Source organism: Citrus clementina, unplaced genomic scaffold (genome assembly GCF_000493195.1).
Source record: "Citrus clementina cultivar Clemenules unplaced genomic scaffold, Citrus_clementina_v1.0 scaffold_6, whole genome shotgun sequence".
Taxonomy (NCBI): Eukaryota; Viridiplantae; Streptophyta; class Magnoliopsida; order Sapindales; family Rutaceae; genus Citrus; species Citrus x clementina.
Genome location: NW_006262139.1, coordinates 3058970 through 3131058, shown reverse-complemented (window position 1 = coordinate 3131058; position 72089 = coordinate 3058970). Strand labels below are relative to the sequence as shown.

General features: G+C 31.8%; 3 protein-coding genes and 1 non-coding gene across 5 annotated transcripts in view; 2 read left to right on the top strand and 2 right to left on the bottom strand.

Annotated features, from left to right (window-relative positions):
* The window catches only part of LOC18038402 (transcription factor MYC2), a 2627-nt gene extending 1372 nt beyond the window's left edge, over positions 1–1255 (top strand). The window contains exon 1 of the mRNA XM_006428360.2: positions 1–1255. This exon is cut by the window's left edge and continues 1372 nt beyond it. Coding sequence (XP_006428423.1) covers positions 1–900 — 900 coding nt within the window. The 3' untranslated portion in view covers positions 901–1255.
* Positions 1256–20299: 19044 nt separating this feature from the next.
* On the bottom strand, positions 20300–20406 carry LOC112097544. Its single transcript, XR_002905075.1, has one exon. It is a non-coding gene; the product is annotated as a small nucleolar RNA R71 (small nucleolar RNA).
* A 22510-nt stretch (positions 20407–42916) lies between these two features.
* Positions 42917–43445, top strand: LOC18039084. Its single transcript, XM_006428359.2, has one exon. The coding sequence runs from the start codon at positions 43067–43069 to the stop codon at positions 43421–43423; it is 357 nt and encodes a 118-aa protein (XP_006428422.1). The 5' UTR covers positions 42917–43066; the 3' UTR covers positions 43424–43445.
* Positions 43446–46178: 2733 nt separating this feature from the next.
* On the bottom strand, positions 46179–49340 carry LOC18039027. Of its 2 annotated transcripts, none has more exons than XM_006428358.2 (2): positions 49107–49340; positions 46179–47098 (listed from the first exon to the last, which is right to left on the bottom strand). In XM_006428358.2, exon 2 carries the CDS (start codon positions 46854–46856, stop codon positions 46356–46358), a length of 501 nt encoding a protein of 166 aa, XP_006428421.1. In that variant the 5' UTR covers positions 46857–47098; positions 49107–49340; the 3' UTR covers positions 46179–46355. The 2 variants fall into 2 exon arrangements, with proteins under 2 accessions (XP_006428421.1, XP_006428420.1); XM_006428357.2 differs by having other exon boundaries at positions 46179–46950.
* Between the last annotated feature and the right edge of the window lie 22749 nt (positions 49341–72089).

Sequence of the window (72089 nt, the reverse complement as noted above, 5' to 3'; positions counted from 1 at the left end):
AAGCCTGAGTCCGGGGAGATATTGAATTTTGCGGAGAGTAAGAGAAGTTCTTGTACTGGTAACGGGAACAACAGTTTGTTATCCAATCACTCCCAATTTGTAGCAGAGGAGAGTAATAAGAAGAAAAGATCTCCTACTTCGAGAGGGAGTACTGAAGAGGGGATGCTTTCTTTTACTTCTGGTGTGATTTTGCCATCATCTGGTGTTGTAAAATCAAGTGGTGGTGCTGGTGATTCTGATCATTCCGATCTTGAAGCTTCTGTTGTTAAGGACCCTGATAGTAGCAGGGTTGAACCTGAAAAGAAGCCACGGAAGCGGGGGAGAAAACCCGCAAATGGAAGAGAAGAGCCTTTGAATCATGTGGAAGCTGAGCGTCAAAGAAGAGAGAAGCTTAATCAGAGATTCTACGCTTTGCGAGCTGTTGTGCCTAATGTTTCCAAGATGGACAAAGCTTCACTACTTGGTGATGCAATTTCTTATATCAATGAGCTTAGAACGAAGCTTCAAAGTGCAGAGTCTGATAAAGAGGATTTACAAAAGGAATTGGCATCGGTGAAGAAGGAGTTGGCAGGTGGTGGCAAAGATTCCCATTCAGGGCCTTCAACATCTGATCAAGACCTTAAAATGTCAAACCATGCTAGTAAATTGATTGACTTGGATATTGAGGTGAAGATAATTGGATGGGATGCGATGATTAGGATTCAATCTAGTAAGAAGAACCATCCTGCAGCGAAGTTAATGGAAGCCTTGAAAGAGTTGGACTTGGAAGTGAATCATGCAAGTATGTCTGTGGTGAATGATTTGATGATCCAACAAGCTACTGTAAAGATGGGAAGTCGGTTTTACACGCAGGAGCAGCTAAAGAACGTCCTTGCAGCCAAAGTTGGAGATACCCAATAAAGAGTTGGGATCAGGATTTCATTGTTAATGGCATTCAGCTCTGGGACATTTTAAGGCTTCCCGGTAGCGCTCAAAGCTTTGTAATATAGCATATTTTCATGTTCTACTATTTGTTCTTTAGTAGTTGTTAGTGTAATTCTAGTTTTGAGATGATTTAAAAAATGTTAAGGGAGCTGAGTTATTGAGCAGTAGTAGTAGGTATGTGTTTAAGGAATGAGTATTCTTGGGCTCCGATCTAGTGAAAATAGCTTTTTTGATGTTGAAATTTAGTACGTCCTCTATGTATATAATTATAAAATTTGAGCCTGATCAGTGACTAAGTTCCATGCTATTATGAGTCGCATATTGTTCGTTATCATCTTTCTTTCTGATTAAATTCCAGGAAAATGAATGATGCATGCTCATCATTTAAGCAATTGACTCATTTTAGATAAGGTAGAAGAAATCGCAGTGTCACATATAGTTTTCACATTTAGTTCATATACACTACTGTAATAGATTATAGATGAGCTGGTCTCTGGCTTCAGGACAAAAGTTTCCAGTGCTATAGCTTATTCAGACAAAATTGTTTCTGTCTAGTAAATTTAATTTGGTGTTTCACGTTTTACACCAACTTTTACGCATTGTTTTCGTTAGGAAATACAGCAAGTTTGGTTTCCATATTTATAACGCTACCTTATATATCTGAAAATGCACCGACATATCACACATTTGAATACCGAGTCAGTAGTGTGTTGGTGGATATTGAAAAACACAGTCCACTAAAACTGTTGAGGATTAGGTTTATAATAAATTAATAAAGAGCTTAGGACCCACAATATAGTTAAATAGTTTAGTTTTGGTCATAATATGTCTTTGAAGCGAAATAATCTAGTAATTAGCTTTTTGAGGACTGCTTAGTTGGATTAATTGTATCTGGTGTGAAAGTTGTCACTCTCGGGCAACAGAACAACAGGGAAAATTAAGTGAAAGGAGTCGTCTACAAGACTATAATGAATGCTTGACAATAAAGCAAACATGATGAATGAATTGAATTTGCAACAAAGAAGCACGAGATTAATTCATTTCATTGTCGACGCTAGAAGGGAATGCTTTGGTTTCATTGTGAGTTCTAGTAACTGGAATAAAGTTAACATGATTCCACAATCAATTATAATCTGTAAAGTGCTATTATTGTCTCGTATATAAGATATCAAGAAAATTCCTGTTAAGTGCATGTTCTCGTGGTGACAGTGAAATCTCTCCGACCAAAACTCTAAGAGCGAGTCCAATTAATTTGATCTAGAATTTCGAAATTGAATTAATCAAAATATCTTCATTTCGGAATTCTTTTGACTTAGATTTTGGTGAGGTGTCTGTATTCGATTCTATTATGAATAGGGTACAATGTGTATAATGCTGTTTCAGAATCCAAATCAAATCGATATTTGTAAAAAATTTCTATTTCTATTTTGAAAGGAAGGGGATACAGATTACAAGAATTTTAATATCAATAAATAAAATCATCATTAAGGATTTTTTTCAAAATTTTGGTAGAGTTTTCTTTGTATTATTGACATTTCCAACCTACAAATTTGTAAAGTAAGTACTCCCAAAATTGTTGGGATGAAGCCAAATTAATTGGTTAGGATAAGCTCTTGTAGTAGTCGGACTATTCTCTACTACAGCTCAGTTACCTTAGATCAACTCAGTTGTGGAATAAATAAAGAAATATAAAAAAAAAGTCTAACACAACAACAAATAATAAAAACAAAAACAATAAACAGAATAACTCAAGAAATTTACGTGGTTCGACTTCATTAGGTATCTATAAGGACAAAACACTCTTGTTTGAGATTTTATTAATCGCCAATGATATTAAAATGGAAATACACTGATTTTCAAAGGTTACAGAGCTTGCAATTTCTCCCTCTACCCAAAATCTATCTCACGTAGTTCTCTCAAAGTATTTCCTCAAAATCTCAACTATCTTGGCAACCCTAGAGTAACTCCCTCAATGATTTAAATACCTAAATAACTACCACAACAATCAACTAATCAACATGGTCAGTTATCTAACCATTACGTGCTATGGATAGTTATTATCTAGCCATCATGGGCAGTTCCAATTATGTCATAAAGCCTAAATAACTTTTGCAGTAGTTATTTAGCTATCATGTGCCATGCAGATTAAAACTCCAATGCCAAATCAGTTCTAGTGACATAGGCGTACTCATCTACCTAGCCAATACACTTCAGCTACTCGCACCATTTGAATCCTTTTTTTTTTTGAATCCTTGTGGAAACTAGAATTATTCAACCAACTTTATTGAATATTCAACCAACTTTATTGATCAATCTCCCCAAACATAAATCATACATCATTGTAAATAATATGAATAAATGGTCTCATTCAATTATCACCCAACATTTCTAATGCATCAAAACATGATATCATAGCTAATGCCAATGTTGAGTACTGGAGAATGCACATTTATACAGAGTAAAATTGTCATTTTATGCTCCAAGTCTCACTAAAATTTTTACTTTTACATGTTTAAATCCTATTATGTGTGTTCTATTATAATTTAAGTATTTTATGTATTTTAGGAATATTTCGGCCATTTCACAACTATCAGAAGTCGGACAGTAAAACGAATGACATTTTTGAACTCGGAACAGTCGAAAATCTTAAGAGAAGCATAAAAGGGTATTTGGTACTGTTCACGTTTGCTGCCACATTGATGTAGCATTGACTACTGACGTGAACAGTATCGTATATGTCATCAGTCAATGTCGCGTCATTAGTCAATGCCACATTATCAGTCAACCCACATAATCAGTTAATGCCGCATCATTGGTCTAATAACAAAACGAGTGGCATTGACTGATGATGTGACATGATTGACCGATGATGTGGCATGATGCTATTGGACCAAAATACTGATGTGGCATTGATCGATGATGTGACAACATCTTATTGGACCAAAATGTTGATGTAGTGTTGATTGATGATGTGTTCCAACTAATCAAATCTTGCCACGTGGCGCAATCCTGAGCGTCCGAATTATTTTCATCTGATAGCCATGATTTACCCATTGTATTTAGGGCCCCCCTAATTTGATACCCCTGAATCCATTTTGAGCTCCATTTTCTATAATTCTCTCTTCATCTTGTATTTTCTATGTATTTTAGTAAAATTATCATTTTACCCTTAGTTCAATTATGAGTTGGTAGTTTAGTTTCAAGCTTGGGTTGAAGGTGAAAACTCAACATGATCTATGGGCTTAATTAGGTAAGTTGATTTTCTTTTTCTCTCTGATTTATGTGGTTGTTTGGACTTATTGTTAATAGATAGTGTATCATGTCTAGGTTTTGCATGGTATACCAACTCCCTAGTGAAGGATCGTTACTGTTTGACACAATGAGACTTAACACCATATTAATTAGAGAGAAAATTCTCCTCTACTATTTTTTGGGTCGTCTGGACTCAATGTTGACAGAGAGTGTATCGAAGCTATTTAGTGGATGGTCTTGCCACGTTGTCGACATAATGATTATTATCATCTGGCACAACATATTCTTGACACCACACTTAATGAAAGATCATTATCTCTGTCACACTTAGCGCTTGATACCATATTTGTTAGAGTGAGAATTATGAGGAGTGAAAATACCCTCCTCATGAATTAATTGGAACTGAAAAGAAAATTTAAGCCCATGGTGAATGTTGAGTGTGAATCTAGAGACTCAATCGTTTCATTTGCATTGATTTCATCTTTAATTTATTCCTGCCTCTTTATTTTAAATCTTAAGATAAAAAAAATTCACTTTCAATCAACTCACATTTACACTCAGAAATTAACCATACGCATAATTAAATCTACCTCCTCGTAGGATCGGTACTCCTCACCACAAAATCTATTCTACAATAGATTCATGCACTTTTGAGTGTAATAAAATTTGCACAACAACTAACATACATTATAATCCATAAAAATAAGATAATAATATAATTATACAATATTCATCAAATTATATTTAAGAACATAAGTAAAATATTTTAAACTTTAAATCAAATAACAAGCGTTAAAAAGGAATACATGGTACTATAAATAATAATTATAAAAATCATATGAAGAAAGAACATATATAAATGACTCTAAAATTGTCACTGAACAAGTACCCATGAGAAGAATCTTGTCATACCCGGACCTCGCATGAGCGGTGCAATGACATACTAAAAGTGTGTTGTCATTCTTGGAGTTAAAATAAGTAGATTAATGATGTGCCGTTGATAACTCTATGAAATCAGAGTTATCATGACGCTTTTGGACTTAAACCATGATTACTTAAAAAGTAAATGATGTGTTTTTATTACATTTTAGTTATATTTTTCATAAACATCTATTTCAAGTTTATCTTTAATCAATTTTGTTTGATTTAGAATAAATTGTGTGCTTAAATCAAATGCATAATTGTAGGTGACCGGAAGTTCACATTTCAAGGAAGTAATACTACTGCAATAGGCTTGCAAAAATAAGGAAAGAGCTTGGCTACAGAAGAATTGAAACAAATCTGGAACAGTGCAATTGCTGTAGCAACCCTCGAGCATTGACAGAGAAGATTTCGCATGAGATACTTAGAAAATTGTGATCTAGAGTTTCCTAATCTGGAAGATACACACCCTAAACTTTCGTTTACCCTAATTTTCAACTATAAAATAAGCACACATGCAAAGAAAAAGGAGGAGGCCGTCAACTAAGAACAAAAATCGAAAATAAACAAGAGAAAAAGAGAATAAAAGATTGAAACTAAGGGCTGCAACAAGGAGAATTTGTGGAGATCAATCAGGAAACTTAGTCTTTCTTATTCTTCTCTTGTTTTCTTGTTTACTTTTTAATCATGAGGATGTATTTGATGGCTAAAACTCTTTTGTTTATTTTATTTTCGCAGATCATGAACTAATTTAATTTTGGTTGAGTGATAGACAATCTTAATGGTTCATTGACTGAATTTATATGTTGTTGCATGTTTGCTATAACATTTTGTTTTGGTAAAGCTTATTCTATTCATTATTTTGGTTGACCGTTCATTTAATGATACAAGCTAAGAAAGAGCGACAAAAGGGCCTATCTTAGTGGGACATATCAAAGCAATACTTGGTTTTAGATTGAGTTTCTTGAGTTGACTTTCACTTGATTCTAAAAGGGTCATGCTTAGTCCAAAATTAGTGATGACCTAGACAGAGAGATTCACCTTGTATGGTAAATAGAACATAAGCATGTAATGCTATATGTTATGTTGGCTTATGTTGGCATAACAATTGGTCACTATTAGGTTGCATAAGGATATAAGATATCCAACAAGCAACAACTGAGGATATATAAGGATTCTGTCCAATGCTGTAGTAGATGCTACAGCAAGTGCACCTAAAATTGCAAGAAATAGTCAAAACCATTAAAAGAGTTTAATCAATGAACTACTTTATTCCTATTGATTTTATTCTTGTGTGAGACATGAGAGTTTGCTTTCCTGAATTTTATTTTAATTAATTAGTTTATTAGTTTAATTGTTCGTTCTATTTTCAATCAAAGCAAAATTGCACTGTTGAGATTGCTGTAGCAAGTCTGATAAAATCAATCCATGTGGAGACGATCTTGAATATTCATCATTATATTACTTGTTGTGTATACTTGCACATTGACATCAATAGTATAAGAAAAAGTTACAACAACCATCTTATATATCTTATCACATCTCACTATACTAGATGAATAAAATAGTCCCCAAAATGTAAAAGCGCCCAACCACAGGGCCCAAAGCCTTATGTATTCTTAGACGGGATCCAAAAGCCTCGATCTCAACTATATCTTTTAATTGTATCCTTGTTACTGAATATCTGTAGCTAGATGTTGAGTGTTGGATAATGTATATTTATAAAGAGTAAAATCGTTATTTTGCACTCCAAGTCTCACTAACATTTTTACTTTTATGTATTTAAGTACTTTGATTGTGACTGTTTTGTTATAATTTGAGTATTTTATGTATTTTAGGGGTATTTTGGATATTTTATAATTAACAAGAAATTGAATAGCAGAACAAATAGCATTTTTGAGCTCAAAATACTTAAAAATCTTTGGAAGGGCACAAAGGAAAAAATTATAATTTTAAGATGTATGGTAATTTTGGTGGGGCCCAGTTGACGTGACTTTGACTGATAACATGATAGCATCCTATTTGACCTACATAAGCGTTTACTGTTGACTGATGACATGACAACATATTCTTGGACCAAAAAATGCACGCATGTTACATGCAATACAAAGAATCAAAGCTTGTTTACTTTTACATTGACTGATAATGTGATAGCATACTAATAGACCAAAAAACTCACGTACGCTACATGTAATACACTGAATTACAACTTTGGTGACATGTTCCATAGGGATGGCAATGGGGCAGATATGAGTTGGATCTACTCTGCTCCAGATCCAAATCCATAATAAAAATCAAGATCCATATCTGCTCTAGATCCGTTATGAATCCATATTTTTCGCTCCATATCCAGATCCAAAAAAGAAATAAATATCTATATCTGCTCCAAATCCGAAAAAAGATGATCGTACATCCACAAGTAGTTGGATATTAAATCTTAGAGGAGGAGATATTTCATCGGCTCAAAGAAGCAAAATTGCATAGCAAACTCCACCATGGCTTCAGACTTTGTAAATTTAGCTTCATGTGGCAAGGAAGCAAAATGATTAAGTAATTTACTTATAGAAATTTTTATTTTGTCCAAACCAATGCCTCCTAAATCTATTCACTATGATAGAGGGACAACTCTCTCTAGGACATACAACCAAATTTATAATGGAAAGTCTAGCCATATTGGTCTAAAACATAGTTATGTAAAACAATTACTTACAGATGGAGTAGTCATAATTGAATTTGTGAGATCATGCCAAATTTGGCAACCCCTTTAACTAAAGACCTTGCAAGGTAAATTGTATTGAAAACTTTGTAGGAGATGGGACTAAATCCAGCATCATCTTATCATTAATGATGGAAACTCAACCCAACACTTGAAACATCAAGATCTAGGGTTCAATGAGCAAAAGTACATCATTTATTGTAATAGCAAGCATTGTAATATTTTAAGATATGTCCCAAAGGTGAGTGATTGAGTAGCATAAAGGAAAAGATAAGCTATTTTAGATAAGTTTGCTTATGTGAATGTACGAGATGGTGTCGCGTCCTATATAACTTGGTTGGTTATTAAAGTGTTCATCAAAATAGGATATAGGCATAAGGTCAATCTAAGTTCAACAAAGAATACTTGAGAATTAGAAAACTTATGTGTAAGACATGTTCAATTAGTTGAATAATGCTACTGGTTCGAAGTTTGTCTATCATGCCATTTTGATTAAGTTTGAAGTGATATCACTAAGTGAAATTTCAAGTCCTAAAGACACATTTATTTACGATAAACTTTTCAAGCTCGTGCAAGATAATTTTTCAAATTCATTTATTGTGAAAATGGTGAGGAATTATTCAAATAATTTCAAAATAAATAATGTTCTATTGTAAGACATGTCCAATTAATTATGTCTTATAGAAGAGGTTTTTTTTTTTCCCTTAACGGTGCATTCTTTCTTAGTGCCATCATTTGAAATGATGATGGTTCAATTCAGACCTTTGATTAAAATCAAATCTTAATCCAATAGCCATGAATGAAGGAGTATCATGAAAGTTGACAGCCCAAACGGAGGGGCACAAATATATTTATAAATAGGAGTCCATGTTTAGATCACTTACACATAAAGAAAATGACCCTAAACCAATATTTTCTCAAATCTTTTTTCCTAAAACAAATTTTATCATATAACATCTATAGTTTACTCATTAAATATCCTAAAAATATATTGTTTGCTATAGGAATAATATATTAATTCTTGCCACAACATTTAAAAGTATTCAGATTTGCTTCGTCAGTACACAACACAAGAAAACAACTAAGTGCTTCATTGTATCTTAGAGGGTTATTTGCTTAACCCATGTACATCATCAATCAATTGGTGGGGGTAAATAATATCTTAAGGAATGCCTTAAAGTACACATTAACTAGTAGTTTACCTATTACAATTATTTCCTTTGTCCCTATAAAGTTATAAACACATTACCTTATGATAATAAATTTTCACCATTATTACTATAATTCTCTATGTTTGTCATTCCTTACAACTATATATCCCCAACATTTCTCTCAATCTCCTGAACGCTGTTTCAGATGGGAGTGATTGTTGACCCTGAGAATTTTGTCTGCTTGGCACTTTGCGTATGTTAAGAGTTCATGAAAAGGCGACTAATGTTAGCAATAAGCCGCCCACCTGAAAAAAAAATTAAAATCCAAATCTGCTCTAGATCCGTCATGAATTCCAAAATTCAGTAATAAAAAAGTAATAATTTTTTAGATTGAAAATTGAAGGCTAAAATGTATTGATAACAAATAAATTATATAATTTTTCTAAAAAATATAATAAATATTGTAGTTTATACTTTTACAGCAAAACAACAAATAAGAAAGATAATAAAATATCATTCCGAAGTAATTGCAGGAGTAAGATCAATCTAATATTCTATTGTCTCCTTTATCATTCTAATATCCACGATACACCTACCCTCATTCCTACAACATTAGATAATGACATATAAATTAAATATGATTTATATTCAGTACTTTATTATTTTTATTATGACCATATTTGACTAAATATATGAATAACTATATTCCTTAAAAATTATTTGGCCAATATAATAAAATAAATTGCCAGGTTATATTACTTGGCTTGCAATTTGAATATTGCATGTACATGCTTTGGGGCTGGCTGACCTTTAAATTTACAAAACTAACATTTAAGTTTTAAGAGTTTAAATGCATGGTAAATACTACTAATATATTATGAATAAAATTTATTATCATTATAGTTTCACAATTGTTAAGAAACTTTTAAAATAAAATAAAATTAAAAGATGAGTGGATATGGATATGAATTTAAATATTAAGATAGATCCAGATCTGCTTTAGATCCGTCTTAGATCCGCACATCGATATCCAAATCCAATCCAAATCCATTTTAAGCTGATCCAAATCCGATCCGATTAGATTTGGATCACGTGGATCTTGGATCAGATCCAATCCATTGCCATCCCTAATGTTCCATCCAATTAGAGCTTGCCACGTGGCGTAATCTTGTGCGTTCGAATTATTTTCATCTGATGGTCATGATTTATCTATTGTATCTATAAACAGGGGGCTCCCTCTAATTTGATAGCTCATAATCCAAATTTGAGTTTCATTTTTTTGTAATTCTCACTCTATCTTATATTTTTATGTATTTTGATAAAATTACCATTTATCCATAGTTCATTTATGAGTGGCTAATTCAATTTCAAGCTTGAGTTGACGGTGAAGTCTCAACATAATTCATGGGCTTAATTTAGTAAGTTTGTGCATTCTCTCTCTAATTTATTTGGAATGTTTTGACTCATCATTGACAAACAATAAATCTTGTCTAGATTTTGCTCGGTATACTGGCTCCCTAGTGCATGATCATTACTGTTTGACACAATGAGTACTTTACATTATATTTATTAGAGAATAGCTCCCCTTTATTACTTGTAGTTCGTTTTGACTCAATTATTTAGTGGATGATTGCCACATTATCAACAGAAAAATTATTATCACCCAACACAATGTGTACTTGACACCACATTTAGTAGAAGATTATTTTTCCTTAACACAATGAGTGTTTGATAACATATTTACCAAGATGAGACTTATGAGGAGTGGAAACTGCCCCCATAAATTAATTGAAACTGAACAGGAATATTAAGCTCATGGTGAAGTGTTGAGTGTGAATTCAGAAATTAAAGTGATTCATTTGCGTTATTTCTTCTTTAATTTATTCCCACCATTTATTTTAAATCTTCATATTGCTCAGAAATCATATGCAACCAATTCACATGCAAACTTGAAAATTAACCCCGCAATTAATTAAATCTATCTCCTCGTAGGATTGACACTCGCCACCATAAATGTATACCACAATAAATTTGTGCACTTGCGAGTACAAAAAAAATTTTGCACAACAGGTTTTTCGCGTCGTTACTAGGGAGGTAAGTCATTTTAATTTGTAGAGTTAATCTTCTTTGTAAATATTATGTAAATAACTTTTTGTGCATGTTTTGAATGTGTTTTTATAGTATGTAATAGCGTGAAAACATCAGTATCGTAACTTCTCCTCTCTCTTTATTTTCACTTTTTTTAATTTTCTTTGCATGCACGATTGAAAGTCACAATCATATGATCTAGAACTTATAGACCTTAAACTAGAAAAGACACTTTGCACACTTAGACACATTGCATCACAAAGTAAAATTGTGGATAACATTGAAATGGATTTAGTACAACAACAACCACAAGACTACAAGGCTACATTTGGAAGATAAGATTGGATTGGATTAACTTTTAGGATTAAATTGGATTATGTTAGACTGGATTATATATGTGATAACTCTATGAAATGAGAGTTATCATGATACTTTTGGACTTAAATAATGATTACTTAGAAAGTAAATGATGTGTTTTTATTGCATTTTAGTTATATTTTGCATAAACATCTATTTTAGTTTATCTTTAATCAATTTTGTTTGATTTAGAATAATATGTTTGCTAAAATCTCATGCATAATGGTCGGTGACTGAAAGCTCAAGTTTCAAGAAAGGAATGCTGTTGCAATGAGCTTGCAAAAATAAGGAAAGAACTTGGCGACAGAAGAATTAAAACAAATCTGGAACAGTGTAGTTGCTGTAGCATCCGTTGCTGTAGCAATCCTGGGGTATTGACAGAAAAGATTTCGCGTGAGATACTTAGAAGATTTTGATATGGAGTTTCCTAATCTAAAAGATACGCGCCCTAGACTTCCGTTTACCCTAATTTTTAGCTATAAAAGAAGCACACACCAAAGGAAAAAGGAGGAGCCGTCAACCAAGGACAAAAACCGTAAAGAAATAATAGTAAAACACAATTCAAGAGCAAGATCTAGGGCTGCACTTGAGGAGAAAATTGTAAGATCAATTAGTAAACCAGTCCTTCTTATTCTTTTCTTGTTTTCTTGTTTACTCTTTAATCATGGGAATGTATTTGATTGCTGAACCTCTGTTATTTATTTTTCTTTCGTAAATCATGAACTAAATTTATTTGTGGTTAAGTGATAAACAATCTTCTGGTTAAGTGATAAACAACCTTTATGGTTCTTTGACTGATTATATGTGTTGCTGCATGTTTGCTATATCATTTTGTCTTGATAGTGGTTATTTCCATTCATTATTTCGGCTGACCACCCATTTAATGATATTAACTAAAAAAGAGCCACAAAATGGCATATCTTAGTTGAATATATCAGAGCAATACTTGGTTTTACTTAATTCCAAAAGGGTCATGCTTAATCTAAAATTAGTGATGAACTAAATATAGGAATTCACCTTGTAGGGTAATTAGAACCTAAGCGTGTAATGTTATATCTTATGTTGGCATAACAATTGGTCACTGTTAGGTTGCATATTGATATAAGACTGAAATAATATCTAAGCAACCCAAAAGGGGGGTGAATTGAGTTTTTAAAAATTATGCAATACTAAATCGAATCTAAATGAAAATCTTAAACTAATTTAAAGCAATAATAAATAAATTAATCAAAATGTAAAACGATAAGGGAAGAGAGATTCAAACACGGAGATTTTGACGTGGTTTGGCCAACCTCGCCTACGTCTACCCCTCCAAGCACACTGGGTTTAAGGATTCCACTAGTCAAGCCTTAAAGGCTTCAAGAACACTTACAATTGACTTCTAATGTGTCAATCAACATTTACACCAAAAGGTTATCCCCAATCTCTTAACCCAAGTGTATCCCAACACTTGCAATCACTCAAACAAAGATTACAAATTTGTTTTTCTCTCACACAAAGTATATGGTTACAAATCAATGCCCAAATGTGAGAATAAATGAAACAAGAATGTATTTAAGACTCAATGAAGATTGTATTCTTTATAGTTGGAGCTGAAATATAGCCGTTGCTGACTTTCTGCACGAAATCAGATCGCCATTAACCGTTAATGGTTAACCGTTTTGACTGGTCCAAGTGATCGTTGAGCTGAAATTTAAATAAACGGTGATTGTTTGCCACTATCGGTTTGCCGTTAATTTCCAGAGACCTGCAAAACAAATTTCTACTATTCGTTCTTTCTAAATGGTTGAAGATTAGCATGGAATGACATTTGGAAAATTATCGGTTAGTCGTTTGAAGTGAATGGTTCGCCGGTTATTTCCAGTAGTCTACTAAATAGAATAGGCTTATCCGTTTGTGTTCAATGGTTCAAGGTTTGTGCAGCATTCCTCCTCCGAGTTGGTTGTGATGAGTTAGCCATAGTGATTTTTGAGACAGTGGAGAAAAATTGAGGAAGATGTGAATGAAGGAAAATGAATCAATTATAGGGTTAAGAGAGAGTAGAGGAAGTGAGTTTAAGGCTCAATTTAGTCGAGAAAGGGCAAAAATTCGATAAAAAATGATGAAACCCGTTCGGCTGCCCTTGGGGTTTGGATTTGGGATTTTTTAATTTGGGGCTCGATTTGAGTTTTTGAACCGGTAAAAATGTTCTAATGATGATTAGAAATGGTTCTATAGGCGTGATTAGGCAAGAAAATGGAGATAAATGGAGGATTGAAGGAAGAGAAAGCTTCAGTTGCGCGTCAATGGCGATAACAGTGAAAGGGTAAATGAAGAGGAAGAAGAAACCCTTGGAACAATTTTATATCGCACGAAAACGGTGAGCTGTTTTCTGTAAACGGTGAGGGATTTTCTGTAAACGGTGAGGGAGTAAATTCCAGAGAGAACATAATCGAGAGCGATTAAAGGGTAGGCGTTAACGGTAAAGGAGTAACTTTTAATGGGCTTTATGTTTTAAAACGGTTTACCTTTTGCAGTAAACGGTAAAGGAGTAAGTGGCAGACATCATATCCTAGTTTCTGGAATTAAACAGTACACCGTTTATTGAGAAACAATTATCTGTTTATTTCATTTATGATTTTACACATTTTTTTTAATATTTGGCCAATAAATAATACATTTTAAGATCATTTAATTGATCCAAAATGTTTTAAGGACCAGTTTAATGCATGATTCATGAACTCACATGTATTCAAACAATCAATTGCTACCGCGGGCTTTACACAATCGATCGGATCATATAGATATCCCTTCAACACAACATAGGTCGTCGAAAGGATCTCGGAGACCCACCAAAGCACGAAAGCCAGGATCGCTTAGGGGGGCGCGTCAAATGGCTGAAAGGCCTTGGTGATTTTACAATTTGGTAATCTGAAGATAGAAAACCGCAATGATTCCAAACTTCACTTCAATAGTCTCGGATCCATGCTGCCCCGACTCCCTTCCCTTGCATTGCCAGGAAGAATGAGTGGGTACATAGGGAGCAGTCATTACGTTAGCAAGCCCGCAAGCAATTCATCTGTTTTGGTTAGTGGTTTTTCAGTCTTATCCGCTGGTGGCCACTGGTGGGAAAGAAAGGACTCGTAGGATCATCTGGATGAAAGGGGGGCCCAGCATCAGAAACTGCGGCTTGCCCCGGCATCTCTTACCACTAGAGATAGAGATCCAGATTCAGACTAAGACCTTCTCTCGCGGTCCCCAGGAAATTCAGTAGGCTCGACCCAAGGAATCGAAGGCTTTGCTCACGAGAAAGGGGATCGGAATCTCGTTCAGAGTGAGCCAGTAGTATCTAATGCAATATCACCCTTTTGAACATGATCTCTCAAAAAATGATGTCTAATCTCTATATGCTTGGTTCTAGAGTGTTGAATGGGATTCTTTGAAAAATTTATAGTACTGGTATTATCACACTTAATAGGAATTTGTTCAAGATTAATCCCATAATCTCTAAGTGTTTGCTTCATCCATAGGGCTTGTACACAACAACTCCCAGCGGCTATATATCCAGCCTCGGTGGTTGCTATATATCCAGCCTCGGTGGTTGAAAGTGCAACCGAATTTTGTTTCTTACTAAACCATGAAACAAGTGAATGACCTAGTAAATGGCAAGTTCCACTAGTGCTTTTCCTATCAACTTTGTGCCGGCAAAATCCACATTCGAATAACATGTTAAATCTATATGAGTTCCTCTAGGATACCAAAGGCCAAGATCTATGGTTCCACTCAAATAATGGAAAATTCTTTTTACAGCAAGCAAATGCGATTCCTTAGGACATGATTAAAATCTTGCACACAAATATACACTAAACATGATATCGGGTCTACTTGCAATTAAATAAAGTAAAGATCCGATCATACCTCGATACATTTTGATATCTACTTCTTTGACTTTTTCATCTTTGTTAAGCTTGGTTGTTGTGCTTATTGGAGTACTTTTGGTCTTTGAGTCATTAATGCCAAATCTCTTAAGTAAATCTTTCACATACTTGGCTTGATTTATGAAAATTCCTTCCTCATTTTGTTTTATTTGCAGCCCAATAAAGTACTTCAACTCACCCATCATACTCATTTCAAATTCCTTACTCATACAAGATGAAAACTTCTTGTGCAAATACTCATTAGTAGAACCAAAAATAATATCATCAACATAAATTTGTACAATAAGTATATCTTGGTTCTTATGTTTTACAAAGAGAGTAGTATCCGCTTTCCCATCAAAAAACCATTATCCAATAAGAAATTTCTAAGTCTATCATACCATGCTCTAGGTGCTTGCTTTAATCCATACAATACTTTTGACAATTTATAAACATGATTTGAAAATTTTTCATTTTCAAAACCAAGGGGTTGTTTTACTTACATACACTTCTTCCGTAATATAACCATTTAAGAAAATATTTTTGACATCCATTTGAAATAAAATGAAATCTTTATGGCATGCAAATGCTAACAACATCCTAATAGATTCTAATCTAGCTACATGTGCAAATGTTTCATGAAAATCAATTTCTTCTTCCTGGTTATACCATTGAGCCATTAATCTAGCTTTATTCCTTACAACTACACCGGATTCATTAATCTTATTTATAAAGACCCATTTAGTACCTATAATGGATTGATGTTCTGGTTTAGGAACTAATTCCCACACATTGTTTCTCTCAAATTGATTCAATTCCTCTTGCATTGCCATAATCTAAGATTTATTATTTTCTGCATCTGCAAAGGATTTTGGTTCAATTTGAGAAATAAATGTAGCATGCTTACAAGTATTTCTAAATGATGATCTAATGGTAACAACTCTTGAAGGATCACCTAAAATTAAATCTTTAGGATGAGAGGAAACATATCTCCACTCCTTGGGGAGTGATTGAGAAATACCTTCATTTTGTTATGCATTCATTTCTTCATGTTGTTCCTCTTGATTTCCATGTGGTGCATCCTTTTGATTATCTTCTTGTAGTTCTTCATCTGCATCATTATCAACAACAACTTTCTCCACATAGGAGGGGTTAAATTCATCAAACGTAACATGCATAGATTCTTCCACAACTAGAGTTCTTTTGTTATAAACTCTATAAGCTTTGCTTGAGTTTGAATACCCAAGAAAGATGCCAACATTGGATTTTGAATCAAATTTGCCAAGATTATTTTTTGTGTTCAAAATAAAACATTTGCATTCAAAAACTTTGAAATAACCAATGTTGAGTTTTCTATCTTTCCAAATCTCATAGGTAGTTTTATTGAGATGAGGTCTAGTCAACACCTGATTTAAAACATAAGAAGCGGTGTTGACGGCTTCGGCCCAAAAATACTTAGGCAAAGAATTTTCATTCAACATGGTCCTAGCTATTTCTTGAATCGACCTATTCTTTCTCTCAACAACCCCATTTTGTTGTAGAGTTCTAGGTGATGAAAATTGAAGTACAATACCTAAATTATTGCAAAAAGTTTCAAATGTATTGTTCTCAAACTGTCCTCCATGATCACTCCTAATGCATACGATACCATATCCTTTTTTATTTTGAACTTTCTTACAAAACACTTTAAAAGTATCAAAAGTATCATCCTTATTAGTTAAGAATAATACTCATGTGAATCTAGAAAAATCATCAACAATTACAAAAGCATAATACTTCCCACTCAAGCTAGCATATCTTGAAGGTTCAAATAGGTCTATGTGAAGTAATTGAAGAGGTTTTGAAGTAGAAACATGATTTTTGCTTTTAAAAGAAGTTTTGATTTGTTTACCAAATTGGCATGCTTTACAAATTCTATCTTTTTGAAATCTGATTTTTGGAAGACCTTTAACTAAATCATTTTTAGAATCCTTGAGATTAATTCAATGCTTGCATGTCCTAGTCTTCTATGCCATAACCAATCATCATCATGCAGAGCGGAAAAACATTTATCATGTGTAGATGCACAATCTATATCAATGGTATAAACGTTAACACATCTATTCCCTACAAACAATATCTTGCCATCACATACATTTTCAATAACACATATATTCTTATTAAAAACAACTTTATAACCCTTATCACACAATTGACTAATGCTAAGCAAATTGTGTTTCAAGGTTTCAACCAAACACACATTTTCAATAAGAGTAGAGGATACATTACTGACATTTCTGATACCAATAATTTTTCCTTTTGAGTTATCTCCAAAGGACACATTTCCATCATTTTCGATCTTGGTAAAACTTGAAAACTAAGAGTAATTACCTGACATGTATCTTGAACATCCACTGTCCAAGTACCATTTATTTTTCTTTTTCTTTGATCCCTGCAGAAAAAGTTTCTAAGTTTTTGGTAACACTTGTTGGGTCCTTGAGTGTTAGTAATGGTTCCTTTTGGAACCCAAACACATTTCATGCCATAATATGCATTCCTTTTCACTGGACATCTATTTTTTATGTGACCATTTTGATTGCAATAATGACATACAACTTGCTTATTAAAGGAAGTACTCTTCATAAAATAATTCTTATAATACTTTTGTTTCAAATTTGGCTTATAGCAAATGCCTCTTTTGTCAAACATACATTTTTGTGAATTAAGCAAGCTATCCAACATCTTTTACCCATTTGTGAATTTTAGCACAATTTCTTTTAGCTCATTATTCTTCTTCTTAAACACTTCATTTTCTTTTACCAATTCGTCAACATGTGATTCTTCATGCTCATATGAAGTACTTTGTTTACCTTTAAAATATGTTATCTTATCATGCAACATTTTATTCTATAATTCTTATTCTTTTATCTTCTCATTAAATGAATTATTGCATTTTTCCAGGGCATCCTTTTCATTTGTAAGTTCTAACATTTTCTTTTTAAGACATGCATTCTTTTTACCAATTTTCATCCACTCATCATGAAATTCTTTAAAAGCATCATGTAATTCATCATATGTAGGAAGATCACTTACCTCATGAAGTTCATCCAATGATTCTTCCCCGATTGCCATGAGAGCTAAATTTGTCATCTCTTGATGCTCTTCATCATCACTTGTTTCCTCATCGCTATCATCCCATGTGGTTTCTTCTTGAATTTATTGAGAAGAGGACATTCAGGCCGTATGTGTCCAGGCGTTTTGCATTCATACCAAGTGATTGGCTCATTCTTCACCTTTTGATTCTTGAAATTTCTGAACTTTCTTCGCTCACTAGTTTTCTTGTAAAAATTTCTAAATCTTCTAGTCATCATAGCCATCTCTTTATCATCCAACTCGCTTTCCTCATCACTCTCATGTTTTGAAGCTTTGAGAGCAATGCTTTTCTTCTTCTCTTCATGCCCTTTTTTTGCTACCAAGTCTTCTTCATATGAAATAAGAGAACCAATTAAATCATCAATAGGTAAAGTATTTAAATTTTTGGCTTCTTTAATGGCAGTTCTCTTAGGTCTCCATTCCTTTGGAAGTGACCTAATGATTTTCTTTACTTTCTCACTATTTGAGAAAGTCTTTCTTAGGACTCTTAGGGTGTTCACTATGTCCGTAAATCGTGTATACATAGAATACACACTTTCATTTTGTTTCATTTGGAGTAATTTGTATTGACGAGTGTATCTACTGATTTTATACTCTTTAACTTGATTTGTCCTTTCATAGACAACCTCAAGTTTATTCCATATTTCTTGAGCACTCTCACAGCTAGATACTCTATCAAATTCTTTATTATCTAGAGCACAAAATAGAACATTCATTGCCTTGGAGTTTAAAGACATTTTTTTCTTTTCTAACTTACTCTATTGACTTGACGGTTTAGGAATATAATCTCATTCTTCATTTTTAGTCATATGCATAAATAGACCATCACAAACAACTTCCCAAATTTCATAATCTAAGGCTTGCAATAAATAATTATCCTATTTTCTGAATATGGGTAATCATTACCGTCAAAGAACGGTGGCTTAGTTGTGGATTGTCCTTCCCTAAAGGTTGAGTCATTTTGAGTTGCCATGGATCTTTTACTCTAGACGGTTAAGTCCTAACAAGAGAACAAGACTCTGATACCAAATGAAATAATATCTAAGCAAACCCAAAAGGGGGGTGAATTGAGTTTCTAAAAATTATGCAATACTAAATCGAATCTAAATGCAAATCTTAAACGAATTTAAAGCAATAATAAATAAATCAATCAAAATATAAAAAGATAAGGGAAGAGAGATTTAAATACGGAGATTTTTACGTGGTTCGGCCAACCTCGCCTACATCCATGCCTCCAAGCACACCGGGCTTGAGGATTCCACTAGTCAAGGCTTCAAGAACACTTACAATTGACTTCTAAGGTGTCAATCAACCTTTACACTAAGAGACTATCCCCAATCTCTTAACCCAAGTATATCCCAACACTTACAATCACTCAAACAAATATTACAAATTTATTTTGCTCTCAAAGTATATGGTTACAAATCAATACCCAAATGTGAGAACAAATGAAACAAGAATGTATTTAAGACTCAATGAAGATTGTATTCTTGATTATAAGCTCAATGATAACGTTGTGATAAACTATTGTTTGAATTTGATTGAGCTTATTTATAGTTGGAGCTGAAATATAGCCATTGTTTACTTTCTGCGCGAAATCGAATCACCGTTAAACATTGGGGCAATTCAACGGATTACCGTAAGAAGATCCTCATCTCCACCTTAAACTATTTTTAGAGGTGAGTGATACTTTTAAAATTACTGGAGCATTACAGGAAGCATTGAGACTCACACTTTTCCCATTTTCTTTGAGAGATCAAGTAAGGGTATGGTTGAATTCGTTACCACCAGATTCCATCACAACATGGAATGATTTGGCTTATAAATTTTTAATGAAGTATTTTTCGTCAACCAAGAATGCAAAATTGAGGAACGAGATCACATCCTTCTATTAACTAGAAGATGAAAGCTTGTATGATGCTTGGGAAAGATTTAAGGAATTACTCAGGAGATGTCCTCGTCATGGTATTCCTGGTTGCATCCAAATGGAAATTTTTTACAATGGATTGAACCCAAGCACTAGATTGATGGTTGATGCTTCAGCAAATGAGGCTTTATTGTTTAAATCTTACAATGAAGCCTATGAAATTTTAGAGAGAATTGCTAACAACAATTATCAGTGGCCATCAATCAGACAAGCTACAGTAAGAGGAACAACATAGTCCATAACATAGATGCACTTACAGCAATGTCAGCCCAAGTAACTTCATTAACAAATATGGTGAATGCTATGACTACTGCTCCAATAATTGTCAATCAAGTTGTTGAGGTCTTTTGTGTTTATTGTGGAGAGGGACAAGCATTTGATAATTGTCCTAGGAATCCAGCTTAAGTAAATTATGTGGTCAACTTTAATAGATAAAATTAGAGCAATCCGTATTCAAACACCTATAATTTTGGATAGAGGTAACGCCCAAACTTTTCATGTAGCAACTAGAACTAGCCTGCTGCAACATCTAGTGGACAGAACAAAGATGCTTAACTACCTAGATTTCATCAGTAAAATCTTGGACAAAGAAACATTGGTAATGATCAATTTAGTTCTCTTAAAACTCTAATTAAGAAGTATATTGTGAAAAATGAAGCAATTGTCCAAAGCCAAGATCTTTAAGGAATCTAGAAAATCAAATTGGATAGCTTGCTACAACATTGAGTAACAGACCTTAGGGCAGTTTACCCAGCAATACAAAAAATCCAATAAGAGAAGGAAAAGAGCATTGCAAAGTGATTAATTTACGATCCAGGAAGGATGTTCATATTCCTGTTGGAGTACCAAAAAGAAAAATGGAACCCGTTTCAATCTAAGAGGACAATCTAGTTGAAGAAGAATCACAACAACCTACTTTTCAACCCACTAATGAGAACAACCAAGCTACAAAAGCAGTAGAGAATAATGAACCAGCAATGGTGAAAAAAGATATTGTCGTACCATCAACATCAGGTCAAAACATGACAAAAGAAAAGCAGTTTGAACAATCTGCTGTATCACAACAGTTTAGACCTTTCCCACAAAGATTACAGAAGCAGAAACAAAACAAGCAATTCAATAAATGCCAAACTATGTGAAGTTTTTAAGGATATTTTGGCAAGGAAAACGAGGCTTGGAGAATTCGAAACTGTTGCTCTAACACAATAATGTAGCCATATGCTTCAAAGTAAAATCCTTCAAAAGTTGAAAGATCTAGGGAGCTTTACAATTTCATGTTCTATCAAAACTAGGTATAATGGTAGGGCACTTTGTGATTTGGGGGTAATCGTCAATCTCACGCCTTTATCAGCGTTCAAGCAATTGGGAGTTGGTGAAAGCAGATCAACAACAGTGACTTTACAGCTTGCTGACAGATCTCATGCATATCTTGAGGGTAAGATTGAAGATGTGTTGGTGAAGGTAGATAAATTTATTTTCTAGTGGATTTCATTGTATTGGTTTTAAAGCAGACAAAAAAGTACCAATTATTCTTGGTAAACCTTTCTTAGCCACGGGAAAGACTCTAATTGATGTACAAAAAAGAAAGTTAATTATGCGGGTGAATGATTAACAAGTAACATTCAATGTACTGGATGGCATGAGGAGTCCCGATGAGGTTGAAGACTACAATCTTATCAGTATTGCAGACTTTGCTATGACCGAAAGGTTAAACAATTGTTGTGGTAAGGAAGAGATCAAGGCTACAACCTTTGAAGAACTTGAAGAGGAAGATGTTGCAGTAGTTCACATAGCATGGTTAGGAGTAAAGCAACCATTGAGATATGACAGACATTTTGAACCTTTAGACCTCTCAAGCAGGGAAGTAAAATCGTGTGCTCCATCTATTGAATCACTTCTTATTTTAGAATTGAAATTTTTACCTTCTCATTTAAATTATATTTATCTTGGTAAAAATAATACACTCCCTGTAATCATTTCATCTTTTTTTAATGCAGATCAAGAGAAGAGTTAGGTGTGAAATACTAACTAGGCAATCCAAGAGGGGGGGTGAATTGAGATTTTAAAAATTAAGCTAAGCAAACCACCACAAATCCAATCTAATGCCTTAATAAATTTGAAAACAATAATTCAATGAAAGCACAATAATAAATGAGTAAGGGAAGAGAAAGCAAACTCAAGGATTTGTACGTGGTTCGGCAATCCCCGCCTACGTCCACGCCTCCAAGCACACCGAGCTTGAGGATTTCACTATCCAAGCCTTTCCAAGGCTTCAAACGTTTACATTTGACTTCAAGGTATCAATAAACCTTTACAACAAGAGATTATCTCTCCAATCTCTTCACTCCAAGTGTTTCTCACACTTGTACTCTCACAATTTGATGAGAAATGAAAAATACAACAATTAATCTCTCTTTAAGAGTGGATATACAAATTGAAGAACAAAGATGATTTAATGAATGATGATTCATGAAGTTGAAGCTCAATATATGTTGTGTGCACTTGTTCTTGCTTGCTTGGATTCTCAAAAATGAATTGGTTTTGAGCTTATACAGTTTGAACTCAAAAACTAGCCGTTATGCACATTTTGGGGGTATCCGGTTTGCCGTTTATGGAATCCGATAAGTTGGATTTGTGTTACCGTTAAGGCAAAAATTTGAATTTTGCCTAACCGGCTTGCCGGTTACAAAATCCGGTAAGCCGTTTTCGTTCTGGATACATTCTGTCCAATATCCGGTTTTTCAGTTTTTATATCCGGTAAGCCAGATGCTATAGTAACCTACTACAGTGAAAATTTTCCCAAATTTTCAGTTTGACCCCAAAACTTTATAAAACTATAGTATGGCCCAAAACCTTATAAAACTTTGCAAATATGTCCAATTTTAGAATTTCTAAGTAATGCTTTGTTAATCCCAAAACTTTCTGAAATTATAATATAGCCAAAAATGCTATGACACTTTTCAAATAAGTCCTTTACCAAAAATTCAAGCAATACTTGTTTATTTCAAAGTTTTCAAAATTCTTTCAATTAAACCATAAACTTTGAAAAATAACCAATTTCATAAAATCATTTTTCCATTAAATATGAAACATTTATAATGTGAAAATAATGATTTATTTAAAAAGACTAAAAACAATCAATTTCATAAAATTATTTTTCCATTAAATATAAAACCTTTATAATGTAAAAATAATGATTTATTTAAAAAGTATAAAAAATAATTTGAGCTTAAAAGATTAATCATTCTTAATCTTGTTTGTTATCATCAAAATCAATATTATGGAAACATATATGTTAACAAGGTGGATGTGTTAGGGAGATACAAAAAGGCTATTGGATGGACCATGACAGATATTACAGGAATTAGCCCATCTATACGTATGCACAAGATTTTGTTGGAAGCTGCTACAACAATTCATAAGAGTAATAGAGGAGATTAAACCCCATCATGAAGGAAGTTGTGAAGAAGGAGATCATCAAATGGCTTGATGCTGAGATCATCTATCCAATATCTAACAGCTTTTGGGTGAGTCTGGTATAATGTGTTCTAAAGAAAAGTGGTATGACAGTTGTAGCAAATAAGAAAAATGAACTCATTCCCACAAAAACAGTAATTGGATAGAGAGTTTGCATGGACTATATGAAGCTGAACAAAACTACAAGGAATGACCACTTTCCATTGCCTTTCATAGATTAAATACTGGAAAGACTCACAGGGAATGAATACTATTATTTCTTAGATGGTTACCCAGGTTACAATCAAATTACTATAGCACCAAAGGATTAGGAGAAGACAACATTCACTTGTGTTTATGGAACTTTTACTTTCAAAAGGATGTCATTCGGTTTGTGCAATGCTCCAGCAACATTCCAGAAGTGCATGATGTCCATCTTTTCAGATATGGTGGAGCAAACATTAGAGGTGTTCGTGGATGACTTCTCGACTTTTGGGGAAATATATGATGATTGTTTACACAACTTAGAAAATGTGTTTAAGAAGTGTGAGGAGACCAACTTGGTGCTCAATTAGAAAAGTGTCACTTTATGGTATAAGAATGTATAATCTTAGGTCATAGAGTCTCTAAAAGGGGAATAAAGGTGGACAAGGCAAAAATAGAGGTGATAGATAAACCCCCCCAAGCTTCAGTCAAGGATATTAGGAGTTTTCTAAGACATGTTGGGTTCTATAGAAGGTTGATTAAAAAAAATTTCTAAAATAGCTAAACCTTTATGCATGCTGCTAGAACATGACAAACCTTTCAAGTTTGATGAAGATTGTTTGAAAGCTTTTGAAGAATTAAAGAAAGCTCTTGTTACAGCACTAGTTGTTATTGCACCAGATTGGAGCCTACATTTTGAGTTGATGTGTGATGCCAACGACCATTCTGCTGGAGCAATGTTAGGGCAAATGAAGGATAATATTTTTCACTCCATTTACTATGCTAGTAAAACCCTTACCGATGCTTAGATCAATTATACCATCACTGAAAAGGAGTTGTTAGTAGTTGTATTTGCATTTGACAAGTTCAGAGCCTATTTGGTTAGCACCAAAGTGACAATTTACACAGACCATACAACAATAAAGTATTTGATTGCAATTAAAGGATGTCAAACCAAGGTTGATAAAATGTATCTTTTTGCTACAAGAGTTTGACTTGGAGATTAAGGATAGAAAAGGGACCGAGAACCAAGTAGTAGATCATCTCTTAAGGCTTAAAGCAGATGCAAGCACTTTGACCAAACAGGACATCATAGAAACATTCCCTTATGAGCAACTAGTAATGCTACAATATGCACATATGCTGCAGCAGTCTGAACTCCCATGGTATACAGATTTTGCTAGTTACTTAGTGAGTGGACTGTTGCCACTTGATTTGAGTTATCAATAGAAGAAAAGATTCTTCCACGATGTTAGAAGCTATCAGTGGGATGATCTTTATTTGTACAAGATGTGTTCAGACCATGTGATCAGAAGATGTGTACCAGTTGAAGAAATTCCACATATACTGCATTCATGCCATGTTGCAGCATATGGAGGATATTTTGGAGGCCACAAAACAGCTGCCAAAGTCTTACAATCAGGTTATTACTGGCCCTCTATTTTTAAAGATGCTTATGAGTTTGTTAAATATTGTGACATGTGCTAAAGAATAGGGAACATATCTCGAAAGCATGAGATGCCATTAGCGAACATTTTAAAAGTTAAGCTCTTTGATGTAGGGGGATAGACTTTATGGGTCCATTCCCACAATCTTTTAGGAACTTATATATTTTAATTGTTGTAGACTATGTGTCCAAATGGGTGAAAGCTATAGCCTTGCCAACAAATGATGCCAAAGCTGTGATGAAATTCCTTCAAAAGAATATTATCTCAAGGTTTGGGACTTCAAGGGCCATTATTAGTGATGAAGGCACTCATTTTTGCAACAGAATATTTGATGTAGCATTGGGTAAATATGGAATTAAGCATAAGATTGCTACAGCATATCACCCACAATCTAATGGTCAAGCAAAAAGTGTCAAACCGAGAGATAAAAAGGATTTTAGAGAAAGTAGTGAACCCTACTAGAAAAGATTGGTCATTTAGATTACATGGTTCCTTATAGGCCTATAGTACAGCCTACAAGACAACACTTGGCATTTCTCCATACAGAATTGTTTATGGCAAAGCTTGCCATTTTCCATTAGAGCTAGAGCATAAAGCATATTGGGCGTTAAAACAACTAAACATAGACATGCATGATACAGTAGAGCATCGCAAATTCCAACTTTGTGACCTTGATGAGTTAAGGTTGTTCTCCTATGAAAATGCAAGAATTTACAAGGAGAAAATAAAACAATGGCATGACAAGCACATTCAACAAAGAAATTTAATTTCAGGCCAACAATTTTTTCTTTACAACTCAAGATTAAAGCTTTTTCCAGGAAAGTTAAGATCTAGATGGTTCAGACCTTTTAGACTTATCAACATTCATCCTCATGGTGCTGTAGATCTCAAGAATGAGAAAACTGGTTAGGAATTTATGGTAAATGGGCAACGAATCAAACATTACATTAGTGATGTCTTGCCTGACTCAAGGGAGGATGTAAGCCTTACAGATCCAGTTTGAGCATATTAGGAAAGTTCAAGCTGAAGGACCTAACATCAAGCCCTAATTGGGAGGCAACCCAATAATTAGGGAAGTTATTTTGATTTTTCCTTAAATTTAATTTTGCATGTTTCTCTTTATGGTTACTGTCATTATGATTAATTAATTTCTTTTCTTGTTTTTATTGCAGTTAAACTTAAAAAAAAAAACTTGGGCCCCGAAACTGACACTCATTGCTGTAACATTACACTTCACATGACTGATGGACAGTGTTTCTTATCAAACTGGGAACATTACCACAGGTTGCTGCAGCACAAGATTATTTGCTGCAGCAACAATTCTTTCCATTAGAGTGACACACTTATGGAAAATTTTCTCTTAACCATTGGGAATAAATTTTTGACAGCTGGCTTAGCAAATCAGGATAAAAAATAAGAAGGGATTACATAATCCTTAAATTCCCGAACCAATATCATTTTCTTATTTAAATTGGATAGGTTTTTAAATTCAAAATATTATTTCCAATTTTATCTTTTTAAATTAAAATTTTCTGTTATTCCAATTTTTATCGTCACCTATAAATTAGGGTTACACTATGCTTCCTTTCACTCTCATCCAATTTCTCTTTTTTCGACCACAATTCTCCATAAACTTTGGGCTCCTTTTTGTGATTTGTCTCTCTTTTCAGGTACCTAATAATTTAGTTTTGCTGCTCTAGCAATGACAAGATACAAGAAGACAACTTCACGGCTAAAGGACCCCACACGCTTTCATAGTTACAAAGCAGAGGATAAATTCAAAGAATTTATAAAGCCCATGAAGATCTTAAAGGAGAAAGGCTTCTAATTCCCGCCACAACCTTCTGGAACGATCCTCATTATCCATACTGCAGCAGTAAGAAGGGGCTGGTTAGAATTTTTCACCCATCCAAGGGACCTTGTGCTGCCGATTGTCAAGGAATTTTATGCCAAAATGTTATCGCAAGACCAACGCACAATTTAGGTAAGGAACACTCAAGTCCCTTTAGACCCAAAAGTAATTAATGCTTTTTATAATTTACCTTTTGATGTTGATTGTGAGTACTAAAAATGATTGGAAGCATGACCCTTAAGAAATAGAATAGTGTACTCAAAACCCTTACGGTGGAAGGTAGTTCAAGGGCAAATAAGGAGGGTAGAGTAATAAATATGATCGATTTGAAACGAATTCTCAAAGTTTGGTTAAAATTTTTTAAATCCAGATTAATACCCACAACACACGCCACCGCCGTGTCCTAAGAAAGGTGCAAAGAGGGCCATTGGGGTCGAAAGGAGATTGCAAGAGCTAGGTGACAGTATCACTCAATGTGTATAGGCATAACGAAGAGAAAATAATCGATTACGAAACTACTTGATGAATGCTGAAGACCACTTGCATTAATTTGCCGTCTACATGAAAAATAACAACAGAGACTTTCCTGATACCCTACTGCAGCAATTTAATTTTCACACAGTAGAATAAGATGTACCCACTCAAATAGCAACCAATGAAGAAGAATCAAAGTTCGAGGAAGAACCACAACCAACCGAGGAGGGTAGAAATGAGGAGGAAGAAACACTAAAAGCATAAGAGGAGAAGTAAAGTGAGGAGATGATTCAGCAGAAGAGCATGGAGAGGCACCTCCAGTAGTGCCTCTTAAACGTAGAGAGAAGCACTTCATCAGAGATGATGAAAGGGAGACAAAAGATGAGCAATCTGATGAGTCTCCAGTTCCAGTATTCTCCAGAAATGCAAAGAAAAAGTTTTGCGTGATGACGACTTAGAGGAAGATCAAGAGAACATTGATGCAGAACTTGAAGCAGCTGTAACAAGGGTTACTCAAACAGCTGCAGAAAATAAGAGTTTACTAGATATTATTGTTGAAATCACTGTTGAGGAGGAGCCTGCTGCAGCAAAATTTGTTCCAACTGCAAACCAACAAACTCCCAAAAAATCTCTTGCCAAAACTCCCAAGGTATCCAACAAACGCAAAAGGGAACAAACCTCTTGAGGGGCTATGACACCAGAAGAACCAAAGCATAAGCGAACCAGATCAATTTAGCCTAAAGCAACTGAACCAGCTGGAACACCATCAATCAGTCCGACTTCGAGCCAGAAGTAGAAGCAACTAGCTATCCTACCACAAGGTTCACCTAAGGAACGCTTGTGAAACGCATCTAAAATGAAGTGAACCCTTTCAGCTCATGTTGCAGCAAAACATCCAATAACATGGGAGTAACCCCTGCCAACCCATTTTACTTTTTCATCATCTGAAACTTTTTATTTTTTTTTTTATTGTTCAATTTGCATTTCTTGCTTGTTAATGCATGTTTGTTTTGATTTAGTTTGTGTGCTTGTGAGGACACAACATCTCTCAAGTTTGGGGGGGCTGTGTTATGGTGTTATGTGTTTGATAATGTATGTGTTTGTGTTGAGTGTCATGTGAAGCTCTGTTATCGAGTATTTGTGTATGGATTGAAATACCTAATGATGATGAATTGAGTGACATTCAGTGTTGTGATTGCCAAAGTAGGGATAGTGTATAGTTGAAGGCTGAAATTCTGTCTCAACACTTAGACTTTGGTTGAGTTTCATGAGTATGTTGTAGTTGAGCAAGGAGAAAAACATTGAAGGTAGAAAAAAACTTAAGTTTAAGGGAAATTTTTTGTTAAACTATGCTTCTTATGAAATAAATACTGCTTCAATAGCTTAAGTTGCTGAGTAACCAGGCTGAGTATATATTTCATATGTAGATTTGAGTCCAAAGGCAACAAGAGCTATGAGTATTGTTGTAGCATCTATAAAAAAAAAAGAGAAATAAATGTCCTCTATCTAGGATAGTGAGTAACCAAGTCTGTTAATGAGCCCCATGTTCAGCCTTGAGTTAAAGGTATCTTTAGATAAGACCATTTTATAAGCAGTGCTGCAACAACTCTGATCTATGCATTGGTTGAGTAATTGGATGTCACCACTACAAGTGATAGACATTCACATGAAAAATCAATGATACATTAAAGAGAATTTGACTAAAAAAAAACCATATTTGGCTATAGTACAATATGAACTTTGTTTGTGACTTCTTTTCCCCTATATATGAATTTACTTATGTTCTACCTCTGAAGTATATGTAACATCCGTGATATGCTGCAGCATCTTTAGAATTTGACCAAAGTGGCACACACACACTTTGGACAAAATAAGGCCTAAATTTAGAAATTAAATTGCTATGGCAATTTTGCATGATTAAAGGTGTGGTCTGAGGGTTGAGAAATCCTTGCAAACTTGATGACAAAGCTAATTTGTTAGTGCATGATTGTGTGATTGAAGTGTGAGTATTGTTGTCATTACTTGAGGACAAGTAATGGCTTAAGTTTGAGGTTTGATAACTCTATGAAATGAGAGTTATCATGACACTTTTGGACTTAAATCAAGATTACTTAGAAAGTAAATGATATGTTTTTATTACATTTTTGTTATATTTTGCATAAATATCTATTTTAGTTTATTTTTAATCAACTTTATTTGATTTAGAATAACTTGTGCTCTTAAATCTCATGCATAATGGTAGGTGACCAGAAGCTCAAGTTTTAAGAAAAGAATGTTGTTGCAATGGGCTTGCAAAAATAAGGAAAGAACTTGGTGACAGAAGAATTAAAACAAATCTGGAATAGTGTAGTTGCTATAGTCATTGCTGTAGCAATCCTAACGCATTGACATAGAAGATTTCGCGCGAGATACTTAGAAGATTTCTATCTGGGTTTCCTAATCTGGAAGATACGCGCCCCGGACTTCCGTTTACCATAATTTTCAGCTATAAAAGAAGCACACACCAAAGAAAAAAGGAGAAGCCGTCAACCAAGGACAAAAACCGAAAAGAAACAAGAGTAAAATACAATTCAAGAGCAAGATCTAGGGCTGCACTTGAGGAGAAAATTGTAAGATCAATTAGGAAACCAGTCCTTCTTATTCTTTTCTTGTTTTCTTATTTACTCTTTAATCATAGGAATGTATTTGATGGCTGAACCTCTATTATTTATTTTTCTTTCACAAATCATGAACTAAATTTATTTGTAATTGAGTAATAAACAATCTTTATGGTTCTGTGACTGAGTATATGTGTTGCTACATGTTTGCTATAGCATTTTTTTCTTGATAGTGTTTATTTTTATTCATTATTTCGGCTGACCACCCATTTAATGATATTAGCTAATAAAGAGCCACAAAATGGCATATCTTAGTAGAACATATTAGAGCAATACTTAATTTTAGATTGGGTTTCCTGAGTTGAGTTTTACTTGAATCCAAAAGGTTCATGCTTAATCTAAAATTAGTGATGAACTAGATATAGGGATTCACTTTGTAAGGTAATTAGAACCTAAATGTGTAATGCTATATCTTATGTTGGCATAACAATTAGTCATTGTTAGATTGCAGATAGATATAAGACATCCAACATGCAACAGCTGATGATATATAAAGATTCTGTCAAGTGCTGTAGTAGATGCTTGTAGCAACTAAACCTAAAATTGGAAGAAATAATCAAAACCCTTAAGAGAGTTTAATCACTCAACTACTCCATTCCCATTAGTTTTATCCTTGTGTGGATGTGAGAAATTACTTTATTGTATTTTTATTTATTGCATTTTATTTTAATTAGTTTATTAGTTTTATTAGTTGCTTTATTTTCAATTAAAACAAAACTGCATTGTTGAGATTGCTATAGCAAATATAATAACATCAATTCCTGTGAAGACGATGTAATTGAAGAATTAGTTGATTATAGTTTTCCTTCTAACTTTAATGATGATCCGTTATAAACATGTTTAACTCATTTTAGTTTGGATTTTGATATTGACATATCAATTGATGAGGTCAATGCCTTACTCAACTTATCATCAACCATGGATTCCAATAAATATGAATCAAGAATCGAGCAATTGACATTATTAGGGAAGAAACTCAGCCCATCATTAGAATCATCACTGAAGCTCGACCTGAAACTACTACCTGACACTTTGGAGTATGTATTCTTATAAGAGTAAGACACTAAGATTTTGCTAATAATCATTTTATCCTCTCTTGACAACAAAAAAAAAAGAGTAAGTTGTTGGATATTTTAAGGGAGCACCAAGAGGCATTAGGATAGGCTATAACCGACATAAAAGGTATAAAACCAATTCACCTTGACGGAAATGTTAAACCTACTAGGGAAATGCAATGTCGGTTAAACCCAAATATGAAAGAAGTTGTTAGAGTTAAAGTCCTTAAGTTATTATATGCAAATATCATTTACCTCATCTCTGACAGTTCACGGGTTGGTTTAGTGTAAGTTGTCCCTAAAAATTTAGAAGTCACAGTAGTTACCAATGCCCATAATGAATTAATACCCGCTAGAGTGATTATAGGGTGGTGCATATGCATTGATTATAAAAATTTGAATTTTATCACACGAAAAGACCATGAATTTTTTTGTTTTTTGGATGGATACTCAAGATATAACCAGGTTCCCATGACACTAAAAGACTAAGAGAAAAACACTTTCACTTACCCTTTTGGTATGTTAGCATATAAAAGAATGCCATTTGCATTATGCAATGCACCTATCACATTTAAACAATACAAATTAAACATATTTCTTCATATGAGTGAATGTTTTCTTGAAATTTTTATAGATGACTTTTCTATTTTTGGTGATTCATTTGATCGGTATTTGCGTCATCCAACACTAGTTCTGTAAAGATGTATAGAAAAGAATTTAGTCCTGAATTGGGAAAAGTGTCATTTTATAGTAAAATAAAGTATTGTCCTTGGTCACATCATTTCAGATAAAGTTACTGAGCTTGACAAAGTTAAGGTAAATCTCATTTCTAATCTTCCTCCACCCAAAATAGTCAGAAAAGTAAGATCTTTCCTTGGACATTCTAGTTTTTATAGATGTTTCATTAAACATTTTAGCAAAATTTCTAAACCCTTATTCAATTCACTTGTTAAGGATATACTTTTGATGATTCATGTCTTAAGGTACTTGAAAAATTAAAGTAGTTGTTGACCTCATCACCTATCATTCACCCCCTAAATTAGAATTTACATTTTGAGCTCATGTGTGATGCATCTGATCATGCAATAGGAGCAGTATTAGGACAAAGAGTTGATCGTATATTTTGAAAAATTAAAAATATAACTCAAGGATATAGAGAGTGGTATCTATGATATCTAACGAGAACTTGAGGTAAAAGTCAATAAAGGGACGATGGTGAGTCAACATCCTACTTTGTACATTGTGTGTTTTTATTTTGTTGTTTGTTTTCACGTGTTTTCTGTTTTTGCTAAATTGATTCTTTTATTTGGTGTGTTTTCATATATTACCTCGGTTAAATGACATAAAACATTACTCGACTATTAAAGTTAGTTTCTTCAAGCCAAGGTATAGATAGGAACTTAATTATTGCAAAGCTTCACAAGCGATTTCCTTCATTTCCTTAAAATGCACTCCTCACAATCTTTAAAGGTAGGTCCCAATGCCTGTGATTACTTATAAGGAATAACACTCCTATTGACATCTGTTGTTTAATCAAGCCAAAGTACAATTGGCAGGAGAGTTACCACCAAATTTGTTGCCTATATGCTTAGTTGTGGGAAAGAAAAATATTCAAGAAAATGACGAGCTATACGACTCCAAGTTTCTTATCTTAAGTGTGCTCGAACAAATTGCAACATATGTCCTTGTAAATCTTTGGCAATGGTGTCTGACAATAGGAAAGACAAGAATCAATTCATTAGGGATGATTTGAATAAAGAGTGATTGGATGACATCCTTTCGACTTTTAAAATACATTCTGGTGGATATATACAACGTGTAATTTTCCAATTATGGCCGTTATTCCAGAAAGAACATGCATAACATAGTTTTGGGAATCTAACTATAAAAGACCTTGTTTGCTAGTTTATAAGAAAAATAGATGGGAAGCCTATACTTTACCTATAAAGGGCGTTCAAGTTGCTTCTTGACGTAAAATCAGAGGAAGATGTAAGCCACAATCACAACTACTGGTACATATCTTTTCGTTTCACTGTTCTTTTATTATTTTCATTATTGATTTTAACTGGTGTGATTTTATATCTATTTATTGTTTTTCTTTGTTGTTTATTTTTTACTCTTGAGCTATGAATTTCACACTTCATTTGATAAACACACCACTCTATTTACAGTTGTGTATCATTATGCCTGTCACCAAGATATATAAATACGAGTTTATTTTCCAAACAACTCACATAGTGTTTTTGAGAATTGCCTTAATGGCATCAACTTCAATAGACAATTCAAGAATATTTGAGTGCTTTTTGGCTTTTGTTATGAAAATACAAAGAGTTTGTTCAAGCAGCTACAGATCTTGGTCAAGTAATAACAAAAAGAAAAATATACTCGGTATATGGAGGAGATGATCAAGGGTTATCAAGACTTGTCTTATAAGCTATTTACACTAGAGAAAGCCAAGTGCTCGGTATCATCTCAATAGTCCTAAAACCTCTACGATGTCTACCCTACTCACTAATTGGAAAAAAGCTAGTCGTCTTAAGTATGTAAGAAAGAATTTCCAAGATACAAAACCATGCGGACGCTTTCATTTTCTAGTTAAGAGTTCCTGGCAACTCTAAAGACACTGATTACATTCACATCTTGGGCCCATTTGTACATTCATCAAAAACCCGCCAATTTGTTAAATGTTAATCATTTTTATAATGGCTTAATTTTATTAACCACCCAAGTAAGAATCATTTGATTTCATTTACATAGAAACAACTCTTTATTTGTGCTCTTACTGCTAACGAGTTAATCTTTTACAAGCTTACAGATTGGAGTCAGATCCTAGGACCTTTGCGTTGGATTGGTCAACTAATGATGGTTATAGTAGTTGTAGTAAGAAGTACATATTATATTTAACCCTTCATTTGTAAATATTTCTTATGTTATAGCATTCAAGTGATCTCTTACAAACTCTACTTCTTTCCTTTCAAATATTGATGACAATGTTTCATTCTAGTTGGGGGGGGGGGGGGGGGAATAGTTGACATTTATGGAATAACTGATAATTGTGTTATTATATTTTTACTAACCTTTTTAAAAAAATTGAGTCAATGGTGGCCAAATATAGAGTTTAGTTACACACACACACACACACACACATGTATGTATGTCTATGTATGTCTATTATGACAATAGAAAAAAGAAAGAGAAAAAGAAGAAAACAAATAAATAAACTTGCAATTTCCAAAAGATCTCTATTTTTTCTCAAACATATATTTTGTTTTTCCTATTATCCCTTCTTTGTTAGTCATTTTCCTAGCCTACATTACGTCCCAGTAAAAGTCCTTCATGATTTTAGGGAACTATAGTTTAAAGTAGAAGCTAGTAATATGGACTAAAAAATATAGTGATGCATAAAAATACATACAAATAATATTATTGGTTTGACTAGTAATATATTTGACTTCAGATCATATTATTTTCTAAGTTATGAGAGTGTATGATATTGATTTTCTATTATTTTCTCTCAATCTACCACTCCTTAGAGTGACTATTTTTATTGAGTTTATTTTGCACTCCAACTCTCACTAACATTTCTACTTTTATGTATTTAAGTCCTTTAAACTTTAATTGCGTATTTTGCTATAATTTGAGTATTTTATGTATTTAGGGGTACTTTGGTTATTTCATAATTAATGAGAAATCAAACAGCAGAACAAATAGCAATTTTGAACTCCGAATAAGTAAAAATTTGTGGATGGGCACAAAGGGCAAAATTATAATTTTAGGATGTATGCTAATTTTGGTGGGGCTTAGTTGACGTGGCTTTGGCCGATAATGTGGCAGCATCCTATTCAACCTATATACACATTTATTGTTGATTCATTACATGACAGAATATTCTTGGATCAAAAAATGCATGCATGTTACATGCAATATACTAAATCAAAGCTTGTTGACTTTTGCATTGATTAATGACGGTGCAATATACTATTGGACCAAAAAATGCATGTACTCTACATGCAAAACATCGAATCACAATCTTGATGACGTGTTTCATTCAATCAGAGCTTGCCATCTAGCAGAATCTTGTGCATCTGAATTATTTTTATCTGATGGTCATGATTTACCCATTGTATTTAAATAGGGACTTCCTCTTAATTTGACAATTCTGAATCCAAATTTGAACTCAATTTTGTATAATTCTCATGCTATCTTGTATTATTATGTATTTTAGTAAAATTACCACTTTGCCTCTTGTTCAGTATAAGTGGCTAATTTAATTTCCAGTGCAAAATCATTACTGTTTGGCACGATGAGCACTTTATACTATATTTATTAGAGGAAACTCTCATCTAGTTCTTGTGGTTTGTCTTTGCTCAGTATTGACAGAGAGTATATCTAAGTTATTTAGTCAACAATCTTCCCATATTGTCAAAAGAAAAATTGTTATCACCTTGCGCAACATGTACTTGACATCACGTTTAGTAGAAGATTATTCCCCCTGGCACAATTAGTGCTCGATACCATATTTACTAAAATGAGACTTGTGAGAAGTGGAAATACCCCTACATAAATTAATTGGAACTAAAAAGGAATATTAAGTCCATAGTGAAGCATTGAGTGTGAATTTAGAGACTCAAGTGATTCGTTTGTATTGTTTCATCTTTAATTTATTCCCGCCATTTATTTTAAATCTTAATACTACTCATAAATCATCTCCAACTAATTCACATACAAACTTGGACTACTCTTAATACCTCCTCGTGGGATCGACACCCGTCACCATAAATTTATACCACAATAGATTTGCGCGCTTGCAAGCGTAATAAAATTTGCACAACACTAGATCTATGTATTTATATTTCTATACTCATCTTTTCATTTGGAAGTAAAAAGGAATATTAAGCGCATGATGAAGTGTTGAGTGTGAATCTAGAGACTCAAGTTATTCATTTATATTGTTTCATCTTTAATTTATTCACTCCATTTATTTTAAATGTTAATACTACTCATAAATCATCTCCAATTAATTCACATACAAACTTGGATTGCACTTAATTAAATCTATCTCCCGTAGGATTGACACTCGTCACCATAAATCTATACTATAATAGATTCGTGTGCTTGTGAGTTTAATAAAATTTGTACAACACTAGATCTATGTATTTATATTTATGTACTCATCTTTGCATTTAGAGGGAAAGGGTACTGTCTAATGATTTTGAAAACAAACTTTTATACACGTGTATAAGCTCTAAACATACTTTAAATCTATTTTTTTCACTAAAATAATCTCATGCATTTATACTCAAAGTAAATAACGAAATTACTTATCATATTTTTTAAGAACACATCAATATGCAAATAAAATCTATTTCTAGAAAACTTAACTGAAGCCTTCAGGGCATTTCTCAAGAACCATAGCTAAGGGACCTGAGACTACCACTTGGATCTGGAACCTACATGCTGATGCTCACGACTTCGATAGCCATACCAGTGATTTGGAGGAGATCTCTCGAAAAGTATTTAGTGCTCAAATAAGCTTCTTTTACTAATATAAATTGTGAAAAAAATATAAATTAAAAGGTTAGTATATTCTACTTACTAAAATGACACTTAAGCTCAGATATCGTCAACATTCGCGGCTTGACTCACGGTCACAACTCTTCCTAAAGTAAGGGAGTGACATAATTACATTTTGAACATGAGAAAATACAATTAATTCTATGCGATATAACTTGAAATAGATAGTTACCTTAGAACTTACAACTCCTAAATTCATATTTGTAAGTCAAAAACTACCATAACACCATTAAAGCTATAAATTATACCTTATGATCAAAATTCTACACTCCACCTCAATAATTAAATTTTTATATCTTACAATATTACTAAAAATCATCCACATTATCAACAATCTATTTAAGAACCATAAACTACATAAATATAATACATAACTCTATTTTCAATGACTTATCGGTGCCCTTGTGTTCCTAAAATGTTTCATCAATTAATAAAATTAGCTTGAGACCAACTTTATCTATTTGTTAGAAACTAGAGGTGGGCTTAACGCAAATTTTTATTCAGTTTTTGGTTGAATTTGAGTTAACCCTAAAAACCTAACGGTTTGAACTAATGAAACCGATCGGTTTCGTAAATCGGTTCGGTATAACCTAACCAAAATTCAAGACCGATCAGGTTATTATAATTGAAAAAAAAGCTTATATTTAAAAAAATACCAACATGACACAATCCACACCCAACCTAAATTGATTCAAAATTAAAGTCAAATGTCAAAACAAACCCTCATCTCTCTCTCAAATCTAAATTGAACTTCGTGGCTGCCACCACGTCACTCTACATCTGTACAACGGCACAGTCGCACCATGACCGTTAACCTTGGCCCACACTAGCCTCTCTAGAAACAACAGTTCATGAAAGGAGGAAGTAGTTGGCGAAATTAAGGGTCAAATGATAATGGTACTGCTAAATGTTCTCATTTGAGTTTACTGAATCATCAAACAAAAGTAAAAAAAAGAACAATGGCTTAATTATTGGGGTTTCAGTTGTTTCTTTTGTCGAGATATTGCTAATTTCTGCTGGGATTTGGTTCTTTTGGCGTAAGCATATGGTTTCTAATAGAAGAAAGAAGAGGAAACGATAAGAAGTTAATAGAATTGAAATTGGATTAGAATGTACTCATAAGAGTATTACGTTTGGTCAGGTTTAGATTTGATGACATTTGGAAAGAAACTAATAGTAAGGATAATATCATTGGCAAAGAAGGTTATTGCAATGTTTACACAGGGTTTTTCCCCGATTGCTCTGAGGTTGCTTTGAAAAGGTTCAAGAATTGTTCCGCTACAGGTGATACAAATTTCAAGCATGAGGTGAGGTTATTGCTAGCATTAGGCATGCCAATCTTGTTGCTTGATGAAGTCAAAATTGTTAGATTGTTCAAATCGACTGAGAGGTTTTGTGCTAATGCTGCTGTCAAAGATGTTATGCCTACAAGGGTTGATTATTAATCTATACCATTTTGTAAACCAATTCGTATTTCAACTTGACTTACGAACCCAAAATTGAACTGAATTACAAATACAAACCAAACCAAACCAAACCAAATTTAAAACCAAATAGGATCGAATTGAAATAATTTTTTCAATCCATTTGGGTTGAATTCTTCAACTTGAACGGGTTGCAACCTGAACAAAAAACCATAAAAACCGAACTGAAAACCGAAATGCCGCCCCCCCCCATTAGAAACCCAAATTTTAAATAAAATATACAAATCTATAAATTATCTTCATTCCTAAGAAAACTCAACATAAGTAAAGATAGGATGTCAGAAACCTTGCTGCATTTATTGAGAAATCCAACTTGTTTGCTTGGTTTACACATCTTTCACTTTAAACATCCACTTCCTCTTTCTACACTATCCATTTTCAAATTCTTCTTCAAATGTTCTTCCTAGATAATAAATTAATGGTTGACAACATTCCAATAACAATTCCTAAATCAAATTTTACAAGGCCTAAGCCTCAATTTTTGCCAAAATATCAAACTTGAAAATTCCCATTTTTCATCTCTTTACCTGTGACCTCCTTCCCAAAAATGGTAAATGCTCTCTCTCTCTCTCTCTCTCTTTTATTTTTTAAAGGGATATTATCATTTATTTACCTATTTTTTTTCTGACATATCAAGTTAATACCAAAATTTGGTGAAAACTACATTTTACCACGTAATGTTTACGCTTTTTAGAATATGAGTTGAAAGTTGATTTTGGGGCCCTAGAGCATAAAAGATGATTTTGACTTTTGAGAAGAAAGAAATTAAGAAAAAAGAAATTTATCATTCATCTACCAGAAGTTTTTTGACATATCAATTTAGTACCAAGACTTACTGAAAACTAATTTTACTACCTAATATTTAAACTATTATCACATTACCACTAAAAACATTAAAACTAATTTATCCTAGAGTATAAAAGACAATTTTTTCATTTAAAAAGAAAAAAATTACATAGAGAAATTACCCTAGAAAAGTAGTCGTTATATTAAAAAAATTACAACTATTTTTTCTATTATATAAAAATGTTGTTGTGCATTTAAATACTAAATCTAAATAATACAAGCTAAACACTTCAGTTTTGATAATATCATTCAACACAACAACCCTAACCCATTTCAAACACTACCATGGCAAGTAAAATACTCCAGATTTAACAATTTGTCATTAAACGATTGTGTTAACATTTTGGTAATTGTATTAATTTTTTGTGGTAAAGTGATAACAACTTAAATATTAGGTGGTAAAATATAGTTTTCAGGAAACTTTAGTAGTGAATCGATATGTTAGAAAACTTTTGGTGGACAAATGGTAATCTCTTTCACAATTGAATGGTGCATTTTAGCTTTAATATGAAATTCCCTAAATACACATATGACATCAATAAATTTTTAACTATGTTAACGTTCTGGTAGTAAAGTAATAATTGCGTAAACATTTGGTTGTAAAATATAGTTTTCGCCAAATTTTGGTACTGACTTGATATGTTAGAAAACCTTAAGTGGATAAATGATAATATCCCCTTTTAATTATTTTTTTTAATATAAAGCTTTTTATTATAGGATTGTTTATAAAGAGTTTTCGTTGAGCTTTTATTGCTTAGGCTTAGAAGAAAAAATAAAAAAATAAATGATCCAAAAAAGAAAAGGTGCATATGTTATAGATGGATTTGCTTTTAAGCCCACATACTTTTTATTCGGTCTTTGGAATCGATGTGTTCTCGTTCCCGTTCTGTCAATAAAGACTGCACTTCTTCGGATCTACAAATCTCCTTTTCGTAGATGTAGAATTTTTTGTTGTAATTCTCCTTTTTTTTTTCAAGCCCATATCCTTTTGAAAATGGAAAAGAGTAGGATAGATGAGAAACCTACCCACTTTTGAACCCTTATGAATTCCACGGCACTTCTTTCTTTTTATTTATTTAATTTAATAATTTAAGGTAAGGGGATTTGTCATTCGGGGGGAAGTATAGATGGATTTGCTTTTAAGCCCACATACTAAGTCTTCACTCAATGTTGAGGAATACAACTAGTGCTATAGCTCATTCAGACAGAATAATTAGAATGGGAAGTAATTAGCGTAGTTATATTTCATCCATTTTTTCGAATGGAATGTAGTATAAGTTGTTACAATCTATCTTTCTTTTAGAACCAAAGTCCATGCTGGCCCAAATACAGATGGTAGCCTTTCGCCAATGTTCTGTACTTTGTATGTGACAAGGGTCTTCCGTAATAGTTTCAAACTCTCATACAAAAGATGAAAAGGAAAAATCATAACCTTTGACTTATTTTATAGGAATGCTTCATTTTCTTTTGCCATTGAGCCTTCCAAGCCCATTAACAGTTTATAAATATGTATGTGTGTATGTTCTTTTTATTATTTTTATAAAAGATTAAGCATGACTTTGGTATTATGTATGATATTTTAACACCTAGATTTTTTTTTAATTATTGTGCACAACATCATTTGTTCTTTTTTAATACTAGTTACTTGATTTAAAATTGAAAACATTTTTACTATACACAAATATGTTTTTATGCACAGTTTTGATGAAACTTGTAGTAACATATATTTTGAAGTAATTTTATTTTCTAAATAAATTATTCATTCATTGAGTTTTATACTGACTCCATTTTTCTTTATTTCCCCTCTCCCCAAGGAAGGTTGTAGGTCCACAAGTCAACCCGTAACTATAATTATTTTGAATTTTGGGCACATGACGGTACTAGGAGACATAGATTATAATATTAGTGTATTTTGATTACCTCATTTTTTATTGTAATTATTATATAATTAGTTTAGATGTTTAATATATGTTGGCGTTAACTACAGTATACTTTTTTATATTATTTGACATGTTGCATGATATTTGGATGAGATTATTGAACTATATTAATTACTGTAAATTGTGATATTAATGTTTGAGGAAATTGATCAACGAAGTTGATTTAACATTATATCATTTTGGGACGCCATATTTAATATTGCAGATTAGAAAAGTCAAAAAGGAGACTTTCCTGAATGTCTAGAAAAATCGTTATTGATGATTTTATTTAGTCATCTTACATGGAACTAGTTAGAATCGCCCTTGGAATTCGGGTGGATTATTCAATGAATTTGTTCCAAAAAAATAATTAAAATATATTTAATTCCATTACAATGTCTTCTTATTGGTTTATAGCTAATCTAATTAGTAAGCTAACAACGAAGACTATATCTGTTTTCGTGAATTGTGCTAAATACAATAGAGAACCAATTATACATATAAGAACATTTAAGTAAAAATAACTCAGTGTTATGTAGTAGTTGCATCATTTGCTTTCAAGCACTTGTACCAATAAGAGTGGAAAATTAATGATCTTTATATTTATTGGGTAAAAAATTGATACTTTTGCAATCATTGATTAGAAACTGAAACATTTTTGCAATGCATATGATATTAGCATGTTAAATTCCTAATTTTTCCTTTTGATATCGTTTAGATTTTTAATCTGTTTAGAAATTTTTACCAAACTTCGGTGGAAAATTATTAATTTCCCATTATTTAACTAATGTTAAAAATTTTATAATTAATTTGTCTTCCACATAAATTACAATAAAAAAAATTTATGTATATAAAATATTATAATAAATTAATGTTCATATACTTTACTATTAAATTTAAGTTAATATCGAAGCATTGAATCATTATTTATTTATTTTTTTAATTTATTGAACGTTAAAAATATATTTACAATATAGTGCATTGTTTATTTGTCACAAAACACTATACAATACTAATATAATTTAACTTTAAACAATCTAATCCTATCCAATAGGATCCAACAACTAAATGTCTCCATAGTATTTAAGATAGTCAGTGAACCTCAAAAATAGTCTCCAAAAAAATAACGAATAACTAAATTAGTAAGTAATATTTTCTTAATGTCATTCACCAAAAAAAAAAAAAAAAAAAAACTATTCTAGCTTATCTGAGTGAAGGATAAGGATTTTCTTATTGGCAAAATGTTACTCGATCAATATATAACAAAAGTCATGGATAAGCAACTATAATATTATTCTAAAACTCAAATATCCCAAGTAAATGATTTCATGAAGGTATTTAAAGATAATTTTGACCTGTCCAATTCATAAAAGCTTTTTAAAAAAAACAAAAAAAAAAAAAGGAAAAGGGGAAACAATCAAAATCATAACAAATTACCTAACTCATATCACGGAAAAGCTTGCTTATATTTAGAAATGGTTAAGCTGTGTTTGCGGTAAATGATGAATTTAGCCAACCCAACGTGACAAAATAACATAGGTTGGTTAAATTTTTGCAACAAAAAGAATTTTAGAATTAATTTATCTAGTGATCTGTAAAACATATCCACCCATCTCTTCTCATTTTAATCCAAGAAATTGTAATCTTGTTATGTAATCCCACGCCCCCACCCTTCCATTCTTCATTCACACTTCATCCATTAGATTCAAAATTTTCACAATTTATTTGCAGCCATGACTCTGAATTGCTTAACATGTCAAAGTCTTCAAAGAACAAACTCTGATAAAGAATACAGTAATGGTGGACCTATTAAAAAATTATGTTGTATAAAGGTCGAGAGGAGCTGGTCTGGAAGTTTAACACCACCACCTTATGAGCAAATAAGAAATGGCGCCCATGGATCAATGGTTGTTACCGCTAAGAAGAAGGTCAAGAAGAGTCATCGACGCCTTAATAGTACGGGTGCTGTGGCTTTTACTACAGACACAGAACCTAAGTTGGTGCGAAGTGTTGGAATGAGAAGGGATTGGAGCTTTGAGGATTTGAGACAAAGAAATAATGAGACTAGAAAAGGAGCAAGATTAACTTAAATTAAAACATGCCAAGCATTTTCATATTCTTTATAGATTTTTTAATTCATTGGTCGATTTTAATTTGGTTTTTTTGTTATTGATTATTTGTTTGGTTGAAGTTTGATTGATGGATGGGGTGGGGTGTGTGTTCTTTCGTATGATGCACATACGTATATAATGAAGCTACATGAAATATTATGTGCATTATATGATCTATGTATTTGTTCCTCGTGTTTTCAATGTTGCAAATTTATGCCTTATTGAAGGGGGATTAAAAAGAAATTAAATTTGTTTGATATCTAGTTTCCTCATCTTAATTTTCAAGACAATTACACTTTGCAGATTGTATTATAACAGATTGAAGAGGATAACATTGATTATTGACTGTTGTTGGTACATTGTTTTGTGAAATTCGATCATAACACCCAAATTTCAAAATACTGCAAAAATTTTTCTAAACATTAGATTCGGTCAACTATTTATCATCGGCTTTTTTACATTTTTACCTCCTATAATTAGAATGAAGTCATATGTTTTTACAAAAGTTGCTTCGGTTAAACATTTCGTGGCAAAACATTGCTAAAAGCCACTCACATCGGCCCACGTTGTTTGATTAAATAGTTATGTAGACTCTGTGATTTATTAAATGGTCATTGCAATCCTTTGATTATAGTCAAAACTTTTATAATAAATATAAAAACAACACCAATATAGAAATAATAAATAAAATAGTAGGTAAATACATACAAACTATTAAAAGAAACATAATTAATATAATAAATCTAGCTATGCAATTTTATTTTTATATTAAGTTATGACAGTATGTCAAGACAGATGCCTTGTTGGGACCAACTTTTAAATGTTCATTTTGAAGCCAAAGTCAAAAATATCAAATAACAATAAGAAGTATTGTTTTGTATCATATTATAATTATGATTATTTTAAACTTGGTTATTATCATTTCACTATTTCAAGAATTGTAAAATATCAAATAACTACAAGAAGTATTGTTTTGTATCATTTTCTATTAGAACTTTGTAAAACCTTTCATTTTACTACTTTTTTATTAGGACCGTTAGTTAACTAATAAAATATCAATTTTATCCTTTATAGTAAAATATACAAATAGAGGAACTAAATAATAGACAAAATTATTGCTATGCCCTTAGATTGTTAATAATAGTTTTAACTATGAATTTATGAATAATCCTGAATTTATTATATCTACAATAGTAGTAAATTGACAAAAATATCCACAATCTATTCTTAAAAAACACTTAAATATGGAAATATTGATTCGCAAGTGTTTTTTTTTTTTTTTGAGAATAGATTGTGTACTTTTTTAACAAAAATATCCAAAGGTATTTTTGTCAATTTGCTACTTTTATAGTTGTAATAAATTCGGGGTTATTCATAAATTCACGTTTAAAAATATTATTTAACAATTTAAGGGCATAGCATAATTTTTTTGTTTCTATTTGATACCTCTATTTGTGCATTTTGTCATAAAAGATAAAATTAATACTTTACTAGTCAACTGACTGGTCAACTAATGGTTTTAATGAGAAAGTAGTAAAATGAAAGATTTTGCAAAGTTATAACAGTAAAATGATAAGGAATAATACTTTTTATATTCATTTGATATTTTACAATTTTTAAAGTAGTGAAATGATAATAACCCTTTTAAACTTATATAAAATATTAAATAATAATATAATTTTACATTTACTTTTATCAATTGTGAAGAATCAAATATTTAGTTAATTTTATTAATATTATAAAATTAAATATATTATTATATCTGGATATAATTAAAATAGAAATAAAGGATAAAAATATAAACTTCATAAATAAAAATAATAATTTATGTAACTTATGGTTTTATATATATTTAATATTCTTCACCTTGATTTGAATAATACGTAATATAAAATTAAACTCTCTGTGTGTGTAATAATGAGTTCTACTTAGGTAGTCGACCATTTTTAAGTAGTTCTTTTACTTTCTTTCTCTTTAATAACTTGAGCTATCTACCTCCCTTTACTTTCATGTTGGCCCGCTGTTTATACTTTATCTTTCCTTTGAAAAGAAGTTAAAACGAGTTTTGGGTAATTTTTAATAATTTAAGTAACTTTTAGTAATTTTTAGTACTAATCGTAGTTGCCCAGTAATAACTATATTTGAGGAGGTGAGTTTGAGTTATAAAAAGGTCTAACTTCAACTTTCTATTCGGAATAGATATCTCCCTTATTATTTGTGAGAATAAAACTCCAAACTCATATTTGGCAGCTGTGCTAAACATACATGTACTTAGAATTGAAATAAATTTTAGAGTAATAATCTATAGAATTGTAAAGTTTAAAGAAAAAAAGTTAAAAACAAGGCAAAAAATCGGTACAATCTGTACAGATTGCTTGAGCAACTAGCGCAAGTGAAGTTTGCATTGTTCAAATACATGACATTAAATTATTGGATAATTAAAAATGATGAAGTGTTGTATGGTCTCTGTTGGAATATGAAGCATTCGGCAAAATCTAAGGAATTGTTATCCACATAATTATACTTTTGAATAAGCTAGTCTAGATGCTACTAATCATCAATGAACCCCAAAATGGCAATTCTTACACCAAATAATCAAGAATTCGAACATTGATATCATACATATCATAATCATTCTTCACTAGCGACTTGCCCTTCTAATTTTACCTTCAGGTGAAAGTTTAGCCTGAATCAATATCCGCATTGATCACTCTTGATTGGAAGCCCAAAAAAATTGCAAGAAAAATGACAACAGATTTTTCCACTGAATTCCATTACAAACTAACGGCACTGTTATAAGTTTTTGTAAACCCTACAATATCCAGTAACATAACTACTGGATCTGGCATCAGCAGGTATTAAATTTGTATATACAACTAGTTGATTACTAATCATTTTGGTAATAGCCACATTAGCTTTTCATTTTTCTAGCATCTGCTTTCCAATCTCTTCGACCCACCTTAGTTTCATTTGTTTCAAAATTAGCCAGGCTAAGGGATTCCCATTCCACTGGTGCTTGTGTCACCGCCTTATTTTCAGAGGGAAAAACTGACTGGCTCTCAGTTGTTAAAGTAAAAGGCTTTACAAAACCATTAAGTGCACATTCTTGATCCCTGGACTTGGTAGCTCTTCTTGCATCTTTTTTCCAATCTCGTTTACAATAAACACGGGCTACACCATTGCTAAGACTCCCATTCAGCTGCAGATCACCTTGCTGTGTAGTTGAATGGTTTAGGACACTGGATTTCTTCATGTCTGCTTCAAGGCGTTTCCGAGCCCGATATCTACGTTGCCGTTCCCGGTTCTTCAGGCGACGAGCCATAACATCATTACTGAGGTCTCTTGGATCAAGAGTATTCATTATTAAACTACCTTGTGTTCCAGCTACATTCATACTTCGCCCGTTTTCCATATCATATAATGGTCAACATCTGAATTAACAGCTATTTTTCTTTCCAGAGACATTTATATCCTGACCATCTTGCATTTTGTAGAGTGATCAGCACCTGCATGAAGGTAAAGAGGGAAGCTAAGCAACAATCTGCATATTTCTATTTCGACACAGAGCATTTAGAATTCTTGCCAAATTAAGGCAAACTTTCTGATCCGTGCATCCAGTTGGCTACCATTAGGTCAATCAATAGTCTCAGCTACCTGCTTGGAAAACAATCAGAAAGATCATTTGGTCCCTGTCTATCATTTGATGGTTTAACTTCCAGAATAAAAAATCTTCAGACAACTTCATATATGAGCAAGGACAAAAGCCCTAAACACAAGAGCAAGTATTTCATTTCCCTAATATTCAAAGAGTTGTTTCCGTTGTTGATTTAATGTTGTTTCAACATGACTTTCCACCATATTAGACCAAGAAATCTTGTCTAGGAATCCTTGATATTCTTAAATTATGACACAGAATAAGTTTAAGTTGGACCTGTGTCTTGATCCATGTTATTGTCTATATATTTGGTCTCACGTGTCAAGTCCATGAATTAAACTTGAACATGCACATTGAGGGTGCATTACAATTTAATATTTTGCTGGACCACTTCCTATATGAATAATGGTATTTCAACACTTTGAGACAACTAATCTTCACACATGAATTTATGTATCTGAGTGACTAAAAAAGAATTCCCTAAAAAAAAAAGTTCCAGGGGCATAACAACATTTATTTTATGATAAAACAAGGTTCTGGAAAAATAATAAAACCATGTTCTTTCAATATTTGATCTAGTCAGCTTTCACTAAAATGTTCCAAGAAATTATGATAATTTTACATGTACAGAAAATAGTGTAACAAGTAGCTTACGTACATCAAAATAGTAACATAAAAAAAAATGAATAAATAAATCATGCATCAGGAAGTAGGGACAAATTATTTAGTTTGGTTCAATATAACCTAACTAACCAGACAACACTTGGCCATGCCAACAAATTTGTTGGCAACATGATTAACGATTTAAACTTTGGATAACCCTTGTAACCCCTAAACACTCAGTGTGCTGTGCACTTACAATTTCTGAATGACAGTAATGATGAATAGCACACAAGCAGAGACACGTAATTTGTAGGAAGTCAAGCAAAGGCAAACCAATTGTGCTTTTCGATACAGCAATTATCAATCAATTTGCAATGGCTACATTGGTTCAATGCTAAGCATAAACTAATGCCTTACTGTAGGAGCCAGTGGTCCTCTAAAATTTCTGGTAGGTTGTTAAGGTCATATATCCACTAAGCTTAACGACTGAATCAATTATAGACCACGTTACAATATATATCTACTTGTAGATATTCTTAGGCTTTTTTAAAACTATACTCGCAATCTTTTTCTACCTCCACTCATACAAATGACAAGGATCCATTTGTAACTCATAAGAGCTACGAAAATTAGATGGTACACTTCTGCCTTCAGGTAAAAAATCCAAGAAGTTGCTTAAAATAGTCATGTAGAACGTTCATAAAACCATATGTCACACTCCTTTATCTTTCTAAATAGGTGCATTTCAAATTCAACTCATTATGGACAAAAACTTTTTTAGGACAATGCCATGACTTTGACGTTGCCAGCACTATCTAAGGACAATAATGATCCCAGGTTTAAAAAGAAAAACTACATAGGTCCTTTGATAACCATAAATAACTAATAGTTGAACTTTTAATACTTTACGAATTCAAACTTCATCAAGACATCATCAACTACTTCAGAAACTAAAGTCGGTTCCCAAATATTCTTCATAAAATAAATCCTAAAACTAAATATCTAATATTTCGATGATATAAAGCTCCATTTTCACATTAATGGCAATCAAATTTGTGATATATAATTGTTGGGCAACTATGAAAAAATCGCCTAAAAATAGCTGGCAATCCTGCTGCTACAAAACAATTTCATACACAACCAACAAAAGTGCACCAAACCCATGTGCCAGATTGTTGCCTAGCATCATCACATCATCGCATGGCATTAGTTCATATGCCTAAGATTATATATTCACAAAACCCATTACTATTATTAGTAGGGAAAAAAAAAGAAATATATTCAGAAATAAAGAAAAACAAAGGAAATGTGTAAGTGGGTGACTGATCTAATCTAGAAATAATCAACTGGAAGAAAAAAAAAAAAAACTGTAAAAGGGGATAGGAAATTTAGAAAAGAAATTACCTCTTAAAACGGCAGACTTGTTGTTGGGGTTGTGAGATTGATAATGGTAACTGTAATTGAGAGACACGGAGACGCTCTTCGGCTCTTGTTATGTTAATAACTAGGAAAGGGTGGCTGTCGGATTGAAAGGCTGAACGATAAAAACGAGTCAAAGGTGACTTGCAATACCCTCCTTACATGAATGAATGCTCCACCTCGATGCAAAAACAAAAACCTTGTTGCCAAGTGGTTCACTCTCACTTGAAGAGAAAATTGCAGGGATAATTTCCCTCAATACCCATAGGTTTTGAGAAATATCAATGAACGCCCACAGTTTTCGACGTGTGATTAAATTAGGCCCATCCATCAAATATCAGAGTCACCACCAAATATTTTGAATGAAATACGTGAGTGATTTGATGACATGTCGTAACTTGCCGGCGTACGTTTTCAGATGCAAAATACGGGTAAGGCTTTTTCAAGCCTATTAGAGAAAAAGTCTAAGTGTCGGGTGTGGGCTGGGCCTATTGAAGGTCTGGACTAGGCTTGGGTTAGATTTTAACTTTTATTTTTTTAATTTTTTAATTATTATAAATTTAAAATGCGTTAATAATCAACAAGTTGTTATAAATAACAGTGAATTAAAAAATTAAATATTTTAAAATAAAATAATAAATAAAAAAATAAAAATTTAATTTTTTAATATTAAACTCTCTAATTCAAATACCATCTTAATTAATTAACACTTAAAAAATATTTTAATATTATAATTTTAGATTCTTTAATTTATTATTGATATATAAATTAAGGATTTAAGTTTTTTTTATTATCTTTTTTTATCTTAATTTATTATTCTAATTTATAATTTATTTTTGAAAAAAAATATAGGGCTTCAGCCCGGTGACACGACTCAAAAGTATTGATTACTCTTAAGTATAAGAGTGTATAGTTATAATATATAATTTGGTGAGTTCGGAGTCGATCCATATCGAAAATATTTAATTTGTAATTTCTTTTAAATTGTCTAAGAGCTAGAAAAACAATAATTTAAAGGAACGCTATTTAGTTTAAGTGTGGATATGATAATAAATGAGTTAGAAACGCTCTTAGTGGAAGATATAATTTAATAAATTCTTTTCATTTTTTTATTTTATTTATTTCTCAAAGCATTAATTATATAAATTACCATTATTTTCCTATTAATTTTGTTATGAATTAAGTACTTAATGTGCCAAAATTTAATTAGTCTACAAAAAGTCAAAAAACCATTTTACCATACTTAATACTTAGATATTAAAAATCTATTGTGTCAAACTCTCTTGTTTGTTTACAGTAAATCAAAATTTCAAAATATAAAATATGGATAAAGTAAATATAAAATAATTTAATTTATATAATTAAAAATAGAATTTGATTAGATCATATTTTTCTACTAAAATTTTCACCTTACCCTAACTATTATTATTTTACTAAGTGTAATTGAAATAAAAATTAATAATAAAACTAAATTTGTTTATGGATTAAAATTCAAACTTCCTTAATAAATTACAAGAAAATTAAATTTAAAAAAAAAAGAAGAAATTTTGGAAACTAAGGGCCTGTTTGGTATTGTTTCTGAATTTATATTTTCTGAGAATAAAAATAAAAATGAAAATGGTGTTTTGCAGTTGCTGTATTTCGAATTTAAATATGCGTCTTGTATCATTTTCTGTATCCTATATTTTAAAACTGAAAATAATAATATGCGTTTGGTAGACACAGTTGAAAATGATAAAAACAGAGAATATGCGTTTGGTAATATTTTTTACAAAATAATTTTTACTAAACATTTAAGTCATAGTCAAAAAATAATTGTTTAATTAATACATATACATACATACCATAAATAATTTAAACAAAATAATTATAAAAAATCACATAATGATAAAGTTTTAGTATTAACATTAATAGGGAAAAGTTTGACATTATCATTGTTTTTACAGTATACTTAAGTTACATATTACAACACAAATAAATTAAACAAAATAATTATAAAAAAAATTACATGATAGACATCATACGTTAATAGTTGCTGAAGATAAATAAAATTTAATTGTGTACAATGTACTTTCAAGTTACACTTATTTTGGGTAAACAAGGTCTAACAACAACAATGTCAACTCTGAGCTTATGCTTGCGCCATCAGCAAAGTGATTAGAGTACGTCAACAGGGTTTGACAAAATTTCAACATGTACTTTCCCGAACAACACAAAACATAAAACTGCTACCACAGAAATAAAGAATTAAAAAGATGGATGGAAGAAAAGCAAGTCACATTCGAAAAAAAAAGGATGAACTACAAGTGCTTATCCTTGAAGCTTATTGATCCCAAATGAAATTGCGCAAACCATAAGTCCAAGCAAAGCCAAGAATCCATATTTCCTGCACATGAATTATTAAAAATGACATTAAATGCATGTATAAATCATCAAAATTAACTAGGATTGTTCCATTAAACTTAATAAATACATCCAAGATTCACTTTAGTACAAAGAAAATAATGCACTTGCAGCAATAAAATCGTGATGAGACGTCACTCTGTCATGAACAAACAAAAAGCACTCATGGAATTTAATCACTGAAAATAGAGGTTTCAAGTTTGTAAGCTTTTTTTTTTATAAATAATTTCAAGTTTGTAAGCTTTTTTTTTAAATATCAAGACATATTTTGCAACAATAATATAACCAGCAAACGCAACAATGAAACTGGTAAGCTAATAGTGCGTTCAGCAATGATTGGTACTACTTTTCAATTTGGTAACCAGTTGTTTATTTTCAACAAGGAAATTCTAATTTGTGACCTATCACAAAGCAAGTAAAGTAGTAAACCTAGCGAGGATTATTCACCCAGCTAAACAAACAGAATTTTTTTAACAAGCTATCATCTTGGATTGCTAATTCACATTCGACACATGTATGCTCAGATGCACAAGAACAAAGAGAATTTTGCACATCATTTATTATAATAATTGAGCAGCTTTTTTACTTTTATTATTATTATTTTTTCATATAGCCAAACACTTCTCAATCAAATTCATACCCTTTTAATCAATGAAAATACAAGAGAACTAAGCCTTCTGTTTCTCACCCCTCTTCTCCATGTTATCTCTAGCACCTTCCTCTAATTCTCCTCTCCTCTCATGACTTCTTTTCTTTTTCGTATATTTTTTCTTCGTTTCTCTCTGTCCTTCTTTCTTCCTGCCTTCCTGCTTGTATAGGTCCCATGTAACTTTTCCTTCTCTTTGTTTTATTATTATTAATTTTTTTATTATTACTTTTCAATAATGCAAAAGACAAGCAAGTGGCAGGTAGCTGCTATTTGCTTATTTTTGCAAAGTGGCTCCACTTTTCTTTTTCTTTTTTTAATTTTATTATTATTCTTTTATATTAATGCAATCCAACCTCTTTGTCTCCCACTTTCAATTTTGATTTCTCATTTATTCTTGAAATTTATCTACAATATAAAATTAAAATAAAATTAACATATTACAATTTAATATAACATAAAATTATATTAGGGGAGCATTAAGATAATTTATAAATTATGAGCATATTAATCAACACTGTAAGTGAAATAAATGATAATATAATATAAAATTATATTAGGGGAGCATAGAAAGTATACATTTCTAGTATTAATCACACCCCCAACTACCTTACTACTAGTTCCTAGCAATTAAAACGATAATATCAAATGAAATTCAAATGCAAATTGAAATTTTTTTAAAAGTAAATTTTGTTTACTCCTTTAACCAGATTAATGATAACAATTAAATAAAAGTATAAGCATTATCTCCGACCTTAAAAAAGATTATTCCCACATCAACCATTTTCACAAATCAGTTAAGTAAACTTATACAAAATGATCAATTATCAAAGCTAGATTGATTATACCACTTTCAAGAGTGACATGTCGAATCCCAAAATCTCACGAATAAGAATGAAACTCTCAAAAAAAAAATATCAACCAAATAAAAACAATCAATCCAAGAAATGGTAAATTGAAAGGAAAAAAAAAATTAGACATTCTCATCAAGATGAAAGAATAATGCTCACAGTTTAGAAATAATAAGATTTCAAGTCAAATGAATTACTGGTCAAACCAATAATATTATTTGTATGCATTTTTATTCATCATCACTATTTTTAGTCCATATCACTAGCTTCTACTTCAGACTATAGTTCCCTGAAATTAAGAGACTTTTACTAGAACGTAACGTGGGCTAAGAACATCGTTAATAAAAAAATGAATAATAGGAAAAACAAAATATATGTTTGAAAAATAAATATATTTTGGAGATTGCAATGTGCTTTTCACACTTTTTTTCATCTTTTTTAATATTATTTTATCATTATAATTATTATTATTTTTAGTTGCACCATTTTCATGAGTACATAATCATCCATACTTTTCCAAACATAATTGGATGATGGAAAACATAAAACATAAAGTGATATTCCACATTAAAATGAGATAGGATGACAAGTTATCAAATAATTATATATATATATATATATATATATATAGGCTCAAAAGGGGTAACTATGAACACTTCACAAAAGGAATGGCTAGAAAAGGATCAAACAGTTCAAAGATGGCCTTCCCATCATCTTTTGGAGCTCTAAATAGTCTTTCATATCTACTAGTTTAATGGATTTTCAAATGCAACTACACAAACTTTTTTTCTTTATTTATTTATTTTTTCATTTTTTTGTTGACTATAAAAAATATTTAGAGATCTTGTATAAAATAATAAATGTTAAGCTGTATAGGCAAATAGGGTAATTCTCCAATGATAACAGGCTAAAAAAACTTACTTGTAACTTATTATGACATGTATATTCCTTCAAACAGCTCAATTAATTTTACTAATTAAATTTCTCAATTCACACTTGTTACCAACATCAACATGCAAAGTGGTGAACATGGTGTAACATAACTCAAAGTCAAAGATAATATAGATACCAAAATTTAAAAATCATCATGTCATCTAATGTTAAAAGATCACACAAAATGCCTTAAAATGTTTTTTAGAATAAACAAAACATGATTAGGTAATGGAACAAAGATGGCCTTAAATCAAAACGACAAAGAACAGGAAAAAATGTTAGAGTTTCTTTTTCAAAATAAAACAAAACTCTAAAACTAAGAAAATGCATTTCTAGAGTCACTACCGTCCATATTCAGTTATTTTCGACTCAAATATATCAAAGTTAGTCTTTACAACAAAAATTAGTAAAAATATCACCAAGACTTAGACATTCCAGAACTATTAACAATTCTCTCCCCCAACCTGAACAAGACATTGTCCTCATTGTCTTACATGAAAGAAGTAGAATTTAGAAGACATTATCTGACCGTGCTTGAAAATATTTACAAACAGAGAGTTAAGGGTAATTTATACTTCTTACTATAGCTACTGCTATCATCATTAGTTGACCAATCAAACGCTAAGGTCCTGAGATCTAGCTCTAGTTTGTAAGCTTGCAAAAAATCAAGTAACTCATTAGTAGTAGTAGCATAAATAAAGAGGCCTTTCGCTGATAAAGAGGTCTTTCACTGAGAATGGAATGATGACCAATCAAACGCTAAGGTCCTGGGATCTAGCTCTAGTTTGTAAGCTTGCAAAAAATCAAGTAACTCATTAGTAGTAGTAGCATAAATAAAGAGGCCTTTCGCTGATAAAGAGGTCTTTCACTGAGAATGGAATGAAATGATTCTTAATTGCATGGTTAAGAAATATTATCAAGTCATCATAAAAGTTATTAACAATATAGCAAACTGATGAGTTTTTTATGAATGTTCAAATAGACTTAAGATGCAAATGTAATTAGCGCCTTTAGAGTTGAAAAATCTCTTGACAATAAAATGAAAGTGTTAGCATGATTTAACATTTCGGATATTCTCTCTTACAAACTTGAGACAACTAACTTTTTTCTAGTTGGTGGACCGGGCAAGCATCTCAAAGGTTTTAAGGCTTTTAAGATGATGCATAGCACTTGGTTTCCTCCAATAAAAACAGGTTTTGAGATAAGCTTTGATAACCTTCAGTCACCTCCTCTATATACATGATGTAGTTTTCTCTCTACTATAACACAACCAAGATCTATAAATGTCTGTACAAACTCCTTATACTTTCCATTGCGAAATCCAAAAAGCACACAAACGTTCTTGAACTGTCTACTTGAAGTTGCTGCCGTTGGAACAATCTCAAAAATAATTTGTGAGGGTTTGAAAAAGAAGCACATATTTTAAGATCATCATGATAGACATAATAATACTCAACTCTAAATAGGGTGATGTGGTTGTCAAATGACGCGTAAAACTTATGGCTCAATAATTTAAAAGCAAACAGTACCAAAAGAAAAAGCAACCAGTAATTAGACGTAAATTCACACCATTAAAAGCAATAATGCAAATGGTAAAAGAATATTAAAATAAAAGGATATTAACTAGTAGTTGTGATTGCGGCTCACATCTTCCTTTGGTTTTTTGTCTATTAACGACGTGAACGTCCTTTACAGGTCAAAAGTAGGCTTAGGGTCCATTTTTTTTTAAAAAAATTTGCAAATAAGGTCTTTTAGAGTTAGATTCCCAAGATTAAACTATACACTTTCTTTTTGAAATAGTTTCCATAAATTATAAATCTCACGTTGCACATATCTGCTTGGATGTATCTCAAGAGATCATAAGATATCATCTAACAACTCTTTACTTAGTCCATCTTTAATTATTTTAATTTTATTTTCACGATTTTCAGAAACCATTCCTAAAGTTTTACTATGTGGTTGATTGCGATCAAGTCCTACATAGGTAGAACATTTAGAGCCAAGTCAATTAGCCTCCTTATTTTAACAAATGTGCTTTTATCAAAACTAGATATGTAAGAAACAAATAGATAAAAAAACTCACCTGCCAATTGGACGTTTGCTTCAATTAACTAACAAATGTCAAAAGGAATGTCATTGATCATTTAAAAATACAATGGTTCATAACAAACTTTGTAAATATTTTTAAAAGCATTTTAAGGGAGAGAAGAAAAATGCTTATGCAATTTACATTGTATTTTTTTCATACTTGATTTTGTGATTTCAGTTATTGTGAGAGACTGAAGATACCAATTAAAAAATTCACAGAGTACCATTATCCGCCATTTACATGGGGCAATGAATTAAAAGACATTAAAAAATTCAATTCTGCAAAATCGTGTCAAACATGAAGGTGAACAAAATAAAAAAATGAAAATACACTATGTTAAAAAAAATGGATATAACCAAATACTTAACTCACCTTTGTCCTTTTTTTGAGTTAACCTCAAGTTATAATTAGAATCATATAAACCACCCACTATTTCCCTGAGTTTTCTTTTTAAATTCTTAACATGAGATACTAACATTGGTGGTCGTAAATCCTAAACTACATGTGATTTATAAAATTGTATCAAGCCTCTTAGATGAAATTTTATACATAGAAGTTCTCCAAAATGTTTTAAGATGAGTTTCTTATTGAGGTACTCATGACATATATTAAAAATAATGAAATAAAATGTAATTATCGAACAAACACACTTAAACAAGAAACATCATAATGCGTATCATTCAAGACATAAAAAGAAACAATCATACAGTTCAAACAGTAAAATAACAGTAAAAAAAAAAATCACCCATTAAAAACAAATAAGACTTAATTAAGATATGGTGGATCACTCAAATTTATTTCGTTGTCCTCTTTATGTGGTCCGTATTCTAGATATGGTTTTAATCTTATACCATTTTCTACAGCCGCATATGCATATACACATTTTACAACAAATAGGCCACTTCACTTTTACTTTAACTTTGCTGGAAACAAATGAAAACAAGAATTATAAAGCAACACTTTTTCAGTAATCTCATTTTTTTTCCCGAAAATTTCTTTTATCAAGAAAAGCTTTAGTTCTTACCTTAATAATTCTTTAATTCTCATATGTATCATTCATTATTTCCTCAAGTTCATTCAATTACAATTTACCAACATTACCAGCATCAAGATTTGAATTAAAAGTTTTAACAGCCCAAAATTATATATGCTCAAGTTCAACTTGTAAGTGGCAAGGTTTACCATAAACCAACCAATAAGTTGTCATTCCTAAAGATGTCTTAAATGCAGTGCAGGAGGCCCAAAGTGCACCAGTCAGTCAAATAGACCAATCTTTGCAGCTTGGGTTAACCATATTTTCCAAAATTTGTTTTACTTTCGTATATGTTAATTCAACTTGACCACTTGTTTGATAAGGGGTAGCAAGTTTATATGTAATTTCATATTTCTTCATTAAAGACTCAAATGACTTATTACAATGGCTCAAGGGATTCAAAATTTACTCAAAAGATTTTCTTTTAAAAAATGGATTATAGTTTTATGATAGTTATGCCTACAAGGAGTCGCTTTAATCCATTTTCAAATATAACCAACAGCAACAAAAATATATACAAATCCAAATTTTGATGGAAAAGGGCCCCCAAAATCAATTCCCCAGCAATCAAATATTTTAATGACAAGGATGGGATTTAAAGGTATCGTGTTTTAATTTGAGATGGACCTTTATATTAACAATTTTTACACATTTTACAAAACAAATACGAATCTTTGAATAATGTAGGCCAATAAAATCCAAACTGTAATATTTTTGTAGCTACCTTCTTTGAAGAAAAATGACCACCATATACTTCAGAATGACAAAATTAAATGACACTACTTCTGTTAAGAATTTCTTCATATCCTAAGAGTTCCAATCAAATGGCATTTCACCTCTTGCAAGATAATTAACAATGTCAGCATACCAAGGCATATTATGTATGGAAAATAAAAATTCATTAAGGAAAGAATCATTTATGGGCATTGTATCAATTGAATACTCATTTGTAAATCTTAAAAAAGGGTCTGCAACAACATTTTCGTCACTCTTTTTGTCCTTGATTGTCAGGTTGAATTCTTAGAGTAACAAAGTCCATCGTATTAATCTTGGGTTGGCATCCTATTTAGACATTGAATATCTAATAGCAGCATGTTCAAAATAAACAGTAGTGAATGAACTAATTAAATATAAACAAAATTTATCCAAACAAATATTACGACAAGTAGTTCTTTTTTAGTGATAGTATAATTCATTTGAACACTATTCAAAGTTCTACTTGTGTGATAGATGACAAAAGGCTTAATTTCTTTTATTTCTCCTAGAGCAGTTCCAACTACATAATTACTAGCATCACACATTAGCCCAAAAGGTAAAAACCAATCAAGGGGTTGCATTATAGGGGCTGATGTTAAAAGACTTTTTATCATTTCAAAGGCTTATGACAATTTTTTTTTCCATTTAAGTGGTGTGACTTTTATCAAGAGGCTACAAAGTGGTCTAAATATAGTACTAAAATATTTTATAAACCTCCTATAAGACCCAACATGTCCTAAAAAGAAACGGACCTCCTTAATTGTCTTTGGTGAGAGTAATTTTGAAATGACTTCAAATTTGGCTTTATCAACTTCAATTCCATTAAAAGACACTATATGGGCCGAGATAATTCTAGAAATCATCATAAAATAACATTTTTCCCAATTTAAGAAAAATCATTTTTCTTTCCACCTTTCCAAGACTCTTTCTAAATTATCAAAAGAATTTTCAAATACAATTAAATCATCCATAAAAAACTTCCAATTAATTTTCAACTATGTCGCTAAAAATACTTAGCATGCATCTTTGAAATGTGGCAGGAGAATTGCAAAGTCGAAAATGCATTCTTCTAAGTGTAAATGTTCCGAATGAGATATGAATATGACATTTTCTTAGTCTTCTTAGGCTATAAGAATTTGATAATAGTCTGAGTAGCCATCAAGGAAGTAGTAATAGGGGTGTCCTACTACTTTCTAAAGAATTTGGTCTAAAAAAAGAAGGGGAAAATGGTCTTTTCTAGAGGCATCGTTTAATTTTCTATAGTTAATGCATATGAGCCAACTAGATGGGATTCATGTTGGGATTGATTCACCATTTTTTTTATTTTTCACAATAGTTATTCTAGATTTCTTTAGTACTACTTGTGTTGGACTTACTCATTTACTATTAGAAATATGATAGTTTATTCTAACATCTAGTAGTTTAAGGACCCCATTCCTTACCACTTCTTTCATATAAGAGTTTAGTCTTCTTTGTGGTTGATGGGTTATTTTGAAATTTTCCTCTAAGTGGTTTTTATATGTGCAAATTAAAGGATTAATGCCCTTAATGTCTTTCAAGGTCCAACCAATTATAGTTTTGCGCCTGTTTATGTTAACATAAATATTTATATAACATTGATTTTGATAATAACAAACTAAGATTAACAAAGTTGGAGTCTTTAATTGATTAAATTCTTAGGCCGTATAAAGTTCCTTAGGCTTTAATAAGATTCTTGAAATAAACGGATAACCGTTTATTGTAAGTTAGCAAACCGTTTTCTAAAAGAAACATTGAAGCTTGATTTTGGAAGATAACGGTGAACCGTTTATTAGAAATGGCTAATCGATAAATTCCAGAGAGCAAATTATTTGGAATCAGGAAACCGCTTACCAATAATGGCTAACGAACAAATTTTATAGAGGAATTATATTGTAAACGGTAAGTTGTTTATCACAAACGGTTGGTCAATAAATGTCTTGCAGGTCTCTAGAATTAAACGACAAACTGACAACTCCAAATGGTAAACCGATAGTTCAAAAATTGGCATAACGATAACTTGAACAAGTCAAAACGGTGATCCGACAGTAGATAACGGCAATTTGATTATGCGTAGAAAGTCAACAACGACTAGTTTTTATATCTATTTATAAAAAGGCTCAATCAAATTCAAATTAAAGTGGATCCTATGATTATCATTGAGTTTGTCGTTGTATATTAAATCTTTCTTGTGTTAAAAACTTGTTATTCTTTCATAAAATCGCACTTTAAACTTTTATTTGTAAACACATACATTGTGTGGGGGAAATTCTTTGTAATCTTTATTTTGAGTGATTGTAAATGTGAGAAACACTTGGGTTAAGAGATTTGGGATAACCTATGATTGTAAAGGTTGATTGACATCTTAGAAGTCAATTGTAAAGATTTTAAAGCCTTAAGGTAAAAGGTTTGATTAATGGAATCCTCAAACTCAGTGTGATTGGAGACGTTGACGTAGGCAGGTTTGCCCAACCACACAAAAATATCGTGTTTGCTTTCTCTTCCCTTATCTTTTTAATTTTATTTATTGTTAAATTTATCATTATTAATTTTATTAAGGGATTGTTTTGATTTGTTGTGTGATTTAAGTTGCTTAAGGTTTTTTAAAAACCCAATTCACCTCCCTTTTTTGGGTTGTATATCTAGTATTTCAGTTTAGAGCAGCCAGTTGCTTACCTTCTTGGTCACTTGTGAGTTGGGAATAAATTACCACTGGATAGGTTTGTTGATCTTCGAGATATGCATACTTTAATTCTTCATGTAAGGGCTTTAAGTCAAGCTTTTGTGCTTCTTCTTCCTTTGTCTCTTCGGGTCATATCAGCTCTTCAAAGTTCAATTGGTCATTGTCACCTACGTAGAATTAAATACAGAGCATATGTTAGCAATATCATATTTTAATCCTTATTTGATCAAAAAAATCTGCAAAACAAATTTTTGTAGATTTTGTAGATTTCTCATCTTGAATATGCTCCTCAATAATTGGTATGAGTTTAATATCCCCATTCTCATTATCATCATCTTCTTTGTCAAGAGGTCCTTTACACATGTTAAGAGTTCCAATGTCATATTGCTGAAAGATAACTTCATCATTATATTCATGCAATTAATCAAAGCGCTAATGATGGTTAGAAATGATCGACCTAATATAATAGAAATTTGCTAATATTCCTCAGCAATTAGACTAATACATTTTCAATTATCCTTTTTAGTACCATAATCGACCTATCGGCAAGTAAACGATGGTAGAGGTTGTCTTTAACTCACCAAGATTGAGTTGTCGATATACTGAGTATGAAAATAAATTAAGACTAGCACTGAGATCAAGTAAAGCATGTTCAATTTGATAGTTCCAATAATGTAAGAAATAGTTGGGCAATCAGGATCTTTGAATTTTATGGCATTATTGGTTAAAAAAATGGAACTTACTGCTCTACTAAAAATCTTTCTTTTACACCTTATGTTTCTTTTTTTAATAGTGCACAAGTCTTTAGGAGGAGAGTTGGTTATTTCTTCATAGATTAAAGGTTCGTTAGACTCTTTCTTACTCTCTGAAATTGACTCCTTACCAATTTTACGATGATCAAGAATGTGCTTTTCAACAACTTTACCACCACGAAGAGTTATAACTTATTTAACTTGGCTCATGTTTTGGTATCCAGTACTACCCCTCTGAGGGTGTTATTGACTCTTAGGATTTAGTTTAAGCTGAGAAATAAACAAACCTTTTTCATGAATGTTGAGGGCTAATGTAAGTTTGGAGATGGTATCTGTCAAATTGGTCAAGGTTTGCATTGTTAGGTTATTGATGACTCTTGTTTTTCAATAAATAAACGCAGTGTATCTTCAAGAGTTTTTCTTGGTGGTGGGACATAAGGTGGGTAACTCTAGAAATTTTCAAAATTCCGATGTGGGGTAGGTAGCTGTGAAGGTTGTGCATGATTGTCATTTCTCCAACTGAAATTTGGGTGGTTTCTCCAAGCGGAGTTGTAGGTAAATATCAGTTGGAATTCGATCTTTTAGAATTGTCTATGGCATTTGCTTGTTCATGCAGATTTTTTTTAAAAGCTGGAAAAGTTAGACAATCCTTGTAAAATGGTAAATGGATCTGCGAACATGACAGGAAATATGTTGAACAAATTTAACATGATCACTCTTTTTCGACTCTAATGCTTTGGCCTTTCTAGCTAAGGATACAAATTTCTCAATGGAGATGATTGAGGTTTACTCGATGACTCATAAGAACAAACAATGTCCTAGTGTTGTGCATTTTCAGATAATTAGTCAAGATAATCTAATGCACTTGTTGGACTTTTATCTCTAAACTCACCATTGGACATCATTTCAACTACCTACCTACTTTGGGATGTTAGTCCCTCGTAGAAATATGACACTAACCCTTATGCCTCAAAACTATGGTGCGGGCAAATATTAAGTAATTCCTTATACTTATCCTAACACTGTTAAAGAGTTTCTCCTGACTTTTGAGTAAAAGTAATGATTTAGGGCCCGTTTGATATCATTTTTCAAGGCTTGTTTCCATTTTCATTTTGAGAGTATAGATCTAATTCATGTTCGGTGGGCTGGATTCAAAAAATAAATTATAAAACAAATAATTCATATTCTTTTTTATTGTTATAAAATTGAGAACGTCTTTAACATGTTCTCAACGAATTACAAATTAAATCATAAAAAATTTGCAAAACAAAACCCCAAGCATTATCTCTTTATCCTAATTGAAATTCACATCTCTCTCTCCATCACAATTCTTCAACTATAATTCATCATAACTCTCTCTCTATTCATCACAATTTTACAACCAAAATCGACTGCTACTGTCTCTCTTCTTTATCTCGAATGGTGCTATTGCTGCTGCTACAGTTTGTTGAGGATCGACTGGTGCCGCTACTACTACTGCATCTCGGCACCTATAAATTCAATTGGAAAATTCTTCATCTAGAAACCCAAGTATTTAGTTTGTGTTGGACACGGAAGCAAAGAGTTAGATACATAATTAAGATGAATTGATACTATGTGATAGTTTTGAGCATTTTCATTTATGAGTTTATTAAATTGGGTCTTTGTAGAGAAGGTAATTTCATTTAAATGAGACCCGGAGGCATTTATGATTATGGGAGCAATTGAAAGAATGCTGATATCGAAGGCCTTGTCCATTTTGCCATTCAAGAACACAATAAGAAGGAGGTCATTTCTATTTTTTTTTATCCATTTTGTTTTAATGATTCTTCTTGAGTAGTTAATCAAATCAATTAATTACATGATGATTTATGTGGTGGTTTAAAATTTTCTTTGAAACTTAGTTGTTTTTCTATAATTTGCAGAAATTTTGGATTATATAGAATGCCCTTCTCGAGTTTGCAAGGGTGTTGAAAGCCAAGAAACAGGTGGTTGCTGGCAAGTTATATTATTTTATATTACAAGTGATTAATACTGGCAAGAAAAAGATATACGAAGCTAAAATTTCGGTGAAGTCGTGGAATAACTTTAAGCAATTGTGGGAGTTCAAGCATGTTAAGCATGGCCATTTCTCCAACCTCCCCAACCTTAATGTTAAATGAGGTAACATACTACTTTGATTATGTTATTATAAATGTGCATCCAATGACCATGTGGCACATACATGATCATTACTAGCATGAGTGTCACTAATATCGAACACAAAACATCTCTTTTGAGGTTTAGTTTATTTTGCATTCTAATGATTATGTATTGAACTGCTTAGGTTATAATATTATAGATGTAGAGAATTATTGAACCACTTTAAAAGAAAATACTTGGAGTTTTCAAATCAAGTTGGTGATGGATGAATGTATGTAATTGGCTATTGTTTTTAGATAGCAATCTTGGTTGTATCTCTTGGCTATAAATTGGTTATGGTAAGCTGATCATATAACACTACTTGTTCATTACTCATGTTCATTCTTTGATATGTTGTAGATATGAATGGTTTTAGTAACATGGGATTTAAGTATGGTTGACTTTGTTAGTTGAAGGCTGTTAACTATTGATTGTATGAAATTTCACTAGTACTTGGCCTCTTGGTTATATAATATGTTTTGAAATTGCATAGCAATTTTCTTGTTGCAAAAATATTGAAAATGGACAAAGAGGGGAGGTGTTTTCTTTACTGAAGAGCTTTTTTAGCTTTGTTTTGTATTTATGTTTTTTCTTCAACACCAAAGGCATTTTTGTTTTCTGTTTAAAATGTAATTTTAATGCATCATTGATGCAGCAGAAGTTTAGAGTTCGAAATATTCCATTGATTCTAGAGAATAGTGGAATAAAAGAACAAACTAAATTTACATTGATTCAAAAGAATACCACAAATTTCGTTGATTCCACAGAATACCAAGAATTAACTAACTCAAATACTCATGTAGAGATTTGAAAATTGAAAATATTATTGAACTTGAATTTGTTTTCAAAGGCTACAATCAAGGGATATTTATACTAGTAGTAAATATCCTAAACCATGAAAAAAAAAAGGAAAATAAAGGTTTAATGCTTTAACGAATAAATCCTTTTTTCTAGTAATTCTTCTACTTAACGCTTCAATTCCTCATGTTCTGTAGGACTCATACGATAATGAGGTCGATTTAGTAATGTAGAACTTGGAACCAAATCAATTTGGTGTTGTATATCCTGAAGAGGTGGTAAGCCCTGTGGTAGCTCGTTAGGGAACAAATCTTAAATTTCCTCTAGTATAGGTGTCACAGCTTCAGAAATCTTTGAATTACTGTGGCTCTCTTTTCTCAATAAAACATAAACCCTTTTTTTTCTTTGTTACAACATCTATAAACTACTTCTTACCTTACAAATAATTACACAAGTCTTGTTGAAGAGTGAGCTCCTTATTAAGTAGAAGAATGATCTTGGTGTTGTTAAACATAAAGTTATAAGTATTCTTTTTCGCATCATGTGTTATGTTTCTATCATACTGCTAGGGTCGGCCCAGTAATAAATGACAAGCATCTATAGCCTAAACATCACACCAAACTTGGTCTTTATAGGTCGATCCAATGGATAAGTAAACTAAGCAACATTTAGATACAGTTACTTGATTGTCTTTCTTCAACCAAGTGAGCTTGTACGGGGTTTAATGAGGTTTTGTCTTTACGTTTAATTGCGTTACAACTTCCTTTGATATAACATTCTCGTAACTACCTGAGTCTATGACCATACGACATACTTTTCCCCCAATAGTGCAAGTAGTCTGAAAATATTTTATAGTAACCACTTGTCTTTGTCTTGACCTTTAAAAGTAAAGAATGTGCGATTTACGATCAACATTGATCCGCTATCACCATGCTCTTCAATAGATTGTGCACTGCCGCTACTATCAAAAGTTAGCTCTTCAACGAACTCTTCAGTTTCTTCCTCCTGGTAGTCTTCATTTCCTCATCACTACGAATAAGCCTTTTCTGTACTTTCTTCCCTTTTTGCACTCTGTCATTCGGTGCTCACTTTCTCCGCAATTAAAATAGCGTAATCCCGAACCTAAGGATTGGGTTTTGCTGCTTTGACTGATTTCACTAGGTTTACTAGTTTTATTATGAGGATTTGGAGGAGTGAGATTGCAGAATTGGAAAGTCGAGTTTAAATTATCTCGAACCCGAAAGCTTGAGTCACTAGTACATTGACTAAATTGCTTCTCCAACTGCAAAGCCTATTGATGTGCTTCTGAGATAGAATATGGATCAAGTAAATTCAACTGGTTTTGAAATTGTGATCGTGGGCCCCTAATATAGTGGGAAACTTATTGTTCGTCTCTATCAAGTCGTTTCACGTTACCAGCCAATGATATTCTATGGTGTGATCATCTACTGATCGATTACCTTGCCTTTAATTTTGTAGTTGTTGGTATAACAATTTGGTATAATTTTGAGGTAAGAATGCTCCATGTAAGTGCTTCTTCAACTTTTCCCAAGAGTTAATCTTCTTTTTGCCTTGCCTAATCCTTGTGAGCTTAGTTTGTTGCCACCAAGCTGCTGCCCTTCCACAAAATCGAGTTGCAGCAAGCGAGACTAGTTTATTATCAAGAACTTCTTTATATTGAAAAACTTCTTCAATGGAATTAATCTAATCCAATAATTCTTCGGGCTGTCCACTTCCTTGGAATTCAGGAATGTCAATTCTCAACCCAGATTCCCATCTTCTGTTATCAGTAGACTCAATTCTATGCTGACGCCCGAAGAATGGGTTAGCAAAGCTTTCACTTGACTGGTCTTCACGTTCTGATGTACGATGACGTTCGACTAGTAACCCTGCCATTTGTGCAACTAACATATAGATCCTGGTTGTCATGTTAGCAAAGGCTTCATCTCTAGGAACATCATCCTGGTCATAAGTTGCTTTATGAGAGCCGTACCTATAAGCTTTTCTTGGCGGCATTTTCTCAATTTGGCTTAAAAAAGGTCTGGGGGCTAAACTAAAAATTGAACAAAGTTATACGTAAAAACAGTACTTAAATGAAAGTTTTAGGTTTACGCTGACGGTGGTCAGAAATCGAGTAAGGATGGGTGGATCTGGAAGATTTAAGGTCGGTGAATATGATGGAGATGGTGGTTTGTCCAAAAAGGTGGTGTTTTGGCCGGAATTTAGAGATAAAGTTGTGACAGTTTTTAGGGCTTTGATATCCGGCGAGTTGAGTGTCGATTGGCGGTGAGAAGTGGGGTGGGATAGATTCAGCTGATGGAGAGGAATGGATTGATGGTGGTGGTGTTGGCCAACGCGTGGCAAAAACCGACGAACAACGGTGGTAGTTTGAGCGGTTGTTTTAGCGATTAGTTAGAGTTATGGATCTACTCTTACTAGAATATAATTTAATAAATTCTTTTCTTTTTATTTTGTTTATTGCCTAAAAGATTAATTGCATAAATTATCGTTATTTTTTCATTAATTTTATTATGAATTAAGTACTTAATGTGCCAAATTTTAATTTGTGTATAAAAAGCCAAAATATCATTTTACCCTACATTTTACTAAGATATTAAATATCTATTATGCCAAACTCCCTTTTTTGTCTACAATAAATCAAAATTTTAAAATATAGAATAGATAAAATTAAATAAAAAATAACCTAATTTATATAATAAAAAATAAAATTTGATTAAATCAAATTTTTCTATTAATAGTTTCATCTTATCCTAACTATTATTATTTAGCTACGCATATTAAACTAAAAATAATTGTTAAAACTAAATTACACATAACTAAAATTAGAATATCTAAAATTAAAAATAGATATAAATTTATTTATGAATTAAAATTCATGCTTCCAAAATAAATTACAAGAAAATTAAATACAAAAGAAAAGAAATTAACTATTAGAAACTAAGCCTTCCGTTTCTCACTTCTCTTCTGCATGCTATCTCCAGCACTTTCCTCTAATTCTCCTCTCCTCTCCTAATTTATTCTCTCCTTTCTCTGTTTCTCTTTATTTTATTATTATTTATTATTTATTTTATTTTTTAATAATGTAAAAGATAAGCAAATAGTAGTCAACTGCTATTTGCTTATCTTGGCAAAGTGGCTTAACTTTTATTTTTTTAATTTTATTATTAATTTTTCTATATTAATGCAATCCAGTCTCTTTGTCTCCTACCTTCGGTTCGAATTACTCCTTTATTCTTGAAATTTATTCATAATATAAGATCAAAATAAAATTAACATACAATAATTTAATTTAACATAAAATTTTATTAGGGGAACATTAAGATAAATTATAAGCTATGAGCGCATTAATCAACACTATAAGTAAAAAAAAATGATACTTTTAACATTTATTAAATGTACACTTTCTAGAGTTAATCACCTAACACTTGTCGAAACCCTTCGTGTAAAGGCATAGGGCAAAACCCGTGGAAATGGGCCGAACTGGGTTTTTTAACCATCCCTATGTACATTGACATTTTGTTGAAATTTGTAAGTATAGGTAGAAATGAATCCTTATATTTTTATTGACATGACTCAAAAGTGATTTATAATTATCAAATATAAAAGTGTCCAATTATAACATAGATCGGTAATTCCAAAATTGAACCACAGATAAAAGATTTAATTTGTTATTTCCTTTTAATTTATCTAAGAAAAATAGAATTTAAATTCACACAATTTAATTTAAGTGAAACGATATAAATAAATTAATTAGGGTTCTGGATCCACTCTCAGTAGTAAATATAATTTAAAAAATTCTTTTTATTTTTATTGTCCAAAAGATAATTGTATAAATTCTTATTATTTTCAATTAATTTTATTATGTATTAAGTACTTAATGTGCCAAAATTCAATTTGTCTACAAATAGGTTAAAATACCATTTTACCATACTTTATATTAAGATATTAAGAATTTATTGTGCCAAACTCCCTTATTTGTCTATAATAAATCAAAATTTCAAAATATAAAATATGAATATAATTAAATAGAAAATAATTTAATTTATATAATCAAAAATTAAATTTAATTAAATCATATTTTTCTACTCAGAGTTTCGCCCTACCCTAACTATTAGTATTTAGCTACGTATAATTGAAAACATAATTGTTAAAATTAAATTATACATAATTAAAAAATGGTATTTAAAAATTAGAAATAAAACTAAATTTATTTATCAAAAATATATTACAAAATATTAAAACATAAGAAAGATATTGAGAAGAGGAGAAGAATGTGGAGAGAAAGAAGTGAATAAAGGTGTAGAGAGGTGTTCCCCTACCCACCCAGTAATATAATCAATCCAAACCATACACATAATATCGTGGCTATGCATTTGTTCCACTAACTAAAATAAACTTAACTCAATCCCCTCAAGCACACCTAACTCATTTCACTAGCAATTACCACAACTAATATGGTAAAAACTTATAATTTTCACAATTACTATGTCTAACGTGGTAAAAACTTGTAATTTCGTAACAAAAGTCGCCAATCCTCCTCGACAATGACCTAACTTTTCGGACCTTCGAAATCTAAATTTGACATTCGTTCATTTGTTTAGAGCTTGGAATTGCGTGAAATTATTATTTTTACCTAATAAACTCACAAAAATTACATAAAATCGAATATTTAGAAATATAATTAGAAATTCATGATATGTTACATAATTACAAATGTAAACTATAATATAAGCTCAAAATAACATTTTTACATGTTCGTGAACATACAATTTTTAACACCAATCACACCTCCCAACTAACTTATTGCTAGTCATGGCAATTAAAGCGATATATTAAATTAAGATTTATAAAATTAACATGCAAGTTAATAGTTATTCATTCATCCTCTAAACTACCAACTAAATAAACTCTTCCAAATTTCTTTAGCTTTTTGTTGTTCACTCATTATCCAGAATATTACCAAACCATCTTTTGTGCTCAAGTGATTAACACAATATTTATGGGGTTTCATTAAAAGAAAACAATATTTTCATTTCAAAATTCATTAAAGATTCTATCTTTAGGTAGTAGATTATTCACACATATTTTAAAATATTATATTTTTAAACTATGTAGCGAGCTTTAGGCCTATAACTCGCAAACCTGTTGGCCCTAAGGCACTAGGTGTTGAAACACCCCTATGGATTTAATTACTCAGGTTTTTGATAAATAAGTAAACAATATTTCTACAACTCATGTAGTAAGCTTTGGGCTAATGACTCCCAGACCAGTTGGTCTTAGGGCAATATGTGTTGAAACACCCTTGCAGACTTAATTACTCGGATTTTAGGCATAGCAAAATTAAACACATTCAAAAAAAATTTCTATTTTTCTTTTGTCTTTTTTTTTTTTTGCAATATACACTTTCTAGTACCTTAAATATTATCTCTAACAAATCAAAAGAACTAAATGCTACACAAATATTAACTTACAACCCACTAGTATGTGTCATAGTGTGTGTGTGTAAAGAATCACTTAATAATATCTGTTAAATGAGTAAATAACGAAATGACTTAATAACCAAATGAAGAATTCACAAATTTGAGTAATTAAAAAAAAAAGGGGAACAAAAAAAAACTTACTATGAATTTCAAAATCAAAATATAATACACACTAGACTGTTAGGATGCATCTCAAAAGTGGTTACTCTTTACATTTAAACAAAAAAAAATTGTTGTTTTTCTTTTATTTTAAAAAAAAGAACACATATTTACAATTTGCATCAACTATCCCCTTCCCACAACCTATTCTAAACATTATTCATAACTTAAAGATATGCATGCAAAAAATAAGAAAGATCACAACTGAACTGGCAGTAAAAGATTCATTTTTAGAGTCGTTACACTCCATATTTAGCTATCTTTGACAAAAATATCTCTAGGACTGAGATATTTCACAACTTTCATATATTCTCTCTCTCCAACCAAAACAAAACATTGTCATCAATGTCTTAAAGAAAGAAGTAGAGTTTAGAAGACATTACCTAACTACTCCAAGAAAATAATTACAAATAAAGAGTTAAATATAATTTGCACTTCTTTCTGGGGCAACGATTACCATCATTATTAGTCGACCAATCAAATGTTAAGGTCCTAGGATTTAGCTCTGGTTTGTAAACTTGTAAAAGATCAAATAACTCATTAGCAGTAAAAGCAAAATAAAGAATTTTTTCGCGGAGATTGAAATGAAACAATTCTTAATTGCATGGTTAAAAAATGCTAACAAGCCATCAAAAAGTTATTAAATTTAACAAACCAAAGGGTTTTTTTTATGGATGTTCAAAAGGCCCTAAGATACAAATGTAATTAGTGTCTCTAGAGTTGCAAGATCTCCTACCAAGAAAATGAACGCATCAGCATGATTTAACATTTCAAATATTCTCTCTTACATAATTAAGACAACTAACTCTTCTCCAGTTGGTGGCCTAGGTGGGCATCTCAAAGGTTTTAAGGCTTGTGGAATGATGCCTAACACTTAACTTCCTCTAATAAAAATAATTTTTGAGACAAGTTTTGATAACTGTTAGTCACCTCCTCCACACACAAGGTGTAATTTCCTCTCTATTATGATATAACCAAGATCTACAACTGCCTAAACAAACTCCTTGTATTTTCCATAGTGAAATCCAAAATGTACACAAATATTTTTGAATTTTCTACTCGAAGTTGCTACCATTAGAATAATCTTCATAAATAAGTTGTAAGTGTTTGAAAAAAGAAGCTCATATTTAAAGATCTTTATGATCGACATAATGATACACAGTTGTAAATGGCTTGGTGCATTTGCCAAATGACGTGCTCGAGGTTTAATAATTCAAATAGTAAAAAGAAAAAGCAAATAGTGATTAGAAAAAGCAAACAATAAAAGAAAACAAATAATGATTAGATACAAAATCACACCACTAAATATAGTAATGTAAATAATAAAAGAATAACAAAATAAAAATATATTTACTAGTAGTTGTGATTGTGACTCACATCTTCCTCTGATTTTACGTCTAGTAACGAGTTGAACTCCCTCTATGGATCGAGGATAGGCTTCCTATCCAGTTTTCTTATAAATGGCAAGCAGGGTCTTTTAGAGTTAGATTTCCAAAACTAAATTGTGCACTTTTTTTTTAAGAATAATATCAATAAATTATGAATCTCACGTTACACATATCTGCTCAGGCCATTTTTAACGAATTTAATTTTATCTTCACATTTTCATAAACCATTCCTAAAGTATTAGAATGTGGCCAATTGCAATAAAGTCTTACATAATTAAGACTTTCGGAGCCAAGTCATTTAGATCTCTTTGTTTTTTTTAAACAAATATGCTTTTACCAAAACCAAGTATTTAAGAAATAAATGGATTAAAAAACTCACCAGTCCATCGGACCTTTGCTTCAATTAACCAACAAATATCAGCAAGAATCTCATTGGTCATTAACAAACGCAGTCATTCACAATGAAATTTGTAAATTTTCTTGAGGGCATTTTGAGAGAGAGAAGGAATACGTTTATGCAATTTACATTGTATTTTTTCCATGTTTGATTTTAGGGTTTCAGTTATTGTAGAAAACTAAAAATATCGACTTAAGAAGTCACGTATTACCGTTATTTGCCATTTATACAGGAAAGTAAATCAAAACACATTAAAAAAACGAAGCCAAATAAAATAATTAAATGAAAACACACAATGTAAAAAAGAAAAAGAAAAATGGGTATAATCAAACATTCAACTCACCTTCATTCTTTTATTGAGTTAACCTCAAGCCCCAATTGAAAGTCATATATATAACCTC

Bases quoted from the DNA above. Each gene is read 5' to 3' on its own strand.
- LOC18039084 (XM_006428359.2), top strand. From the start codon at position 43,067: ATGACTCTGAATTGCTTAACATGTCAAAGTCTTCAAAGAACAAACTCT.
- LOC18039027 (XM_006428358.2), bottom strand. From the start codon at position 46,856: ATGGAAAACGGGCGAAGTATGAATGTAGCTGGAACACAAGGTAGTTTA.